Below are 70771 nucleotides of genomic sequence, written 5' to 3' on the forward strand. Positions count from 1 at the left end.
CGATAAATGAAATTGGAGAAAAATCTTTTTATGAATGTAATAACTTAGAAACTTTTATTTTTGGAAATCGACTTAAAACTATTGAAAATTATACATTTGAAAGTTGTTATAAACTTAATAAAATCATTTTAACTAATTCGATTGAAAGCATAAATAAATATTCATTTAATAATTGTATTAATTTAAATAATATTGTTATTGGTAATAATGTTAAAACTATTAAAAAGAATTCATTTTCGAATTGTATTAATTTACATAATATTATAATACCAAATTCAGTTATAAAAATTGGTAAAAATTCATTTTATAATTGTACTAATTTAGAATCAATAAAAATTGGTAAAAACTTAAAATTCATTGGTAAATATTCATTTTCTTTATGTATTAATTTAAGAAATATTACTATACCTAAATCAATTACTTATATTGGAACTAAAACATTTTATTTTTGTAAGAAATTAAAATTCATAAAAATATCGAAAAATAATTTTAATTATTCCAATTATAAAAACGATGGAATTTTATATGATAAAAATATAACAAAATTAATATTATATCCATCAGATAATAAAAATGATCAATTTGTTATTCCGATTTCGATACAAAGAATTAATTCATATGCATTTCAAAATTTAAATTATTTACGAACTTTAATTATTAATATAAATGTTAAAACAATTAAAAATTATTCATTTAATAATTGTAATAAATTAAAATGTATTTACTTCTTAAGTGATAATTTACCAAAAATTGAAACAAATTCATTTAATAATGTTAAAGCTTCAACAATTATTACGAAAAAAACAAATAAATTTAAAAAATTCGGAAACTTAAATGTGAATTTTGGTAATGAAGTTAATGAATGTATACCTTATCCTTTAATAGAATATAAAAATTTGCCCGAAAAATATATTTCGAATATAAAAACTCAAAACGATATTAATAATAATGAAGTAAATATTAATAATAACAAAATTAAGAAAAATATTTTAATTGTTTTGTTAATCATCGTTTTGATAATGTATTTTATAAGTCGATTTTGTAGTAACGATTTCATGTCTTTTACAAATAGGAAAACATTTATATTCGAAAACAAATATTTGCAAGCAATAAAATATGAAATCCCACAAATTGTTTATGAAAATGATAATAATAATAATAGTGAAAATGATAATAATAATAATAGTGAAAATGATAATAATAATAATAGTGAAAATGATAATAATAATAATAGTGAAAATGATAATAATAATAATAGTGAAAATGATAATAATAATGTTGACGATAAATTTATAAATAATTTTATTTTTGAAAATGGTTCAAAAATCCGAAATCAAGAAAAAGTAAAAAAGAATCAAAAGAAAATGGCCAAAGAGGAAGAAGAGAATTTCATAAACGACAAAAACGAAGAGTTCATTGCACAAAAGAAGTATTACATGTTCATTTATTTCTTATTTGCGTCACTTCTTACACAATCTGAATTATCTGACAAATTTACCAAATTCATAGAAAATAATCGAAGCAGAGAAACAGCGAAGAAATCACTTGATACAAAACAATACGATGATCTAAATGCATTTGTTCAATCGTCTGAAACGATTGACTTCTTAAACATTTATACGTTTTCTGTCTTTCCATCTATGTTCCATTACTTTTTAACGACTTTTGGTAATGAATCGTTTATAAAATATTTAAAGAATTTGAAATCTCCAATTTTATTAATTACGTTTTCACGATCAGCATTTTTTTCGCCATTATTTATTAATTATATATATAAATCATTTTGTCCGATTTTATCACCATTATTATCGACGAATGAATTTAATAACAAAGATATAAATGAAATACGTGAAAATATCCTAAAAAATTGTGAAAAAAATTCGACAATATTTCCAAATTATATTTCGGATATATTATTAATTAACAAAAAAAATATTTTTCATTTTTATTACGTTTTTATTGTGTTTTTAACTTATGATACATATAAAAATATTTCATTTCAACAAATTTTAGGTATAATTGAACCAAATCAAATAGTAACACAAGAATTTTTAGATTTCCTTAAAAGATTATTCGATTCTAATTTCATTAATAAACTTTATGATATATTTGTTGAGAATAAGAAACATTCTAAATTAATATTCTTTAATGAAAATGATACGAAAAAACATCCGGAAATATTCGAGCCAATAATTTTATCGAATTATGATATCGAAGCGATGAAACATTTCCATTCCACATTTGAACGAATTGATTATAAATTATATAATAATAATAATCGAAGAAACAAAAACAAAAACAAAAGAAATAAATCGAATATTAATGATAATGAACCAATAAATATATTACGAAACTTTATGTTAACTATTGACATGTTACCAAAACCTCGAAATGATGAAACGTATGAAAGTTATATTCATTCATTAACATATTATGGAGATCCGAAAAAAGAAAAAGAACGAAAAGAATCTGCTGAAAGAGCAATTGCATTCATCAAAGAGAACAAACAAACACAGCTTTATAAGCCTATACAATCATATACTCACAAAAGCATAGATAAAATTCGTGATATTTATAGTTTCAAACATGATTTAAAGCACATAAAATTAATATTAAATAATGTAATTTATAATATTAAATTCGTTACATATACTGCTTATGTTCAACCTATTATAGATAAAGCTGATATAAAACCATTAGACTTTAATATCGAAAATGATTTAAATGATAAATTTAGAAAATTAGTAAATATAATAAAAGTAAATGAAAATAATAAAAATATTATCGATGATGAATTCATAAATAGAATATGTTATACATATTTAACAAAAAATTTTAACTTTAGAGAATTTAAAAAGAAAAATCCGAAATTTAAGGAAATCGATCAAAAAATTTTCGGAATCGAATTCGATTTTTTGACTAAATTGAAAGCAACACTTGACGAACCTTTATATAAAGGAATGAGTTTTGATGATGTTGCAGCAGCAGCTGAAACTCCAAAATTTAAAAAAGCAAAACAAATCATATGTTCGGCCAAGGACTACATACAAGCAGCATTAAATTGTTACGACTTATATACCTTCGGATATAAAATGTCGAATGTTTTGGATGAAATGAAGTCGTCAGGGATTCTGAATGATGTTGACATAGAATTTTATCAGCCTGTCTTGACGGCAATGGTCCAAATCTATAAAAACAAGGAAATCTTCACAAGATACGTAATACTGAAAGAATACTTCTTCCCGTTCTTCGAAGCACTCAACCTAATCACAATATATATAGTAGCTATCAGGCAATTGATTTCTTTATTTGATGAAAATGACAAAAGAAAAATAATTAATGATGAATCGTTGAAAAATCATTTAGTTGATTTGTTATGATATAATATGTAAAGAAAATTGTAATAAAATTTTACTTTTGAATTGAATATGATCGTTTGGGTCATTACAATTGTCACTTTCGGATACCACTTTTTGTATTAGCAAAACGACTTTTTGTTCGAAACGATAGGGTGGAGAAATTGAGCTGATGAATTTACGATTCCACATCCGTAGTCATTTTCTACATTGCTCTTAAAAAAAAGAAGTAACATTCGGGTTTATGCTTAGATATAAAGATATTTGATGAAAAGGTTTGTTTATTGAATCCTGTTGACGATAAAAACCGGTTCTATCGTCGATAACGTTTTTGGAATGCATTCGAAAATCCTTCTGAAGAGATCGAATAGAAATATAAAGAAAAATGAAACGCTTGAAGATGCGTTGGGCTCAATAACACATATACATATGGGGGATCTGGGAATTTCTTCTTTTGATGACGAGCAATTACATTTGTATTCAAGTGCAATTTGTCTTTATGCTTACAATAATAAACTTAAAAGTTTAAATGGTATTGAAGTATTGGATCTTCTTGAAGAAATTCAAGCTCAACATAATGAAATTTCTGAAATTCCAGAACTTGCGCCTTTTTTTCTTAAAAAACTTGATCTCAGACATAACTGTATTCAGAAAGTAAGTGGACTTAGTCAGCAACCTGTTTTACAAGAGTTATATTTATCTTATCAAAATGTATCCAAACTAATTTTAACAGAAGGATGTTTCGCATCACAAGCTGAATCACTTTATGTTCTTGAGATGGAGTCATGTGGAATTGATGATACAACTGAAATTCAATGTTTAACAAATTTAAGGATTCTCAATCTAGCAAAGAATCAAATTTCATCTTTTGATGAACTCCAAAGACTATTCAGCCATCTCCCGTTTCTTGAGAAGGTCGATTTACGTGGCAATCCTATCTGCAAAAGTCCGAAGTACAGAGAGCGGGTGATCGTGATGGGGAACTTCACCGAACTCGACGATAAGGAGGTCCTTCACGTCCAACGCGAGACGCTGCTGCGAATGAAGAGCAGACGAACAAAGCGTACAAGAGCACCAACGGCCTCTTCAGAAAAAGAAAATAGTCGAAATAGTTCTTTGTTTGTTAGACATGTTTAAATATATTTTATTAAATGAAATTCAAGAAATACTATTTGTTACACTCTTATCATAAACATTTATTCATTTTTGTTATCATTTTCCCAATGATAACAATAATTAATAATAAAGCGCATAAGGTTCAATAATTTCTATATTTTCGTTGAGTGTTACTCTAATTTATAACGATTATGAATTTGTAAATAAAAAAAAACTTTACAAAAAAAACTCATTGCATGCAAAACCCAACAACATAAGACTACAGCAAATAGGAGCTGATGCACCCAAATATTCCACAAACTAGGCGAGAGCACAGCCTAAGTGATGGAAAAGTTCACAACTTTTACAAATAAAACAAATTTGAAATATTGATTAATATATTCTACTTCATGCAGAGAGAATGTTCTAGGAAGATAAATTCTCGATGACTACTCAGAAGCAATGACCAAAGAAAACATGGCAAAGAAATTATCTCTATGATGCAATGAAGAATTAACAATAAATTTAATCCATTCCTCAAACGAGTAAACATTCACTTAGGGTTGGCCCACGATTAATCGATTAATTTTTGATACGAGTCACTTTTTTTATCGATAAAAATCGATTAATAACGGTTTGAATCTCGATAAAATCGATAAACTCGATAAAAGCCACTTTTTTTATCGAAAAAATCGATTTTGAAAAGTGACGTTATTTATCGATTTTTTATCGATTTCACCGAAAATTCCTGGATTGAATGAGAAGACGTTATTGGATAAAGATCCCCCTAGTTTTCATGTTATAAGACTAAGTCAATAGGAATGATATTTATATTCTTTAGATCACGAAATTTTTGAATGGTTTTTAATCGACCAAAACCGTTTATTTATCGATAAAATCGATTGATATCGATAAATAAACGGTTTTTATTGATGTTAAATCGAAAAAACCGTTTATCGAATTTAATCGATTAATCGAATATCGAACGATAATACGGTTATTTATCGATTTTTATCGATACACAAAAAATGAAAAAATGAGGAACAAACAACAAAATTCGATACAAAAAATGATCAATTAGATGCGAATGATAAAATGAGACACAAAATGTGAAGTTGACATAAATTAAACGAATGAACAATTAAATGAATAAAAGAAGCACATTCCTTCATAAATAAAAACGAAAATAACAAAATAAAAAACACAAAACATTTACAAACAAATCACAGTAGCGCCTCTTTGATCATGTCTTCATCTGCCTCGCCCAAATTCTTATGGTGCTCCTCTTCAACTAACAATGGTGGTGGCGGCATCAGATCTCCTTTTTTCCATATTCTTTTCCCGCTATTTTCCGGCACCAAATCTTTATTGAACTCCGCTAATGGAAATGAGTCTGGTTCGTTCTCATCAAAGAATGTTTTTTTCCAATCATTTTTATCAAACTTAAATTGCATGTAGTTCAATACCAAGATGAAAATGATCAAAAGATCAGCAAATCTTCCCCATGCGATTGATATCCACAATTCGATATTTGGAATAAATAAATTTAGATTTAAAAGTACAAAACGATTGAAAACAAAAAACAAATAAGTAAGAAGCAGAACGTATTGCATTATATCCCTTCGATGGACTGGTGTTGTTGCTGGTTGAAATCCTGATGATCGAATAATTAGAACATATGCCTTAAGATACTCTTCACATTTACGCAACTGGTCAATGGTGTCTTTAAAGCATATAACTAATGAAAAGATTTTGAGTGTATAATCAGCAAATAAAATGTCGCTGTTGTCGGTGTAAAGTTGTAAAAAAGTGATGCAGGAGTACGTTAAGCCAAAAATCAAGGTAAAAATAAACGGTGCGGTAGGAAATGTCGAACAATGAATGCCCCAGCCACTAGCAGCAAGGCAAAATGTGGAAAAAAGCCCTGCGTTTGAATATAAATCAAATATGTATTTCAACCAAAACCCAAATTTTCTGGTACCAAATAAAGCTTGTTGTATAATATCAACGAGTTCAGCTATAACAGAAAAAATACAAAGCCCAAAGGTGGTGAGTAAGTAATAATGGAATTTCATAAAAACAGCGAATTGACCGGTTAATGAAATAATAGCAAAAATAAATATAAGTAAGTAAAGTAAGATTAATATTGGGTGTATGTAAAGCAAATAAAAAAGTCGTCTATCAAGAAAAGAACTACCATTTTTGAATTGGATTGTTAAATTAACATCCATACTGGTATTAGTACAAGAAATTATCACAGGCCTTAAAGTTTGTGATGAGTCAAAATTGGTTTTCCATGTAAAAGGTGGACTTGATGTATAATTATAATTGGAAATAAACATCGAACCAGTTACACAAATCTGTTTATAGTCGTATGAGGAGTTCCATATTTTGTGAGTTGTCTTGGCTTCAGTAAGTCCAATAAATAATTTTTTTGAAGATGAATTTATTAAATTTATCGTGAATGTTCCCGATTCTTGAACACCATACGAGGGAAAAACAATCATTGGAAAACTTGATTGTTGATATTTTGTAACAATATACGAGAGAAGCGTGAAAATAATCATGCTCCCCCAATCGATACCTAAAATTAACGGCTTCTTCACAATTATTAAATGAATTATTTTAAAAGTGATAATTTTACCACTTTTCTTCTTTAAACTTCATTATTCAATGCTGAACAAAGCAATATTTAGCTTATATGGTAAAAATTTTAGCTTAAAAAACAAACGTTAATTTATATTTTAATAACCATAGGGAGAAAGCATAAATACTTTAAAAGCAAAAGTTTTTTTTTCGTTGCAACAAATTTGACATGTTACGTGAAATATAATTGAAACCGTTTAATATACGCTACATTTTTGTTCCCAAAATGACAAGAATGCTGAAAAAAGTAAAGAATGGAGCCCTTATGAGCGTCCAATTTTTAAAAGAAAAAACAGGAACAACACAAACAGAAATTGATCCTGAATTTGAGGATGCAATAGGAAAATTAAAAATCATTCAAGAAAGATTCGAAAAATTCAAGAGTTATATTAATACCATGCTCTCTGTGATCCCCGATATTTTCGAAATTGCAAATGACATGACAAACTCTTTTGATAATGCTGACAAATTATCAGGATCTCATTCATCCAAAATTGTAGAGTCACATCAAGCATTTTTCTCTAAATTATCAGATCTTCTTGATGAAGATATTGTTGATCCATGCCAGGAAAAGATTATGAAAAGTATCCAAGAAATTGTTGATCGAACATCTAAACTTTCAGAACTCAAAGACTCAAGACGACAAGCGCAGCTTCTTTGCGACTCATATCGTGATAAAGTTATTCGGAAGAGCAAGTCTAGTTCTGCCGAAAAAGTTGCAAAATCAAAATTAAAATACGAACGTCACCAAAAAGCAGTCAAAGAACAGACCGAAACATTCACTCGCGAAGTCAACGAAATGTGGGTGCATAGGTTTGAGCTAATGGAAAAACCAATGGAACAATTTGTTGAAATAATCTTCAAATTTAGTCAAAAAATCTTCGAAAATATGCAAACGTTCCAAAGCGGATTTACATTAGAAGAGTTGCAAAATGAGTTCGATCCTGCCGAAAAATGAAAATCAGTTCTAAAAATTAATAAACCTTTTTTATTCGAAATATCATAAAATTTGTAACACTTGAGATGCAAGCAAATAAAAACCGAACATCAGTAAAACACGAAACATTGGCGTGTTGAAGAAATGGGTAAAATGGAAAGCATAGTTCTCAACTTGGCGATAAGTGAGTTATCATAAAATGACCTTAAAAGAACTTTTAAATATTACATATACAACATTACTTGAATGCTATACATGAACTATAAATCATATGTGATAATCATTGAAACAACACAGAAAACAAATTCCTTTTGTTCTTTTTATATAAAAAAAAAAAAAAATAGAAACCGTTAAATCTTAACGTTTTACCTGTTTTTGTGAGGGAAATAAAATTGAGAGGAAATATTTGTCTTGGAAATTGTCACTCAAATTCGTAACTAATGGGAACAAATTACTCTCAACCACCACGTGGTTACCTCTACTCCGATAGGTCAAGACCTAACCCTAACTATGACGGTAAACCAACTCCTGAATTTGGTTCGTTTTCACAATTATTTTTCAATAATTTTGATGCTGAAAAAACATTAACATTTTTGGAAACAAAAACACGTTCATACTCAGTTCTAGATTGTTTAAAGATTTCACAAGAATTTGAAAGATTTTTACAATCTAATAAATTCTCGAAACAATCAAAAATAGCGTTTTACTCAGAGTCAACAATAGAAGCTAATTTAGCAATAATTTGTTCCCTTATTATTGATTGCAGTATAATTTTGTCTTCACCAACATCTCAACCCATCAATGATTTTCTAAAATCAGTTAAATCTCAATCACCACACATTGTCATATGTAGTCCTCAATATGCTAAGCCTGTTCTAACCAATTTACCAAAAGCACTTTTAGTCACAACAGCCAAATCCATTCATACATCATTCCATGACATCATTAACACAGGATTAGCTCATTCCTCTAACATCCAACCAGAGGTCACTTCCAGCCCTGGAACCATTACTTTTCTCACTCCAACTCCGGCAACAATCACATTTGATCAATCAATGATATATCTTCGAGAATGGTCCGAAAAGTTCAAACTTTGTCGTGATGCTCGAATTACATCTCTTCTTCCAATTGATGACAATCTTCATCGTCTTATTCTCTATCTATCAGTCTACAACAGATGTTGCTTTAACATTTGCAACAAACTTGAAGAAGTCAAATCAACCGATCCAACGCATATGTTTCTGCCTCTTGATATCTTCCGTAGTCATTGCGAGTCTATTGAAAACACGATTTCCCAGAATTCTGTGCTTTACAGAGGACGATACAACTTATCGTACTATTGGAAACGGTTTTGGATCACTTGGGGCAGCCGGACCCCCTCAACCGATAGAGCGGTTTTTAACCCCCTTTGCCTTGATTTCGGAAGCGACATGCGTTTTGCTTTTTGTAATGAGCTCTTGACGAGAGAGGAACATGAGTTGTGGACTGTTGTGTATGGGAAGCCAATGTGCCCTGTGTTTCTTCCAGAACAATGGGGAAATGTTGGCGCATCATTGCCATGCGATGTGAGATATACAAAGTTCGGAACTGTCGGAGGAGCTGTGGGGAATGCTATTGCATGCAATGAGGAGACGAAGAAATTGAGGAATGAAGCAGACGGAAGCGAAATTGATGTTGTCGGATTCTGGGATGAAGAAGGATCACTCGTTATTGGAGAGAAGTAAAAATAATAAGTTTTGACTTATTTTTGGATGTGTTCGAGTAAGTGTTTATGTTTCGTGTATGCATTTGCTCAGTAAGAAATTGGTAATTTGCTCTTAAAATTAATCAAAAACGAAAAAACAAGTTAAGTGAACATTATGATGAGATGTTTCTTGAAGAATAAAATATCATAAATATCACATCAAAAAATGAATTTAAATTTTGACAATGATCTACCCATGTTATATCGCATAATATATGCAAATTTTTCGATGTTCATAAATATATATTTAAGATATTTCTATTTTTATTTTTGGAGTGAAAAGTGACAAATTTAAAAGTTAAAACAATTGATGATTATGCTTTTTGTAATTTTAATTGTGTTGGTTTACAAATTTTTGAACTTGAGCATTGTGAACATATTGGAAGTCATGTATTTGAAAATACATATATAACAGGTGTATCATTACCAAAACTTAAAAGTTGTGGCTCATATATATGTAATAATTGTCAATTTATTACTGAAATATATTTGCCAGAACTTGAAACATGTTCTGATTTTGCATTTGCTAATGTTCCAAATTTGGTTAACTTGACTCTTCCGAAACTTCAAACAATTGGAAGTAATCCATTTATTGGATCGCAAAGATTAACAATAATAAATTTACCAAATTTGAAATATGCATCCGATAACTTTTTCTCAAATGTTAACATTAAACATTTTGAGTTTAATAATTTGATTAGTATAGGTAATAATGCATTTACGAATGCACGTGATATTGTTGAAACAATTAATTTTCCAAATGTTACAACCATTGGTGATTATTTTTTATATGATTGTGATAAAATAACAAAAATTGAGTTACCTAAACTTGAGTCCATTGGATCATATTCATTTTTATATTGTGATAATTTAACAAATATTTCATTACCAAAATTAAAATGTTTTAATAATGAATTAATTCGATCATGTAATAAAATCGAAACGATTTATTTTCCAGAATTAACAACGATTGGGAAATATTTTATATGTAATTGTATTAATGTTTCGAATGTTATATTACCAAAAGTTATTAATATAACAAACACAGCCTTTGTTAATTGTAGTTCGATAAAAACATTAAATTTAAATACTATAAAATATATTGAAAATGGACCAATTGAAATTAATTGTAAATCATTAACACACATTTATATGGATTCACTTATCACGTCTCCATTATATTTATTTAGTAACATTGAAACATTGGAATATGTTTCATTACAAAATCTTAATGAAAGTAAAGGATATTTATTTGTACTAAATTAACACAAATTAATATTCCAAACATTAAATATATGAATCAATATAATTCAGGATATGAATTTTCACATTGTTCATCATTAAATTCGATAAGTTTGGAACATTTAATACGTATTCAAGGAACAAATACATTTGAACATTGTATATCACTTGAAAGGATCAATTTAAATCATATTAGAAATATTGGCGATAATGCATTTTTAGGATGTATTAAACTTGTGAACATTACAATAAATTCATTGTTGGCATTACCATCATCATGTTTTAAAGATTGCATTTCATTACACAGAGCAATATTTGAAAATGTAAATTATTTCGAAGGTGATAACCAATTCTATAATTGCATATCATTAATATATATTTATCTTCCTGGTCTTAAAACAGTTTCAATTAATTCTACGAATATATTTTATAATTGCAACAACATACAAATTATTGTTTTATCATCAACACCACCAACGGCATTTAATGATAATATCTTTCCGAATAATAATTTCAGTATTTGTTTACCTAATGAAGACGATTATGATAATTATCGAAATAATTGCAGTGATGTCAACATTTGTAATGATAAGTTATGGAAAGGTATTAATATTGAAACAAATGATGAATTGATAGAGAAATGCAAAGTATATACGAAATTCAAAGAACCTGAGAAATTCGATAATTTAATGTATCTCGTTTACATCGGCGTTCCATTTGTACTGATTATAATTGTCGCACTTGTTGTTGTGTTTGTATTATATAGGAAGAAAAAGAAGGAAAAAGAAGAAATTGAAATGGTTCCACATTTGTCAATTCAAATTGTGGAAAATATCCTTTAAATAAATTATCGATATATTAAATAATTTTTAAGTTTTTTATTTGTTTATTTAAATGTTAAAATATTTTTGATGTGATATATAAAATTACTTTTTTGTTTTTATTTTGTTTATTTAATAATATGTGTACGCTTATAAATTGCTCTTTGAAATTTAATAAATAAATGATATCATATGAGAATGATGATTGCTTTTTATACTGAAGAAATCAGGGCTAGATGAAAATTACATAAGAAAAAATTGCTCAACTTATCAAAAATAAAAGTTTAATTAATTAACTTTTTAGTAACCAACTGTGAAACGTTTTCCAATATGATTACCATCAGAAATTGCATATCAATGATAACATGTTAGATATGGATATAATTTTAATTTTGTATTCTATTAATTTGTCAAATTAAAAATGCTAAATCAGAGTTTCACCAAAATTTAAAATTTACTAAAACAAATTTTCGCATTGAATAATTTCTTAATTAAAACCATTGATTCAGTTTCCCTTCTCGGTAATTCCTTACTCAATTTGCGGGTGTTTTCTAGTTTGGTTGACCCTTCTCATTTAGCAAGCCTGCCTTTATCATTCTCTTCTTCTCCTGTGCGACAGTCCCCTTTGTAGTATTTCAATTTTCCTTTAGGCTTATAATCAAAGTATTATTTAGTGATAATTAGGGATATAACATACATTTTATATTTTAAAATATATTTTTAAATCTAGAATATCATAAATTCATATTGTTGAAGGAATTTGTTCCTCTATGAAAATCCATCTTTTTTGAAATATTTCTGAAATACCTCAAAAATAAAATTAATATTTTTACCTTTAATATAAATTACTTGAAGTAGAAAAATGTTCTTCAAGCATTTTGTGCAACTGCTGAATAAAATTTGTTTTCAAATTGAAAATGTCATTTTTCAGTTGAATTTTATCGTTTCTCATTTTTCAGGATGTTAGACGAAGAGGTCCCAAAACCCAAAGTAGTTGCAACTCCCACACTAGCAAAATCATCTTCAGTAATCATTGAAGTTATCGTTTTTATTGGTATTATTTTCTCAGCACTCGAAGGATTTGGAAAGTCATTTCCAATTTCTGAGCAGAAAGCTAACATAATTCAAACACTTTTTGTTGTTTCCATCTTATTGTACCATATTGCCAATTTTATTTTCGAATTTATTTCTCAAGAAGAAAAAGTTCAAATTGGAAATTATCTCCTTCTAAACAAGGATGTTCATTATGCATCAATGATCCTCTTATTCTACATGTCAGGAAAATGTCCTATTTTCTTGGTTGCTTATTACGGCTTTTCATTTTCTATTCGCTTTATCAAATTTATCTTTGCACAACTACAAAAACTGAAAGAATCAGCAGTACAAAACACATTTGTTCAGGTAGTTACTCAAGTAATGGCTTATCCTGCTGTTGTAATGTTCCCAACTTATTTGGAAATTGCATTGACAATCCGAGTTATTTTCATTCCAATTTTCAATTTCCGATTCCTTACATTGCTTTCTGCAATAACATATGAACTTTGGATTGCATTGTATAATTATCGCATGAACGATTCACACAACAGATTTTGGAGTAACTTGTCATTAACTCTTAGAGAATATGCTGCAAAGAACCCAGAACCATTTGGTATGGCTATTGAATCATTTGTTGAAAAGTTTTCATCATTTGTCGAAAAAATTTCAGCAATTTACCCATCAAAGGAAGTCAAAGTCCACCTACAATAAACAAACATTTTTCATGCATTTTGAAAAATAAAAGCATTCCTAAATAGAAAATATGAAAAATTAAAAATTTTGTATAATTCTTCTTAAGTTAACGCAAGGATAAAACTGCGTTTAGAAATTATAAAAACTCATATTGAGGATAAAAGAACATCAAAATTGGAGAAAAAAATATTTTTTCCAAAGAATGAGCACTTTTGCTTATATTAAGATTTGAATTCAAGACGATTGCGGGTCGGAGGACGTTAAATCAAATGGGGTATTTTTACCCTTCAAATGGCGACACCTTGGCAACAAGAAGTCGAAAGGGAAAATCAAAACATTGATAAATTCCTACGCGGTATGGCTGAATACCCACCGCCAATACCGGACGCTGTTATTTCTCATATTTTATCAGAAGCAGGATTATCAACATCAGATATTAGAGTATGTAGAACTCTAAACGTTGCATGCCAAAAATTTATAAGCGATGTTTTGGAAGATTGTGCTAGTATTGCAAAACAAAGGAAGAAAAGCACGACCAAAGATAAATTGAAAAATATTGATCTCCAAGTTTCTGATCTAAAGGCTGCTTTAGAAATGCGCGATATACATGTTCACAGACCAGAATTTATTGTTTCAATACCACAAACAGAAGAATAATTTTTTTTTGATAATCAATAAAACATTTCTTACAAATTCCCAAACTACTACTTTTTGCGTTTGAATGGTAAAATTCTTATGAGAGATCCAGTCTTTAAGATAAAAGTGATATTTTATATTTGATATGTTTTTGTTATCATAATTTGTTTTTCCCTTATTAGATCTACTTTCTTCATTAATTCATATGAAAATGTTCTTTTATTATTGATTATGATAGTTTCTTTATAATGAAATATGATCCTTATTTTTAACGTATTTTTCAACAAATGAAAAAAAGGAGGGCTTCCTCCGTCTCAAGGGCATATCCAACAACATCAGAATTATCCGATCAAATAAAAAAGCTATTTCAAAATGCTGGTTTAGATATCGAGCCAATAAAAATTAATTCTGAAGCAGAAGTTTCTCATGAAATTAAGTACCTTGAAAAAAATATATCTGAAGGAAATGATTGGGAGCAACAAGTTTCTGCAATTCAGCGTGCAATGGGATTAATAAATGGAGGCGCATTGAAATTTCTGCAATTTCAAAAAGGGTTAACTAAAATTTCTCCTGGACTTATTTCCGCAGCAAAAAATTTAAGGAGTGGCTTAGTCAAACAAAGTTGCCTTTTTATTTCTCAGTTAGCTAGAGAATTTAAATCATCAATTGAATCTGTTGGTGATTTTGTTACACCTCTCTCTGTGCAACTATCCCATGGAACACAAATCATCGCTGAAAGTTGCAAATATGCGATTCTTAGTATTGCAAAAAATTGTCCATCAAGAAAAATCCTTAATTCAATTATTGAAATCGGAAATTCGCGCTCAGCACCTTCTCGCACGGTTGCTGCAGAGTCAATTCTTCTTATTTTACAAAATTGGGATATTCAATTTTTATCTCCACATCTCAAAAAAATAGAATCAATTATTTCTAAATTGGTTTCAGATTCTTCACCAAATGCTCGTTCTTTTGCTCGTCAAGCTGCAGCAGCTTATAAATCAATCTTTCCACAAATTGCAGATGCTTTTATTTCAACTCTTGATCCACGAACACAAATGACAATTAATGAAAACCAAACGATACATTCAACTGAAAAAAACAACACCACTAAGCGAATCCAATACAACAAACCTCAAAAACAAACGAAAAAGGAAAACGTTAATCTCCAACCGCAACGATACGACGATAGCGTCCAAACAAATCAAAATCAAAAACAACGTAAAAACATTCCAAGTTTTAAGCGTAAAATGAGTTCAGTTCAACCAAAAAGAGTTCAAATTGAAAACAATACAATAAAGCTTGTTGAAGGAAATGAAAAACAATATCTTCAATCAATTCGAAAAATAATTTTAGAAGACAATCAAAGTGAACTTCAAAACTCAATGGAATCCATAGCAAATGACTTAATAATTTGTTCATCTAATATTTCATCTGTTATTTCATCCACAGCATTAATACTTATTGAACAAATATTACCAAATTTTAAAACATTTTTCGAACCACTTTTATCATTATTAATTAAAACATTAATCGAACAAGTTGAACATGGATGTCCACGTTCATCATCGACATCACGAATCATATTAACAAATTTAACCGAATATTATAACATTCATCAATTAATAATCGTTTCATTAACACTTCAGCCATCAATTCCATTATTAAATTACATTTCATTTTTAATATCATTCGATAACATCGAAAATTTCGATGATGAAAACATATATCAAAAACTTTTAGTTTTAGCATTTAAATGTTATAACATTGGGAAAATTCAAAATCGTCATTTATCAGCTCGAATCATTGAATTCGTCAATAAAAAAAGTCCAAATTCCATTCAAACATTTACAAATAATTTACGTGATGAACAACTTCAAGAATTTTCCGATTTTATATTATCGTATATTCCAAACTTAAACTTACGACCGATTAAGAACAATGTTCCTATTTTTAACACTAAAAACCCAAACTTATGGCTAAAGAAGATCAAAAAGTTAATAAAAAATTCTGATAACGATTTTTCTTATATCAAATACAAAGTATATATTGAATTAAACGAAGCGCTTTTAGCACAATTTGAACCGAACGAAATCATAAAAATAATTTTAAACATTTTGTTGAAAAATGATATCAACGATTTCGAAAAAATTATTCCCGGAATACTATTAAACACAAGACAAAAAAACATAAAAAATGAAATAGAAAAAATTTTTAATATAATAATAAAAAAGTGTCAAATTATGGAATTAATTTCTGCATTACAAAATTCGATCGAACAATTCGATAATATTCCAGAATTATCACGAAACGCATTGATGTTCCAAATAAGAATAATCGCCTCTTTCAATAAAAACGAGATAAATAACGCAGTGGAATTAATGATTCCTGCATTAACAAAAGCATTCGACGCAAAATTGCCCGAAATTAGAAAGGCAGTCGTGTTGAACTTCGTCGAATTGTTCATTAAATTGGGTAACGATGTAATGAATAGATATATATTACATTTAAATAAGGGGAAACAAAAATTAATAGCAATTTATGTGGCAAAAAGAAAAACTGCTTAGTTTTTTGTTATTAAATATTATTATAAATCTGAATTTTTTTTTCATTTTCTACCGATAGAATTTTCTATACAACGATAATACTTTTTCATAACAACGATATAATTTGAATAAAACGATAAGTAACGTATTCAATGTATCCACTTTTTGATAGCATCGATACAATTGTTCTGCTTTTGATTGCGAAAATGGTTCATATCCATTGGTCGTTGTCATTGATTATTGATTCTTTAACATCGTCTTGAATGTTTTCAAATTGTTGATTTTGTACGTCACTTTGTTCAATGCTTTCGTCATCAGTTTGAACATTTTTATTGTTTTGATGTCGTACAACGAACAAAATGATTGCGATAATGACAATGACAGCGGCAATCGAGCCGCAAACGATTCCAATAACTTCGCCTTCAGAGAGCGAATTCATACTACTGTCTGACTGCGAATACATAGTAATGAAATACGTGTAAAATGCTTGCAGGGATGGATAGCGAACGACAGAGTATTCATAATAAACAAATTCGGTGTAAATATATGTCGAGGACCGCAAAGTATTTGTGAGAATACGCGTGTTCGAGATGTACGTGTTGACTACCGTGAAGCTTTCGACGGAAGTGAGCGAATATGTCAAAGAAAACGTATGCGTCATTGCATGTGAACTCGATGATTCTGTTGGTGCTGTTGTTGACTCAGAAGATGATTCACTTGATGATTCAGACGATAATTCACTTGGTGATTCAGACGATAATTCACCTGATGATTCAGATGATAATTCACTTGATGATTCAGATGATAATTCACTTGATGATTCAGATGATAATTCACTTGATGATTCAGACGATAATTCACTTGATGATTCAGACGATAATTCACTTGATGATTCAGATGATAATTCACTTGATGATTCACTTGGTGATTCAGATGATAATTCACTTGATGATTCAGAATATGATTCACTTGGTGATTCACTTGGTGATTCAGAAGATGATTCAGAAGATGATTCACTTGGTGATTCAGAAGATGATTCACTTAATGATTCAGAAGATGATTCACTTGGTGATTCAGAAGATGATTCACTTGGTAATTCATCCGATGATCCGTCATTATTTACTATGTTATAACTCTTTAAGCTATTTGCTGCAGATTTAATTGTAAAGTTTTCTTCTTTTGTGTTAACTTGAACCTCACCGAAGTGATCGAATACTATTTCCACATCGTTCATAATAATTTTATCTTCTTCTACACCAATATGGCTTATATCAACATTTTGAACTGTCAGTGATTTACCATAAAGAAAACTCTGCATTGTCTTTAATGAATTTATATCAGTGACAATGTCATTTGCCTTAAGTTTTTTAGGTTTACAATTCCCAATGACACTCAAATTTTCCATTTCCAAATTCCATAAATTTACATTTGTTTCATATCCAAATCCAACGAATAAGTTTTGAAGTTTTGTTGTCGAATGTTCATTTTCCCCAACATCATATTCATTATGATTATCAATATATAAATGTGAATCATCTTCAGATGCAATTGAATGATTTTTCTTTAACAAATTTAATGGATTAATATTATGTTTGGAATAATTTGTTAACATAATATTAATTTCATTTTCTTTTACTATTTCATAAAAATTATTTAAATTCGTTTCATTTGTTATTATGTTATATTCTTTGGAACATTTGTTCGAACTTATTGATGAACAAATGTAATTAGGAAAACAATTAATTGCCCAAAATTCGAATGTTTTCCATTTTGTTGATGATATTATCACTTTGCATTTAGTATTAATTTGTATTTTTGTCATGTTTTGGATTTCAGTAACTATTAAATGTTCGTCAAGATAAATTCGTTCTGTTGTAAGTGTTTCGTTATCGCATATAATTGTTCCAATTGTATCATTTGGAAGTTGAATTTCTGGTTGTGATATCAACGAAACTTTTGGATATATTAATCGATATGGAACTGGACCTGGAGGAGGATATACAATAAAGTCATGTTCATTTTGTAGATTTTCATTTGCTACAATTGAAGTAAAAACCGAATTTCGATATTTGATGTCATTTTCGGATTTTCCATTGCTTTCAACATAAGGCTCATTTGAAATTATTTTTTTAATATCTTTGAAATTAATTGCATTTTGCTTTTCCTTGTCAGGTAATGACATGCCCATGGATGATTTTTGCATAATTATTTGTTTTTCATCAAGATATGAAAGTGATGGTAAACCAACTAGATTTCGATAAAAATTTAAATGGCGTTCTGCTTCATTAACGGTGTCGAAAACTATATCTGTCTTTGTAGTTGGAATTGAATTATAATCTGAGTTAACATTATATTGATTTTTCATCATTGTGCATACTTCGTCATTTGATCTATTTTGTAATTGCCGAAGGAATTTTGAAGTGTACGAATTAGCAAGAAAGAAAAAACACAAACAAAATAACATTTATTGTTGTGAAATCTTTTGCGATATTGACATTGTAAAACCTGAAAATAATTAAAGTAAATCAATGAAAATTGATAGTCAAAACCGAAATCTGGTCAAAAACCGATTAAAATTTTCTATTAAGTTAGTTATCAAATTTGCGAACGCACTTTTGTAATCAAAAAGTGAAGCAAAAAAAAAAAAAAGATTTTTGTAAACGTTCCAACATTTGTATCGTAATCACAGAACCGCCATTTGTCAGGGCGCCCCTATATAATCACACAGAAACAGTCACAATGAAGAAAACAAAAAGGATAGAAGATGATGTCAGATCAATCACTAGCTCTGCTTCTTCCAGGGCCAAAACACACGTTGATGAAAAGCTACTGAATATGGTTTCCGATCGAGTTTATGATAAAATTGACGAAATCTCAAGGAAAAAAGCAATAGAAGCATACAAAGCAAACTTCAAGCACCTTTTGCGGAATTTAAATGAAAACCACAGAATAGTTGAAGAAATTTATGGAACAGAAAAAGATGCAAAAGATAGCTCATGGAAAATCAAACCAGCTAAAGTTGATAAGGAAACCCTTTCCAAAGAAGTAGAAAAGCTCAAGAACAAAATTAAACGAATCAAAAAAGATAATGAAAAACTTCAAACAGAAAATGAAGAAAACAAAACTAAGCTGCAAATTATATATGAACAGAATGAAAACTTAAATCGTCTCAAGGTGCAACTTGACTTGTGAAAATATTTGTTCCAAATTGTCTACATTTATATCTAAAAAGAAACATGTTAAGCAAAACTATGTTTTATTTTCAGATATATATTCGCAAAATTTAATTATTGAATTTCCAAAATCCGTTTATGTTACCATAAAACCTCATTTAGTTTTAACTGCATAGAGAAATTAAAAATAATGTGTAAATTATTCCATTTTTTCTCAGAACAAGAAATTAATAAACATCTTAAAAACATTTATGAATTGTGGATTATTTAATCGGCTCGTTCTCAAAACAAATGTTATCGTTGTCAGCTAAATATTAATTGAATATTTCTGTTCTTCTTTATCGCTTTTGAATGCCTTTTGACTTCACTTTCTTCTTTGTCAACGCTCAAAAAATGTCAAATAACCGTTTAATGTTTCAAATAAAAATGAAATTATCTTCAAAATAATCATCAATATCAATATGTAATACACCACAGCATCCATCAATACTTAAGTCTATTGTCATTATCCAATAGTATTAAAATAATTTCATTTATTCATTCGAAATGAAAAACATCAAACGACCGTTAACCACATTATTACGACCGTTAAACACTTTTTCAGAACAGCAAATTATTATCTATGTTTGAAAACGCGCTTCGCGAAGTCATCAAACTCGATGACGTCCAGAAATTCAAAGCACTTTTGTACGGCAAAGATGGCACATACAAACTCGATGACAAGTATTTAACCCAAATATGCGCACTCTTAGATTCGCCCGGCTGTATGGCGCAAGCGATTCTCATGGGCCAACCGGTCAATTTAGATGACTCTGATGAGATGTGTCCACTTAATTGCGCTTCATTTTCAGGATCAGTTGAAACAGCTGCTCTTTTAATTGAAGCCGGAGCACATCCAAACTCAGTCTATAAGGGCGAAACAGCGCTAATGATGGCAATCCGTAACTCCACCATTGATCATGTCAAGATGTTGTTAGATGCCAACGCAGACTTAGCTCGTATTGAGTATGCTGCTCGCTACGCGCTTCATCCTGACGAATTAATTCCATTTATTGACAACGGTGACAAAAATGTTGCATTAGAAGAAGCAGTTATGGGCGGCAAATCAGATAATGTCAAACTCTTATTAAAGTACGGAGCGAAGCCATCGATGATGTCATTACTTGTTGCATGTTCATACAACTTCCACATTATAGTCAAATTACTATTAGATGCAGGCGTTCAAGCTGACGATGTCGCAATGCAGACGTGCATCTACTGGACGTCACTCGATGCTATGGAGGAGCTCCTTAAGTGGGGATTGAAACCGATCGATTTTGATGTTCATTACGCGATCATGCACAATCGCCCGGAATCGCTTAAGTACTTGATCAAGAAAGGCGCAGGCGTCGAAGGAGAGATCAACGGCACATTACCTATACATGTTGCGGCAAGACATGGCCGCATTGAATGCTTGAAGATATTAATCGAGAACGGCGCACGTATTAATGCTTCAGATAACCTCGGATGTATCCCAATGCACTGGGCAGCGATATTACGTAGCTCAGAGGTCATGAAATATCTGCTCGAGAAAGGTTCTTACGTTAACCTTAAGGATGATTATGAATATAAGCCAATGGTTAGGAAGCCGACGAAGGACTGGAGTCCAATTCATGCTTCTATTGAAGGTAATGGCGTCGATGTAGTGAGAGTTCTGTTGGATAATAACGCTGAGCAAATTAGAATGTGGGATGGAAGAACCCCATTACATATTGCAGTACAAAATGATAGAAAAGAATTGTTTGAAATGCTGCTGAAACATGGCGCTGATTTACAAGCAATTAACGCAAAGGATCAAACACCAATTGAATTGGCATATGCTTTAGAAAGAGAAGATTTGGTTGAGGAATTAAGGAAATGGGCAGGACCAGATGTGCATGCAGCTCAGGCAGCAAAGAAACTCTATGAAGATTCAAAGAGTAAATAATGATTCGATTGTTTCGTTTAAGGAAAAAAAATGATGGAAAGTTAATTAAAGCATCAAAATGTATCATAAATAAATTTGGCTTAGAAATATTTCCAAATTTCGGAAGTCTCCGTAGTCTAATGGTTAGAATAGGAGTTTAACACGCTCTTGACGGCAGTTCGATCCTGCCCGGAGACAATTTTTTGTTTTTTTGAATGAACATTAACGATCAACTCTCCCTAATACTTGATAAAACATTCGAATTACTTCAAGACGCACATTATCTTATGATCTAGATTTCAATACAATTTTAACTAATCTCTAGTGATAGAAATTTTCTAAATATGATTGAAAAATATATTATAATATCACATGTGATAAAGTATCAACGATGATAATCAAGATATTACAATATAAAAAAAGAATGTTTAAATTTTCTATCAATTTTACAAAATGTTATGGATATATAACACATTTTAAATACAAATTTAATATATATTAATTCAATAAATAAAATTTTTCCAAAATTCCCATTAACACTAAATGGGTTTATATGAAAAATAGAAGGATATGTGAGACTTCTTTAAATAAAAATAAATAGGAAATAAATATCTTTTTATTTATCAAAAAAAAGGATGGGTCAGAACTTTTTGCACCTCTTATATGTTTAGAGTTATGGTTTTAATTATTTTATTCTTTTTTTTAATATTAAGATAACATTATAAATGTATGGTCAAATCTATGTCGATGCAAATCATACACACACACTGTACTAATTTCCTTTTTTTTAACATGAGAAAAAACTTTACTATAAATTTCATCATAAGTTTTTAATTCCTAATTATAATATATTTAAATTATTGGCTGGTAATATAAACATTGAATCAATAATATGTTATTTTCTTTATAACAAGTTTAAATCATAATAATCCAAAAACTATTTTTTAAAAGATTAATTCAATAAAAAGTTCTTCATCCAAAACATATTAAAAATTATATAATCCAAAAATTAAAAACCGAATATTCCTTTAATTATAAAAGTTTTATATCAAAAAGAATTTATTTCTTTTAAAGCCAATGATGTTTTATATAATGCAAACTCTGAATAAATTTTATTTTGGTGATTCGTAATCCCATACACATACTACTCCATCTTTACTACAAGACACAAATACTTTGTTATTTGGATGATGACTTATACAGCAGACCTCTTCGTTGTGCATTTTAATTCCTCCAATTTGTTCACCTGTTTTATATTTCCATAATCTGATCGTTTTATCAGCCGAGCCAGTAAACACCAAAGGTTCTTTAGGCGAAAATGTTATAGTTTGTATGTAATCCGAGTGACCTTTTAATGTTTGTTTCAAAGAAGCAACGCCTCTAACAACCCAAATTTTAATTGATGGCTCTTTTGTAGATGATGTACCAATACAATCATCAAATTGTGACACAGCAACACTAACAACATCCTTCTCATGACCTGTGAAGGATATCATCGGCTGAACGAATTCGTCATCGTATATACCAATGCGACCGTTAGCAAAACCGACAACAAAAAACGGAACTCCGCTCGCTGCAGCCATCCCAGTGATAGGTGAATCGAATTGGTTATTAGATTCAGGGAGGCGCTTAATGACTTCATAAGTTTTAACGTCCCAAACTATTATTGAACTATCAAAGGAACTAGATATTAATTGATTTCCATTAAATATTAAAGTATTGACTTCTTTGGTATGGCCTTCAAAGGTATGGATAATGGTGCGCTTTTCAACATCAAAAAGAATGATGCTATTGTTGGGTCCACTAACAGCTAATAAGTTATCATCTTGTGAAAATTTTAAACAATACGTATACGCATTGCCAGTGATTGGAGTAGGAAGTTGTAACGTTGCATAAATTTCGCCATCTTCGGAATTAATTATGTACAAAAAATATCCATCGGCAAAAGCGATTTTGGAGCCACTTGAGGAAAATTGAATAACACTAACATGTGAGGATGTATTAAGCGCATATCGTAATTTGATGTTGGAAGGTGAGAATGATTCTGAAAAAGATTGGATTTCAGGAATTCCATTGTAATTTTCAAGAGTTGCCATTTTGTTGATATCTGTTGCAAGTGGTTTTGGTACTGATGGAGCTGCTAACATTTGTATTTGAGATGTTGGAGGATAATTATGATTTGAATAATCTAATTTTTGTTTTAATGTTTTAAAAATATTACGGAGTTGATTGTGATCTTCTTGACATTGTTGAAGATGAATAATATATTGATCGTGTGCTCTTTCTAAATTAAGGTTTTCTTCTTTGATTGCTTCAATACTTCTTTTTGCTGTATTAATCGTTTGGATTAAATTGCTTAATTGTTTTGATTGAAATGTTTGGCTTCGTACTGTGATTGTTATGTTTTTGTTGGATGCCATTTCTAACTTTAAATGAAATTTGAGAGCGCTAACCGCATTTTTTAAACGTGCGTATTCAAATTGGAACACACTGCCACTTTTCACGTTCTCTCAAAAAAATTTACAACAAATATCAAAGGGCGCCCCAAAGACGTTTATATGCGTTTATTTTTAATTCAACGGTTTAGTGTGGCAAAATCTCCTGATGTAAACACATCAAAAAGTCTCGTAACGCATTCAAAAAGTTGGCGATTTTCAAATCTGCAGAGTTTATTCGTAATATTCGTCACTAATGAATTTGCAGATTGCGCTTGCATTGGATGCAACTTGGTTACTATCAAGAGCGCTTTGACGGTATTGCTTAATACGACTTACATCTCCACCAGCCTTTTCGAGGAATTTGTTAACAAGGAAGTTTGCGCAATCATCTGGATTATGTGGATCACCAACATATTCTGGGAAGACTTTGGTGAATGAATCTGTGTTCTTGACTTTTTCGGTGAACACATCAAATTTATTGCAGATGAGGAAAATTGGTGCATCAATGAACTTCTCTTTGTGTGTGATTTCATCGAAAATGGAAAGGGCATCGTTGATACGAAGGATGGATGGATCTTCAAACATTGGCTTATCATATTCAGCAAATGAAACTACAAAGATACAGCCTGCAACTTCGTCCATGACTTTCTCCCACTTAGAACGTTCGTTCTTTTGACCACCGACATCATAGATACGGATAATAGCTCCGTTGATATCGAATGTAACTTGATCAATACCAATAGAACGGATACGTGCACGAAGAACATCATCATCGGATGGAACATAGTCATCATCTTGAAGTTCATCAATCTTTCCAAAGAAGTAATCCATGTGATCTGGAATAATTGTTTCATCTTTGTGTTCAAATGCTTCTTGGATAGCCGGATCTTCCCATAATTGCTTCAATGATTCTGCTAATTCTGGTGTGAACTCACAGTTGAATGCATTTAATGACATAATATTTTGAGATTCTTGTTCTAAGTCTTCATTAATCTCACGGTCGTTACGTTCAACCCAAACGAGTAAAGTTTGCATAGCTTCAACAAGATTTCCTCTGATAGTTGATACAAAGCTTTCTCGATCATCTTGATTAATTCCACCGAGGAATTTGATCTTTAACTGTCGTGTGAATGTTGTCTTACCTGATTCACCAGCACCACAAAGAAGGAGGCCAAATGCTTCTGTTTCGTTATCAAGAATTGCACGTGGTGCATCTGTTGTTGTTGTTGGAGCAGGTGTAGTAGGAGCAGGTGCTGGTGCTGGTGTCGGCGCAGGAGTAGGTGCCGGAGCCGGCGTCGGCGCTGGTGCAGCAGCTGGAGCGGCAGATGGTGCTGCTGTAGGAGCAGCAGTAGGTGCTGCTGACGGAGCTGATGTTGGTGCTTGTTGTTTAGGCGTAGGTGCAGGGGCTAACGGCATTGTTTGTGTGTTTCTAGCATCACGCGACGAAGAGCATCCCATTTTACTATTGTTTTTTTCTGGTTAAAAAACGGTTTATTTCAATTGTAAAAAAGTGAACAGGCGTGGGAATTTATGTTCAAATGAAAGAATGAAAATAAATTTACTTAAATTGAGTTAAAGTTATAAATATTTTTATTGACGTTCTATATGATATGAAATGATGTTAAAAATTAAGTATAATTGCAAACAAAGACTTTTTTACATATGGGAAAAAAAAAAACAAAACGGTCGCTAACCATGAAACGATAATATCTGAAAAAAAAGATTTTGGTTCAAAAAGTTCGACAAGCACAATTTTGTTTCAAATTGAAATTGAACATACTCATAGAATAATTTGATATGGAATTCCAAAATTTTGCTCAAGAATTACTGATAGAATTAGCTAAGCATCACGAATTTTCTGCTTTATTGATGATTGGATAAAAGGAAGACGGGAATAAACACACAAGAAAAAAACAGGTGATTCTGGAAGATTTTGAGATTTGATCATCATAAAGGTGTCAAAAAAATTCAGAACAAAACGAACAAAACTGTGGAAAATTATAAAAATATATTTATTTAACAGTTAATTTTTCTAAAATAGGACGTACATCACTTGCAACAGACAAAGCTCCGAGTATCTGTAGCACTTTATTTAGTTCACTATCTTTACAATTTCCATTAAATGGTAAAATTTGTATTCCATTATTTTTTTGGAAAAGAAAAGATTGTGGATTGTCATCTACCAATATTGTCCTTGATAAATTTGTATTGCAAACAGTTAAATCTTTAACATATTTATCTTCATCAATGCAAATGCAAGAATCTCTGCAAAAAATTTTGGAAAAATATTTACCAAGTGGGTCAATATTTTCAATTATTTTTTTCACGTACTTTTTTTCTGCGGAAGAAAAAAGGTATACTTTTGCGAATTGTGTAAGCGTCGTAATGAATCTGTCGAAGTTTGGTCTTTTTTGTATGAAAATTTTCTGTTTTCCTGACTCTCCTGACATTTCTATAATAAAGTCTGAAAGGATTGGTGGTGTTAACGAAGCTTTAATTAATGTACTATCAAGATCTAAGCAGACAATTAAAGGTCCGAATTTATTTGTTTGCCTTGAAGTGAAGCCGCTAAATGATTTGGATTGTGGGATTTGTGATTTTTGTTCGTGGGATTTTAAGTATCTTTCCATGAATAAAAATGGTGGTTGACTACAGCCAAAATTTTGCATTCAATTTCAAGATGATAAATTTCCATTGAATGTCACTTTCTTGAAAATTCAGGGCATTTTTGAATCGAATTTTATCGTGCTGTTAAAATTGAATCACCATTCAATTGGTTTTCACTGAAAAGTGTAAATGGAGATAGCGGTTGAAGTGATTTATTTAACAGTGTCTGTCTATTTTTGGAGGTAATGGGAAAAAAAGTTGGCGGATACGAGTTTTTACAAACAATTGGGAAAGGATCTTCTTCTAAAGTTAAATTAGCAGTTGAAATTTCAACTGGGAAACAATATGCAATAAAAACTGTTTCATTTAATAAGGAAGTTTTAAACAATCCTTATTTTCAAACACAATTACAAAGAGAATTGGATATATTAAAGAATACATTCCACCCTTGTTTAACATGTCTTCATAAAATCATGCACTCTCAAACAAAATTATATCTTGTTCTTGATTATGCAAGCAGAGGATCTCTTTATGATAGACTTAGCAAAACAGGACCCATTCCTGAAGAAGAAGCTCGCCATTATTTCCAGCAAATTATTGATACACTTGATTATCTTCATTCTATTAATATAATTCACAGAGATTTAAAACCGGAAAATATACTTTTAGACTCAAACGGTAATTTAAAAATCAGCGATTTTGGTTTATCAATTATTACAACAACATCAAGTCAATTTCTCCAAACAAAATGTGGAACACCTAATTATATAGCACCCGAAATCCTTCAAGAAAACAGTTACAAAGGCAAACCAGCAGATATATGGAGTGCTGGACTTGTATTATATGTTATGATTACTGCATATCTTCCATTTGATGCAGATAATACAAATGATGTCCTCCAAAATGTGTTGAACGGGAATCTGTTTATTCCTCCAGACATGCCTCCTGGTGTTAAAAACCTACTTTCAAAAATAATTGATAAAAATCCAGATACAAGGTACACAATTGAGCAAATTCGAAATGACGAATGGTTTTCAGTTGGATATGAAAGGATAGTTTTACCATTTGATGATGTTCCTCGTATTGTTGAAGATATTGAAATCAATGATTTGGATGAAAGCTCAAATTCAAAAATCAACGCATTCCAACTTCTTTCTTCTTCTGTTGTTGTTGATTTACGGCCATTAGTTGACACAAATAATTCAAATGAAAATCAATTTGCATTTTCCATTAATAATATAACACATAATGAACTACTTGAATTGCTTAAAAGTGACCTCGTACAGATTGGAGCGATTTCAAAGCTTCAAAACGGAGGCTCGATCATAAAAATTGCAATCACATTCAATGGGCGACCGTTTACTTTCACTATTTCCATCAAAGAAATTACACAAAGTCTTCATATTCTTCGGTTTACTAAGCTAAATGGGGACTCATCTGATTATAATATTATATTCAAGCAGTTTTATAATAAAATTATGAAACAAGTTGATGAAAGAAAATAATTAATTTTATACAAAATTGTTTTTTTATTTTTTTAATCAAGAAAATCTTGATAACTGAATATTAGTATTCGCATTAATGTTATTTATATCGGAATTTTTATTTGAATGTAAATTCATAAAATTGTTTTGATTAAAAATTTATATATCTTATTTATTTTTATTTTTTTCTAAATGAATATACTAAAAGTATATATCAATTAAATAGTTTTAATAAATATAAAAGGAAATAATTTTTGGAAACAGATAAAACGATAAGAAATTGAATGATGAACGATTATATTTTATTCAATACTTCTGAGTCACTTCACATTTATATCGATGAAACTAAAGCGATTCAAGCGATAGAAACTGGTGAAAAGAATCCCAACAATCGCTTTGAGATTACTGTTTCTGAGAAACACAAATTACTTCAACAGAAAATTCAAAACAAATACCATTTTATTAATAAAAGAAACATAAAAATATATTTTCGTTCTTCTTACACTATTTTTCCGCATTTATTTCAACTTTTAATTTCATCGAATCATTTGCTATTTCTTTTTCTTTTTCATTTTCTTTTTTATTACATATTACATATTTTGATAGTAATTCTTCTCCTTCCAATTCGAAATCCCATCTTTCATCACCTACTTCATCATACGAATTCACGTTTTCGATATTATCTTCTTCTTCGTTATTAACATTTTCGTCATTTTCATTATATGCAACTTCTCCATTCATAGCCTTAATTACATAATCGATTTGATTCTTCATCTGTTGGTCGTCGTTTGAATTATTTTTCATTTGTTCAAATACTAATTGTAATCCAATGCTTTTTGCTTTTTCTCTAATTCGTTGATCCTTAATAAACAATTCGGATAATGCTGCATTAGCATAACTTCGAATTTGTGTCGAGTTACAACTTGATAATTCAGTTAATATTGTTAACATATTATTATTATTTTCGATACATTTGTCAATTGCTTCTTTCCGCATACATAAATTCATTACAAGAGCTGAAGTGTAATCATTGGTATAGTCACTATAACGACTAATATCAGAGAGGATTTTTAATGACGAATCTAATATTCCTTCTTTTATCATATATGGCTTAGATTCTTGGATTAGACTGATCTTTTGTAAGGTGCCAACACAATTCATTAAGTCGCTTGAATCATCTTCGTTCAAAATTGGTAATAAAAGTTGATTTATGTTTTTGTTTTGAAATAAATATCGTCGGCCTGGTGGATCTGTTGCCAAAATGTTCATTAATCGTAAAGCATATGCACGTGTTGGAATATTTTTTGATGTTATCAACATAGAGATTGTATCATTTTTAATATCAAATATATCTCCGTTAATTAACTCACTAAAAAAGCGTTTCGCATGTTCAGATGGTGAACGTGTAATACGTTGAACACAAGCTTTAAGTAGAGGGGCCGATAGCTCTGGATTTTTGAGATCGCGAGATAAACTTTTGAAATCGAGTGGCAAAAAATCGGTTATTGCTGTGAATTTGATGTCGTCGCCAGGATAAACTCCAATTCGACCATATAATGCATTAATATAGTCTCGATCGGGTGGCTCGCCATTTAGTGAACGATGAAGCGCGTCTGCAAATTCTAAAGTGATAGAAAAAAGATCGGAATCAGAAGATATAATATTATCAGGTGGAGAATTAAGAGATGTAATAAGAGATGGCATTTGAGTGGAGGACAACTGTTGATCTAAAAAAGTGGTAAGACGCTTGCTTAATTCATCATACCATTTAATGGTAAAAATATGTTTGAAAGAAGGATGCTCAGATGGATTGGGTATATAAGGAAGTGCATAAAAAGGAAGAAATTCTGTAGATTGGCTAAGATCAGAATGATGTGTATCAAGAAATTCTTTGAATTTTTGGAGAGAATCTGTAATATCCCCAAACTTTACTCTATTGGCTGGATGTAAGGGGAAAACTGCAAAAAATACTTCGCATAAAAATAAGATTTTTTGTGCATTTGAATTAGGCGGAGTAGACCATTTGGAATTCCAAAGACTACGAAATTTTTCGACATCGCCTGTGGCTAAACAGTTCAACATGGTTTTCTTAAAGTCTTTAATTGAATTTGCCCTTCTTTTAAAAATTTCTCCTAATGATGGACATGATAATCTTTCTGTTTGAAATGTAGCATATGTTTTATTCATTCCGCAATATTGAAGAAAATCTGCAACTGCATCAAAAACATTCGCACACATATATAGTACAGCCTGATGTTGGAAGTGTGGAGTTTAGAGTAAAAATTCGTTATTTCCCAAAAATGTTTGAATATGAAATAATCGTTTAAATTTAACATTGAAATAATTTAACGTCTTTTGTGCAAATTTCCAATCACTTCAGTTTTTGAATATAAATCCGATGATTTTTCATTCATTCAATTCTATTGGGAAACTTTTCTGTATATGAGGTGCCCTATTGTTTTCAAGAACTACTTTTTTTAAGATGAATTAGATCTACTAGTTGAAAGATGAAATGTTTTTGATTTGGTTAAATATGAATTTGATTTCTTAAATTTTCCTTGATATCTTAGAATAGAATGTAAAAAATTCTGAAAATTTTAAAAGAACATCCTCGGTTGTCCAATTTCCATGTGATTTTGAGCAAGTGAAGATAATATTCGTGATTACAACAAGTATCTGATGATAAATATTTTAATATGTTATATAAAATCATGACGAATATGCGTCGTATAATGAATAGTTTAAATTAATAATTACATAAAAAATTTAAAATAAGATATTGAGATTTCAATAACGGAAAAAGAATATCGTTCTATAAACACAATTTAAGAATCATTACAACTATTAAATTCTAAGTTTAAAAATTGCCAAAGAAAATTTAGCTTTATCTTTATAAAAAAAAGTCGATAAAAATAAAGGAAAGAAATAAAAATCAAAGGTCGAGAATAGATTTTTTTAATGGAAAAATTATTTAAATTAATAATTGATGGAGCTCTCCGGTTGACATGATATAGGGAAAAAATGGCAAGCGCTTCATTCAGGCTTGATTTTTTTCCCTATATCATGTCAACACACAATCGAGAAAGGAACAAAGTGCATAAGTAAATCCTCAATTTCGAAGATTATTAAACTTTTTCCATAATAAAGTTTTGAGTAGTTTGAAAACATAAAAAAATGCACTTCAACAAACGCTCTCTAATGACATCTAAACTAAATTTAAATAAAAAGATCAAAAGTTTAACTTTTATTTTACATCTTTTCACCTTTTATTAGTTCATTATCAGCACGATTTGTACCATCTGCTGCTTGACTTACAGGTGTGTCTACATACAGCAACACGAATGTCACCAAGTTTGCTTCGAGTATATAGAAGATATCTGCTGCCATTGATACTCCGACCATTTCTTGTCCGACGAATAGCCTCGAAAAGAACGCAACGATTTGTGTTGCTTCGAGCGAACAAAATGTGAATGCAATGATTAACATTGGCAACAATTTCTCGAATTGTAATTTAATGAATCCGTAAACGAATCCAAAAATTATTGATCCGTGATAAAGCAAAAATAATATCACAAGAACAACTACAAATGCTGTATGATCTTTTCGATATAACGCAAATGTAGCAAGCGGATTTCCACTTGTGACAGTGAATTGTAATATTAAAAGAATTAAAATGAATAATATAACACAGATGTAGATGACTTTGTTCTTATAGATCTTCTTGGCAGGATTTCGAGCACGTACACTAAAGAAGGCAAAGGCATAGAGGACAAAGAACGCATGGAAAATTTGTGGGGCCATATCGAAGATGCGCGAAAATGATGAAAAACCAAAATGTTGACAGAGAAGCCATGGACCATCGACAACTATGAGGACTCCGGAGAGGATAATGACGAGCCAGTGATCGAGATGAGCTGGGCGAACTCGTTTGGAGATTATGAATACTAATAAAAGTGAAACAATAACAGTATAAATGGATATAAACACAATGCCAGTGATGGTGAGTGATTGGCCAATAGAAATGGATGTAACAATGATGTCTTGGAGTTCTGAATGTGAAACAGTGGCTTCGGCTGAGATGGTAATACTGTTGAAATTGATTCGGGAAAAGGTAAGGAAATGTTCCGGTGTGAACCCTGTAATAACACCGGATTTAACAGAAAAAGTAAAAACTTCATCAATTGGAATAGATGTAATTTCGGCAAGAGCATAATCAAGAAGAGTAGCAGTGCCTTTGAGTGTAAGTTCAATGTTACGGTCAACGCTTGATTGAGTAAAGGTTGGAACAAATGTGAAAATGGCTGTAGAAGACATTGATGTATAGCCATCGAATTGAAGACGAATATCAAGCTTATTGAGTGCAGTTGCAGTTGGAATACTGTGGCCAGTTTTAACAATTGTTGGTGTAGGAGCAAATGATACAATGATTGATAGTAATGTTACTAAAGCCCAAACAATTAAAACACTAAAGGCACGACGTTTAGTCATCAATGTTAACTGGGTTTCTGTTGTGGTAGCATCAGGAATTGGTCCAATCATTGTTCCAGATTTGTTTGTAGCGTATGAGGAAAAAATTATAGAATTTTTATGTGAGGTGAAACGTTAATTGTAAACTTTTCATTTTTTTATTAATAAAAATGAATTTTTTGTTATACAGAATCAAAAATATTATATAATAATATTGACACAAAACTTATTATTTTAAGTATAGTTTTAATCAGATTATTCATTAAGGATATTTTGTAATTCTGCAGATTCCGCTGATTTCTTTTTCTGACTTCTCTTCTGTCTTTCTTGTATCAATGTTTCAATCATCAATGCCAACGCAAATGAACCGGACAAAAATCCGGCGGTTGATGTGATGAATTGTGCAAACGAATGTGACTTCGCTGTGATTCTCACAGTCGTAGGGGAGAACCTATAGAAGAAGTATATTCCTGGCGCTCTTCCGATGGCCGGAGAATTTTCTCTTTGAACGATATATTCAAATCCGCGATTCATAAACACGCCATCCTTATAATATATTACAGGAGTAACCATTAAGTTGTACCTGTAGACGTATGCATCATTAGGATTTTGTTTAACTTGAATTCCACGTAATGGATTTCGAGCCGTTGGGATTTTGGGACCAAATCGAACATGATTTATGATATGGGATAGGTCTATATGTGGAAGCTGAACGGATAAGTCATGTTGATGTGTTGGTGAATTTGGAATATTTCGACCGGGTGCAATATGCATGTTACCTGTGACTCGATTTACACTCACTTTGCCTCGGATGTGACATTTTTCGTATTTGGAAACTTTTTGTTCAGGCTTTTGTTGATTACATTGCGGCCATTTTTCAGGTGTAGCACGAAGTCCACGGAATTTATGAAGAAGAATAAGTTGTTCACAACTGTTACAACAATATGAATCAGGTAATAGACCATAACAAGGATAACATTCGGATTGAACAGACTCATTTGCTATACCTATAAATTTTCCATCTTTACCAATACGACGGAGTTGTGCTGTACTGTTGATGTTAAGTTGTGAAAAGCCAAGTGCATCAATAGCATCAAGATGTAAAAAGTAACATGGAAGATTAACAAGAACATTAACTGAAATATTAACAAAGTCATGACCACTGACAAGAGATTTGTCTACTGTTAGATCGCGATAAATATTTGGAGTTATGAACCTGACTAATTTAATGAGAAAATATATGGAACCAAATGTTGATAAGAAGAATGAAAGTAACGCACCACTGAACGTTTTAAGTTTAAGGTCTTCATTATCAAATTTATCGAAAATATCAATTGATTTGAGGAAATTTTTCATGAATTTTATAAACAGTCTGACTTGTTGCCACTTTTTAATTTATGATATAAATGTAATCAAGCAAATATAAGTCAAAGCATAATGTTTATTGATAAAATACCATCTCTTAATAAAAAGTAACCAAAGGATTTAAGCATTTCATATTTTTAAAAATAATTAAATTTTAAACAATTAAAAATAATTTTGATTTAAACTATATGTTTATCCTTTATCATCAAATTTATTATTGTTTGTTACTAGAAAAGCAGAAAATTAAGTAAATGATTTCATTTTATTTTGGATTCTCATCACTGTGACATTTGATATGAAATTCAATTTGGATGGAGTTTGAGAGGATACAATTAAACGAAATATGGTCAGATTTCACATTAGCTTCACCTTTAGAAGAAGCATCAACCACAGTTGAAAAAATCTTTAACGAATGGAAAACCCCATCACCCAACATGCGAAAATCACGATTTGGATATCAAGGCCAATATTTTTCACTAGTGTATGTACCATCCGACTTCGAAACCATTTCTAAGCCACAAGAGCGACTTATTTTTCCCACGAATACCGTTGACATCATTCGATCAATTTTCAAGCAAAATTCCTCATTTGTTTACATTTACTCAGGTGATGAAAAGAACAACAAAATCCAAAGTAAGCAAATATCCGTTATTTTATCCATTATTACACCAGCAGCTAATTCCTCTGAATTCCAAATTCCAGTTTTCATTCAAATCTCCGAATCCAAATACACCACTTTCACTGGGTTTTCACTTATCAATGGCATTCATACATTTTATTCCAGTCGAACTGAGTGGCGAAATTTATCAGAGATATCTGATTTCAATTCTATCACAGAACTCTTTAAGTCAACGTTTCTTTCACCACCAACAGATATTCATTCCAGTGTACGTCTTCAATTTAAGTTTGACGAATATCCAACAATCAATAAGCCATCGCATTACACCTATTCCAACTATTTTTCGGTCTGTACAAATGATCCAATTCAAGAGTACCGTATCATCAGTGACATACAGAGTATTAATGATTCGCCATTAGATTCAACCAATTTATGTATTTGTATCAAACGATTTATAGAAACATATCCCGAAGCAAATACGCATTTCTTTGTCTCGTTAGCAAAGAAAAGCCTCAAGTATACATCGTGGCATGAAATTATTCAAGATACGGAAACTAATGATGATGAAATCAAATTGGTAAAAGATTTGTTTGATCCGAATTTGTACCCAAAAACACTTAACAATGAAACTTGCCAAGTTAAAGCGGCACCACCAGATTCACTTTTAAGCAATTTAACGAAACTTTTAGGAAATTGCAAATCATTAAAAAACTTCGGAATCATTTGGACCGAGTTTTTAAGGCTAATTCGGTATCATTATGAGCACAAAATGTTAATTCCGGGCGTTGATGTGAATGGACCAAATTATAATTATTGTTTAATATATCAAAAATTACAAATGATAAATTACTGTATAAACGAGCCGAACAACAGTAAAAGTGTTGGAAATGATGAAAATAACAAAGAAGAGAAATATTTGTTAAATGGCGAAAAAATGATTTTCCCTGAATCAAAACCAATTTTCATAAAAACTGAAGATCAAATTCTAGAATCGGAATTGTTACTATCTAAGAATGATGACCGTAAAGAACGAGCGTTATTACAAAGTCAACAATTACGGTATGATATGATATCATTTAAACGATGTAATAAAAATTCGGAATTTTCCGATTTTATATATTGGTATTCGCCCAATGATTTCAACCCAACAACGAAAGAGTTATCTAATCGTATGAAAGATAATTCGGAAGATAACATATGGTTACAAATTTGGAATTCTGTTACAGTTAATGATAATTTCGATATATTTAATCCAGTTGAACAATCGGAACTTGCGATTGACTTCTTGGAATGCATATTACCTGCTGAATTGATAGGGGACTTAATTCCTGTTTTGTTTCATTCCATTTATTTTGATGTTAAAAATTTTGTCAGTTTAAATATAATCAATTCAAAAATTTCAATGGACGATATTGAAAACATTTTGAAGGAGTTCCATGAAAAAGTCGAAAAGTCACCTAACAATTTGCCACTCGATGATTATCTCGGCATTAGTGATGAATTATTTGTTAGAATAGAGAATATAATGTTGAAAATTTATTGCGCTAATTCTTTGTTGAAAAAATTCCCAAATTGTTATTATGCAATAAATTGCTTATTAGAAAATGGTGTGTTTTATGTTAATAATGATATGGAAAGAAACGCTTTAAAGAAGTTATTAAACGAATACGATGTGAATTGTGACATAAATTCGAAATATTTGGAATTGAAACAATTTGTCATTAATGGTAAAATTAATTATAATGAAATCGATTTATTTAACTGGTTATGTGTCTCAATGTTTAATGATAAAACGATAATTTCAAGTGCAATACAAGAAAAGTATTAAAATTTTGTAAATTAATAATAAATTAGAATTTGGAAAATTAATAAAAATTTCTCTAAAAATATTTTTATTTAATATTTTATTAAACTATTAATTAACATATGTTATTGACTTAAAAATACAATAAATATTAAATATTTAATTCATCATCGCTGATTGATATGTTTATGTTTTTGTGACTCATTATCAATATATAAATTATTGATATTATAACTATAGCAATCACTGCAGGAATACAGACGCCAATTACAGCAGCAACAGTAAAGTCCATTTCTTCATTTGTTGGCAATGCTTCAACAAAAGTATTCGACTCTGTAAATGTATTTGTTTCTAATAATATATTCGGTTATATAAAAGTATTAATAAGTCGAAACGTTTCTGTATGTGCAAATGTATTTGATTTCGTAAATGTTTCCGTACCCTCAAAGATAACCGGCTCCATGAAAGTATGAAACATATAGAATGTATCCGACTGGGTAAATGTGTTCGAATTCGTAAATGCATTTGTTTTTGTAAGTAATCTGAATTTGTAATTGTATTTGTTTCTGTGAAAGAATTCGTTTCGATAAATGTGTTCGACTTCGTAAATGTATTTGTTTCTGTAAGAGAATTCGAATGAGTGAATGTTAATGTTGGCATCACTTCGCATTTCTCTATGGTTTCTTTATGTATTACGAGTACTCCGCCGAAGTTGTCTCTTGCGTATTGATTGTAGACCATTACTGTAATCTTCAAATCATTATCGAACGCATTGATTGGAACTTCAGGTGATTCATATTGATAAAAATACATGCACTAAATATTTATTGTTCTAGCAAATGCATAAACATCAATTTTCATTACTGTTTCAGGAATTATTACTGTTTTTAATGAATAACAGTTAGAGAACGTATGCATTTCAATTGTATTTATTCGTGGGATCTAAATTTTTTCTAATTTTTCACAATGTTCGAAAGCAGAGATTCCAATTTCATATATATTTTCACTTAATGAAATTGATTTCATTCCCGTACAATATGAAAATCCAAATGCTCCAATTATTTCACAATCAGAAATTGTAATATTATTTGAACTGCTGGAATTTTTAAATGCTGAATTGTTTATTCTTTTGAGTGATGTGCAAAACTTTATAGATGTCAATTGTGTGCGTCATTCAAATGTAGAATCGCAAATAATTTCAACTGAATTAAATCCAACGATTTTTATATTTGTCCAATTTGAAAATGATGAATTAGGAATCTGGAGTGCTGTTATATGAATATTTTTTGCATTTGAAGCTTCTCATTCAATGTTAAAATCATTAGAATCAAAAATAGTCAGATTTCCATCTATATATTCATATGATTTTATAAAATGATTAAAAATTATAGAGGAAAGAATGATAAATATTGTTTTATTTTTTGAGGGAGCTTTACTTCCATTATCAGTGAAACAAATGGAATAAATACTTAATTCGGAAAAGTAAAGTATATGTAAAATAAATTTTGCATAACTATTTAATTCTTTTTGTATTAAAAATTAGAATAGAATGTGTTAAATATTTTCTTCGTTAAAAAAACCAATTGTAAATACACTTTAATCTGGATATTATTGATATAGGTGATTTTATATGAAAAAAGTCGATGAAATTATTCTTGATATAGATAACAATGCAATTTTTTAATGTAGTGCTCAATAAATAATATAAATGGATGTGAAATAAATGAAGAAAAAATAAATTTCGATTCAAATATATTTCAAGTGTGATAAAAAATAGTTGAATACTATAGCAGGAATTTGAAAGTGTTGCTTTCGATATGTGAGAGGGCACACTAATATTCATAACTCTGTTCCGAATAGTTTTGAGCGATCTGTTCACTATGTTGTTTAGTTGAAAATTGGTGCGATGCTTTTGACAAATTCGTTGTACTGTCAATTTTTTGTTATGCCGAAACGGAAATAGTGGCGAAATGAAAATAAAAAATTAATAATTCTTATGGAAAACTTATAATTATACATTATTAATTCGATATACATCAAAACAAAATTATCAACAGAAAAATATTTCATATTTTAGTTAAAATTTTTAATACGTATTAAAATATTTTCATTTTTTATAACACACAAATATTGTGTATTCAGTATGAACGAATTCAAATTTGATAAGGCATCTTAAAGTCATAATTTCCAAATTTGTTTCAATTTGTCGCCATTTCTGCATTTTTTATTTTCGTGAACTCTGAGAAAACAATAAAATAACAAAAGTAAAGAATTGTTTATTGAGATAAACTTTTAATCAAGAAAAAAGGAATTAAAAGTATTAATTATTTATTCATTTTCTAATGATGAATTCCACTTTTGTATATTCTTTTTATGAATGTAAAAAATCATTCCGACACTTGAGGAAACCAATACAATAACTATTACTTTCATTACATTAATAGTATTTAATCTAATTTTAGAACTTTTATTTTTACATTTCATTTTTTCTTTATAAGTTTCTTTATATTTAATGATAATTAAAGAAGAATTTCCTTCATCTGAAATCATAGAAATATCGAATTTTGGGTAATCTGTAATACATTTTATATTGTCTAGTGAATAATCAACGACTTTATCATATTCTACTATTTCTCCATGCTGATAAAGATTAATAGGAATTGTAATTGTTCCATCCAATTCCATTTTTATATTTTCATATTTATATCCTTCAATTGGCTCTTTAACTTTTAATGCACGAAGGAAATCAGTAGTGTTAACATACCATTTTTTTCGACTAAAAGGAATAGCTTCGGTATTACCATTTATTGTTGTAATAAAAGAAGAAATTTTAATTCGATTTTTAATTTTTGTTGCTTTTATAATGAGTTGTGAAGCATTTTCTATAGCTATTGACAACTGAGTAAAATCAAAATCATATCCAAGTAACTGAATATTGTTTTGTAAAGATAAATTTGGTATACAATTTCTTTCTCCTTCTGTTGTACATTTTCCTACATATTTATAATCTTTTATATCATTATCTTTTATAAAAGTTTCATTATTAACATTAATTATTTGACTTTCATGATTACCTTTATGATAATCTTTAGTGTAGATATAATATTTATAAGATTTTGATGTGTTTTTAGAAGAAGCAATACCACCTCTAATGACCCAATCATAATTATTTTGATATTTAAAATAAGTATTCCAAATTTTTATATCAAAATTAACAGGTTGTATAAAAGCAATGAATGGAGTTCTTTTATCCATTTGAATACAACCTGCATGTATATATAAATCTGTATAACCAACAGAAGGTATTGTTGAAGAACAAAACGGATTTTTATTATCACTAATAGAAAAAATAGCTATTAATGTAGCATTAAAATTTAAATCATCATTATAATATCTTTTAAATGGGATATTAATAGAATATAATTTTTGTGGCCAAATTTTACTATTTCTCATTGAAAATAATGTGTTTCCTTCCTTTAAAACTATAACATATTCGTCTTCATTAATTAAATTTACACCTTCACTAAGTGGTTTTAATCCATGCATTTTAATAACACAAGCTAAATTAATTTTATCTTTAACAGATGGAAATAATTCTCCTAATTCACAAAAGAATCTTAATGTGCCAAAGATTTCTGTTTTCTTCATTGTAAAATAAATTGTAATTTCATACCAATTATAAATATTACAACTTATTGAAGAAAAAATCCGTGTAATAATAGCACTTGTATTTTGCGGTAAGTTTGAAATATCCATAATAATTGTTGGAGAATGTTTTTCAAATGTAATATCAAAAGAATAAGGAATCATTTTATCTTTAATTAAACCTGAGAAATTATATGAAAAAGATTGAAGCGATATTTTCTTATTGATATACATTCTTGCTTTGAAAGTAATTGGTTTATTTTTGTACTTTATTTCAATTGTAACTACAACATTAATATTTTCATTATTTTTTACTTTGTTTTCTATATCAAAAATTGGATTAAAATCATCAAAATTATATCCAGGAAAGATATTTGTAAATGTTTTATTTTGTAATAACATACAATTTGAATTTACATTTTGACAAATTGTGCAATCTATTCTCGCAATATCTAATGTAAAATTACCAACTTTGAAATTCTTAATTGAAATTTTATATGAATTTTTCCAAAAATATTCACTTTCATGTGTATCTTCTATTGTTGAAACTTCATCATCAAATATTTTTAATCCTTTTAATCCTGACGAATAAAACCCTCCTTCAAGATGCGTAATAATTCCATAATAATCATTATCAGATATATCTCCTTGATATGCAATATAATTTATATTTAATGGCTTTTTAAATTCTTCTGATAAATTAACTTTAACAGCTTCTGAAATATGAGTATTAATACAAACGCCTGTTTTTAAGAAGGTTGAACCATCATCTATACAATATTCTTTAATACCATTTGTTAATGGGAAACTTTTATATTCTTTAAGTTTGTCATTAATGAGTAAATCTTCTTCATATCCTTCATATTTTAATTTACTATTTAAATTTCCATTTTTTATTACAAATAATTGATTTAATGTAATATTATCATAATTTGCTAGAGAAACAGGTGGTAATGCAAAAGTTTTTGTTGTAGAAATTCCATATTGTAAAAATTTTAAAAACATAAAAAAAGTTTCTTTTTTAAATGGTATATGCCTACAATCATAACATAGTTGAATTGAATTTGGTTGAATAACATAAAGAGAATCACCAAATGAATTATAAAATTTCTTATCAATAGTACTTTGTGGATCGAAAATACAAAAATCATCAGGAGGTTTTGATGAAAAGATATTTATAGGAATTAAAAATTCTTTTTTCCAATTAATTAAACCAAATAAACCTATTTGACCAATGATTCCAAAATTAATAGTAAGACTTTGATTATATTTACCATAAAGATATGGAAATGTACAAAGAGTTGAATTAAAAGAAAAATCAAATGGAACTTCATATCTTGCAAATATACATGCAATTAATTTTCCTTCAGATGATATTTCTTCTGAGCCAATATCAACAGTTGCTTTAATTCCAATATCAATACATGGTGTAATTTTTAAATGTATATCTTTAATATTTTCTTTGCTAATTATATCTTTTTGTTGCTTCTTTACAATTTCGAATTCAGGATTAGTTTTTGAAATTTCAACATCATTATTTTTTGATGAGAATTTGAAATGATATTTTTGGGTTAACTTAACTTTAAAATCATATTTTAATAATTGACGAAGATTACATTCAACATCCATAAAATTTATTTCTACAAACCCACAAATACCAAGGTTAAAAGTAATTCCACACATTATAAATGATGGAACAATATAAATTGGAATTTCACTTGATAAAGTAAAATTTTTAGGACTTTTATTCGGCAGTAATGTAAATCCTAAACCTGCCATTGCACTTAAATCAAGATCTGCTTCAATATTAAAGCCAAAATCTTCCATTTTAAAATCAAATGAAGTAAAAAGTTGTGAATATGCTCCAGCTCTAATAGAAAACATTAAAAAGTTTTGTTCAATGGGTCCTAAATCAAATACATTTTCTCCTGTTTTAGGTTTATTCCAATAATAACGATAATACAAATAAATTTTCGATTTCCCTGTTGTTTTATTTCGAGGTGTAAATCCTATTGTCCAGTCTATATTTTCATTTGATTCTTTTTCTTCTTTAGTAATATTTTTTTCATCTTTTTTATTTTTATTTAATGAAAATATATGTAGGTTTTTAAATACTTTAAACTTATCAAGTTTTTTAGTAGAAAACATTTGAATATTACCATCCTCAGCAACTTTTTTAAGTTGATAAATATCTTTTGTATTAGGCTCAACAAATGATTCTGCTTGAACATCATTATTAGAGCGAACCTTTAATCGATTAGATATAATTACAATAGTGTTAGTTTCATTATCAAAAGCATAACCTTTAATCCCTTTTGATGTTGGGCTCATTAAGTTTGTTGTTAGATAAAATTCTATTCCATCTTGTGAATAATAACCCTTTTTATATATTGGCTCACGTTGGCTATTAAGAACTCGTGAATTCATTTGTTCTTTAGCCTTCCTTACAAGGTTTTGATATTCCTTTGGAATATAATTTAATATATATAACAAATAAAGAAAAATTAACATAATAAATAAATGATGAAATTTAGTTGCTAAATAATATTTATAGATTTTTCTGTTGAGTAATTCATTCACATTTTTTGAACCAAAAAAATTTCATTTAAAAGCATAGATATCAATTTCGGTTCATGAACAAAATCTTTTCTGATTCAAAATATTGGAAAGAACATCAGATTTTTCTATAAAGTTGTGACACGACGTCAATGATTAGATCGATCGTAAAAATTCTTTTGTAATTTAATGTTTTTCTGAATATTCATGAAATAAATGCTCTTTAAACAATAACAAATAACTTGGGGACACAACATTTGCTCAATTTTGACGTGCTGTCTCTCTACTTCATTTTAAACAATAGATATGGATTTCTTGAAAATCATTTCAATATTTATTCATGATATTTTCTATATCATGAATTATGTCAAAAAAATTCATTAAATAAGCAAAACATTACTAATTTAACATAATAAATAATATATTAATGTTTAAAAAATATAATTAAAAAGATTATCATTATTTTTAAAAATACATTCATAATATGTTGAATAAATAATATTATTTTAAATTTTAATTCTTGTCCATAAAAAACAATAATTTTATATAAGAAAAGCATGAAATAATATACAGGAATCAAAATATGGAAATTTAACTTAAACCAGACACTTACATTGTCACCCAAAATTCCAAAGATATGGCGAACCTACATTCAAAAAAAATGGCAATGCATTCATGACTACTAAAAAACTCCATCGTAATTACGAATAAAAGTGACTTTTTTACAATCTGAAGAGATAATGAAAATTAATGTTTCGTATGATTTTTGATGACCTTAAATGTTAATGTGACGGTAGAAGTATTATTTTCATTTTTTATGAAACAATTTTTTTAAATCTTTTATTAAAATTAGAATTCACTTTGAAAGCTGGTTAAGGTGTTTATTGAGAATTAGAGAATTTTCAGTGTTTGTGGGCATGTTTGGAATCATGAATTGGAATATTTATTTGTTTTTTATGAATTCAGGTGGAATATAACTTTTGACAAAAGATTTCATTGCTTCTTCGATTTCACCATACATACTAATAAAATCATGTAGATTACCATACCATGGATTACTAATATCATTTCTAGAAAATTTAACAATTTTGCTCTTGGAATTTTTTGGCTTTTTTGCACTTAAACGACTAAAGACATAGTCTTCAAGAGAAACAATTAGGTCAAATTTGTGAAAATCATCATCTGTAATTAACTTTGAAACATGAGAAGATATATCAAATCCATGTTGTAGACATACTTTTTGAGCATGTCTATGGGGATGTTGACCCAAATCATCTCTAGTTACTGCAGAACTATCAACAAATACGTCATTTGTTACTAAAGTCCTAAGTAAACCTTCGCATGTCGGTGATCTAATGATGTTTCCTAAACAAACAAACATTACGGATAATTTCTTGTTTTCCATTTTGGCTTAAATAAAACCAGATGTGTGCACGTTTATTTGGTACACCCCAAAAAATTCGTTAAAAGATGAAAGAACCAACGGAAGCAGAACTTGAGCTTATTTATAAAAAATATCAAACAATTGTTGAAAACAAGCTCAGTTCTTCAACTTCTGTTAATTTGTTAAAATATATTAAATTTTTAAATTCAAATTCCATTAATAAATTTCGTGATTTCAGGGAAAATTTCTTAAATCAATTTATTAATCCATGTAAAATCCCAAAATCAATTTCAAAAACTGATGAAGTTTTATCATATTTTAAAGAAATCCCAGATATTAATTCCAAAAAATCATTTCAATTATTTTTTACAAAAGAAATTGGAAGATGCAAAAGAATTCGTAATAAAGTTCTTTCAAGATGTCAAGAAACCAATTTTCTTAATAATTCCAAATTTTATTCTAAATTTGATCATTCTATAACATCACATATTAACTCATGTGAAGAAGGGCTCAATCGCTTAAGTTCTTCTTCTGTTTTGCTTCGACTTAAAACATTTTTTCATCAACATCAAAGGAATGATTTCCTAACAAGAATTTTCAGAAGAATTAAACGTATACCGCTGACATCCATTCAAAAAGTTCATGAAACCGCATTTGAATTAATTCAGCAATCATTTAAATCTGATAATAATATTCCATATATAATATCAGATGAAAATGTATTAGATCAAGAATTACTTAAATTATCAACCAAATTTTCTATTAATTTTGATACATCTACAAATAATGGGCAATATTTTCTATATAATTGTACGAAAGCATTTAAAAACATTTCTAACAAAACCAATTTTTTTAATTTATCTGTAAAGGATTTAATCACAATCAATAAAAGCAATTATTCGATATTTGAACTTCTTCAACACTCAATAAATTTGGACATAACTAAAGATTTAACATTAAATAAAATATTTACTAATTTAATCAACATGAACAAAGATGATGTTTTAAGTTATATTGATTTCAAAAACATATCAATAAGTAAATTACCAGAGTTTAAAGTAATTTCATTATATTTATTACGATTTTTACATATTAAATTATTAAATAATTTTATTTTATTACAAATAAATTATATCGAAAATGTTCGATATTCATTAACACATATTAATAATAAACATCGAATTAAAAGATTAGAAACATATCCACAAATAAATGAAATTATAGATAATGAAACTAATGAAACATTCTTATATAATTCGACAAAAATTATTTATGAACAAGTTATAGAACAATTAATATTAATTGGGTCATATTACATAAGGAAATATGAAGAAAATAACTTAACGAATAGTAATGAAATCGACAAAATAAAAATAATTGAAAAGTTATTAAAATATCAATTTTTATATTTAGAAACGAAATGTAAATTAATAAATGTATTATATGAAATATGTGAACATAAAGATAATAACAAGAACAAAGAAATTATTGAAAATATTATAAACGAAAAACCAAATTTTAATTTACCAATTTATAACTTCTTTGATTCACCATTTAAACTTTTAATAAAATTAATGAAACATAAATATAAAACAATTCAACTATTAATGAATTCACAAATATTATATGAAAGAAATTTATCATTAACAAATGGAAATGAAATTCCTTTATTTGATTGTCCGTATAAAAATTTCCCAATTAATATATTCGAAGTTTATGAATCATTAACGAAAATATTAAAAATATTTGAAATAACTTCAAATGTTTCATTAGGAATTTGTGCAATTTCAAATATAAAAGAATTTAAATATTATAATTATATCGAATTAAGTATATACAAAGAAATAATTTCAATAAAATCAAATAACATTTTCGAATTTAATTATAATTTTAACTTTAAACTTTCGGATTCATTAAATTCGTTGTTTATTTCGAATTATTTTAATTTAATCAACGACTTAAATGAAGAAAATGATTTAAATAGAATTTTATCTGTCGAAAAGTTTTTGTTTTTATTAAATCATTTAAAGAAATTAATATTCGAAACTGATTTATTACAAAAAATATATTTTGAGCAATGTGATTTCATAGGAATAACTGAGAAAAATTATAATTTTAAAGCATTTAATCAAAATGAGAATATAAATGAATTAAATGAATTTGATGTTTTAGATTTTTCTTATTTAAAATTCGAAAATATAAAAATAAATTTTTGTGATATGAATTTCATTAAAGAAATTATAAGAAAAAATGATTTTTCTTTAATGAATAAATTAATACAAACACAAAAATTACAAAATATAATATTAGAAACATCGATAAATTTTAATAATTTTTTTGTTTTGACAAATTTTTTTGTAAATTATTTTGAACTTACAAATGATTCAACAATATTTTTAACAAGTTATAATCAAATTCATGATGAAAAATCATTAAAACATTATATCGCTAATAAAATATTTTATCAATCGAATACATTATATGAAGATAATCAAAAAATACAAAATAATAAAAATTTATATTTTTTAAATATATTTAACATCGAATCGAAAACAAGAACAATATTAAGGATTCATTCTAAACAAAAGAATATTATTAATGATGAATTATATGAGTTATATCTTAATGAAATTTTTGAATCTTTTTTAACTTTTTTATATCGTTTTGAAATTTCTGTGATTTTTAATTTAGAAAGACAACAATTATTAAAGAATTCCTTAATGAATATATATATTTTAGGTCCGAATTCGAATAATAATATAATAAATGAGAACGGTGAATTCGAATATTATTTTTATGTGCCAAATTGGATTGAGTGTTATGAAATTGTATCCAAAAGTCCAATAACAAAACAATTAATAATATTAAAAAATCTTTTAAAGTTTGTGAAATCAAGATTTCATATATATAATATGATTCGATTTGAGTTTTCTTTATCACAACGAATACAAACGATTTTTTTAGATTTATATAATGAGAATTTTCATTTTAATACTTCGAAATTCCAAATTTTGTTTTCTGATTTAAATAATTTAAATAAAAATGATGTTGAAAATGTAATAAATTATATAAATGAAAAAGAAAAATTTTATTTTTATCGAATATTATATTCAATATTAAATTGTCTTGAAACATTTTTTTTAACAAATAATATAATTGATCCATTATTTGATGAGAAACTTAAAAATTTATATAAACAAATTCATATGAAACATGAGAATAATAAATATATAATAACTAATAAAAGATATATATTAAATTGGGAAACTAAATTTTTTTATGAATCAAATGAAAATGATCGAAATGAGTTATTAATACGAATGAAAATGTTTGATTTATTAAATATAAATTTTTTACAATTATTAATATCACAAATACATTTAAAATTTGTATATTTTTTATTACTTGAAAATATGAATATAAAACAAATTAATGTTTTAAGTTCTATTTCATTAATAAATAATGAAATATATAAAAAACATTTAAATATTTTCGATAATGAAATAATAAAAAAAGTTAATAAAAGTTTAGTACCGAAAGATGAATCACCAACGAAATCAATGAAATTAATAAATGATCAAAAATTTAATCAAGTAACATATGATATACTTCATAATTCGATTGATATATTATTAATTAATGCACAAATTAAATCTATAAAACAAAAAATTGATGAAATTAATAAATTAAATTTAGAAATTGAGAAATCAGAAAAAATTAATTTTGAAAATAATATAATTAAAATAAATTCAAATTTTGTACCATTAAATAATTTAAATATTATAGTGCCTAATCAAATTAGTGACCAATTTAATCAAGAAATGAATTATAATAAAATGATAATAATCGAAACAATTTCCAAAATTCTACAAAATAAAAATTTAAATAAACTTCAGAATGATTTCAAAAGTATTTCAAATTTGTTAACAAAATTTATAAACATTTCAATTTCTAAACAGAATTTTTCTTGGAAACAAAACATATATAAAATCAATTTTATGATAAATAAAAACAACGAAAAAATTAATACCTTAGGTGTTATTGCGAATTACCATAAATTAAAACTTCAACAACAAAATGAATCAGAAATTATCTACAAACTGAACGATAGATTAATTCTGTCAAATTCTATTCGTTCAAAATTGAATATGATTAGAAGAAAACGTTTAAATAAAGAATTGAAAATTGAAAAGGCAATTAAAAATGAATTTGGGCAGTTAATAAGCGATTTAAAAAATTCTATAAATTCATTTAAAAATTTGAAATGGAAATTCGAAACTAAGGAGAACGTTTATGAATTGATTCAAAATAAAATTAACGTAACAAAAACTTTTATAAATCAAAATCCGAAAGAAATTGATACATTACTTAAATCTAATTTTAATATTAAATTAAACGGAACATTTTTTGAAGAAATATCAAAAAAGAATAATGAAATGTTAAAACAAATTTTATTGATTAGAATTTTTAATTTATTTTCGAAAGTTACAATAAAAAGAAAATATGAAAATGAAATGTCTGAAATGTATGAAGAAATAAAACAATTAAACTCTGAGTTATTAGAACAGAAAATAAATTTCAAAGAAATCGAAAACAAAAACAAAACAAAAAATTTAAATTTATATTATAACTTAAGCGAATTACAAATAGAAATTAACAAATTAAATAAAAAATTGGAAGAAGAAAAAAATGAAAATATTAAATTAATTCATTGGAAAGCTGCACATTTAAAAGATACCGAAATTTTAAAAAATAAAATAAATGAATTAAAAGGTGTCGATGATATAAACATCGGCAATTTATTAATAAAACTCGATAGTGCATATACAGAACTTCAAGAAATTAAAAAATATGAAAATGAAATTAACGAAATTTTGAATGACGATAACAATAAAACATTGAAAACTTGGGAGAAAACTCAAAAAGTCAAAAAAGTGACAGAAATGGAAAAATTAAAATTATTAAATATAACAAAAAATAATAATGAAACTCAACCAAATTTTGGTCTGATACAAAACTTAAAAACAGAGAATTTGAATTTAATTGAAGAAAATAAAAAAATTTTATCAAAAATTAATGAATTAGAATCATCAAGAAATAAAAAATCGGAAGCAATGAAAATGTTAATGGAACAAACAATTAATCAAAAGCCACCTTCATTAAGACAAAGACAAATAAAACTTAATAAAATTGTCAAACCAAATTTTCATAAAAAATAAAAAAATGTTGTAAACATTGAAAAAGTCGCATCATTAAATAGAAATTTCTATCGGCATATTATGTCTTTTAAAACACAAAAAAACATTTTGTTTATATATTAAATAATATCTTTTAAAAAAAAAATATTTTTTTAATTTTATGCTATTGTTTATATAATACTGATGAAATTGATAGACCGAATTTGTTCAATTAATTTCAAGTGTATTGCGTAACAATTGCCAGGAAAGAATATTTTATCATTTCGCAGAATAAACAGTTGAAAAGTTTATGGAAGGGAGATTTCCTCGTCCAATAATATCAAAACATTGTGGTGGAGCTTTGTCAGCGCCAAACAATGCTGGCGAAAATTCTCGCTGAAGTACTTGCTCTGGCTGCTGTTGTGGTCGTTGTTGAGTTTGTGGTTGTTGTATTTTTTGAGTATTTGAAACATTTTGTGTTTTGGCAGCTTTTGTAACCTTCGGTTTTGGTGGGTTTGTCCATTGATTTTGGCCATCTATATATTGTTGGTATAACTTGGCTTGTTGTTGACTTTGAATCATCTGCTCTTTACTATAAACTTGTGGGTGGATAAACTCTATATTTTGTCGCTGAGGGTATGGTTGTGGAATTGCTACCCATTGAATCATTTGTTGTTGATATGGAATATAATAGCCAACTTGATCATAAGGGATTAGTGTAGGATTGGCATTTCCAGCAACCAATCCTTGCATTTGAGGTTGATTTACCATGTTAAAATTCATAACTTGGTTTCCCATGTTCATGATTTGTTATGATGGCAAAAACTTTTTGTGAGCCAATATTCTGAACAGCACTGATCATTTTTCAAATATTTTCTATGATTATAGAAAATTCTGTAGTAATTGAGTGCTGGTTTTTGGTTTTGGTAAAAAACCGTTATTTTGACCACTTTTTGCAAAGCGAGTCCGATAAAGTATCGTGCGTTTAAATTCAAATCATGTTTGGCCAATCGTATGAGATGATTCATGATAAAAATCATCTATAAAATTTAATTTTAATAACCCTTTATTATTTTAAAATAGAAAATTATTACTTTCAAAATATATATGTGTATTTTAATCATGGCCATTAATTGTTTCATCCTGATTTGAAGAAACATTATTTTAGGATAATTTTTCTTAACGAAAATTCCAAAGCCATTCTTTGCAGCAATTCGTTAAGCACATATTTCCTCATTGTTCAAACACTTAATAACAATAGCGATTGTCGTCCTTTTTAGTTTAAACTTTCATATCAATTTCTACTAAAATACATCTCTTGTGTTTGCGTATGGTTTTCTAAGAATTCTATCAGATAATTCTTTTCAGATCTGATAATTTATAATTTTTCGTGATAATGAGGAAATTTGTGAATGTAATAGACATATATTTCTTATGAATAGTTGATGGAATATATGTCGTGCTTTTTGATTTTTTAATTTAAAAATAATGGTAAAGCTTGGAAATGACCGTTAAAAGGAATTCGACACTTTACTCAAGCACATTTTGAACGTAACCGTCACACTCCAAAAAGTTCACGCGAAATAAAGTGGTTTCTTTCTTAAATTTCAGTATACACAGATTTTCTTCTCACAAAACAAAAAAAATGTGAATAAACCGTTAACTATCGGGCAGATAATGAGCACGCAAGAGGGAGTCATCAAACAAGGCTATGCAGGCAAACTTGGTGGTATTTTCAAAACATTTAGAAAGCGGTGGTTTGTTCTCCAAGGAGAAGAACTTAAATATTACAAGAAACCAGGTCATCGAGTTGTTGGGTTCATTAACATCAAAGAAGCAGAAGAATTAGGGATTGATCCTAAAAGCAAACATCAAAATGGTATATTTATACGCGAAATCAAACGAGTTCATAACATTCTTTATTCCACACCACAAGAAGCGCAAGAATGGTTAAAAGCATTAACAATAGTTAAACAAGGTGTTAAAAAAGCAGATGTTAAAATCACAGATTTTACTGTTCTTAAAGTTATTGGACGAGGAGCTTATGGTAAAGTTCAATTAGTTCGACATAATGGTGATGGCCAAATATATGCGTTAAAATCATTATCGAAACGTCTTTTAGCACAATATGATCTTATTGGTCGTACATTAACAGAAAGGAACACGTTAATTACAGCCAACCATCCATTCATCACGTCAGCGCGTTATTCATTTCAATCAGACACCAAATTATTTTTTAGCGTTAGAATATGTTCCCGGTGGAGAACTCTTTGCGCGACTTCGCGAAGAACGAAAATTTCCAGAGCATCGTGTTAAACTTTATGTTGCTCAGTTAACACTTGCGATTGGATATTTACATTCTATTGGTATTATCCATCGAGATCTTAAGCCAGAGAACATCTTAGTTGACAAAGATGGATATCTTAAGATTACAGATTTTGGTCTTGTTAAAGAGAAGATGAACGATAGTAATGCCAAGACGAGCACATTCTGCGGCACACCAGACTACATTGCGCCAGAGATGATTCTTTCCAAGCCATACAACAAGTCAGTTGACTGGTGGTCGATGGGTATTCTTACTTACGAAATGTTATATGGCTATCCTCCATTTTACAATTCGAACACCAATGCGATGTATCGTGCGATATTAAATGATCCATTGGAATTTCCGAAAGGCGGTACAACGTACGCGAAGGACTTCATCAGCCAACTTCTTAATCGAGACCCAGAGAAAAAGACTTGGCTCAGGCCCGACAGAAGTCGAAGAGATCAAAATGCATCCGTTCTTTTCAGACGTTGACTGGAAACAACTTCTTCTGAAGGCGATTCCAATGGAGTGGAAACCAGACTTGAGCAGCACAACAGACACGTCGCAGTTCGACAAGGAGTTCACAGAGGAACAGCCAGTTGTGTCGTATGAAAACCCAGACTTAATCAGCTCAGAAACACAGAAAATGTTGGAAGGATTCACAATGGAGAACACAAATGTTATTGACTAAGGCGAATTTATTTAAATTTGGCGAACATCCAAACGAAATAAATAAAAAAATAAACGGAACAAATAAACGAATTCTTTTGAGATAAACTAATAGAAAAATAACAAAAAGTGAAAAGTTTCCAACTTTGGACTTCCAAAACAGAATTAGCTTTAGTTTTAATGGGGTTCTCAATTTATTATAACATTTGCGATAAAGGAAAAACATTTTATTATACTTTTTAAAAAATAATTTGAGCATTTTTAATGTGAATTATAAATGTTATATCATTAAATGAGTTTCTGAAAAAGCCAATATTTATCAACACTATTTAGTTTTATCAATTTTTAGTTATGTTAGACAAAAAAAAATGATATACTTCTTGTAACAAATTAATTTGGATTTAAATTTAATTAAAGAGATATATATTTATGACTAAATTAAAATGGGACATATTTTATAGTCGCAAGAGCTTATGTGTTGATAAATATTTTTTCAGCTAGTCATGAAATTGTAATTTACCAGCACATTTTCATATTTTATTACCATGCCTTCAAATATTTATACCCAACGATATTCCCCATCTTAAAGTTATTTAAACACATTCAAAGTTAAGATTTCCTATTTCTGGAATCATCAAATTGAGTCGTAGATTTTGATTTGAAACTTTTTCAGAAAGTTTTAATCCGGCCAGCAGAAAATGACCAGCACAGACGAAGAAAGAATTCAAAAAATTCGAACCCAGATATTTGGCGAAAAGCCAGACCCTAAAATGAAGTTTGCTGTGAAAGTTTGGAGAATTTTACAATATACATCAAATTCACCAGAAGATGTCGGAATTGTCGGTGCTTCTTGGTGTAAAGATGGTGTGCACTTTATTGCGCACACACAAATACTTGCAAATTTTTTGGCATTAAAACCAAATTCAATCAATACAAATTTTCGAAAACATTACTTCAAAATTGAAGAAAGTAACTTCTACGAAATTATAGAAGAGTTCAAAGCCGTCCAACTTCCTGATACAAAAAATTGGAATAAGAGAGTAAATTGTCAATTTAATTTCACGAAAGATTCAACAGAACAAGAGATTATGTCAATTCCAATCTGCAACAATATTCCAAAAATAGTAGAAATCAAACCAAAAAATAGTTTACTTCCACCAAATACATTAACATTACTTTTTGATAATGATGACATGCAAAGAGATGTACAAAACTTATTTTCCAAGGTATACGGTATGTCTGAATCATGGAAAATTCAATTTCTTGTACGTGCCACAGATGAATGGCTTATTTTTTCTTCATCAAATCTTGAGGTTGATTTTAAGCAATTTATTCAAGCAGTCATTGAAAAGACGAGGGATTTTAAGCAAACAATAAACTGGGAAGTTCTTGAACCAAATATTGTTGATCTATTACTTGGTAGTAATGGTTTATCTCAACGATCTGATAAGGTAACGTTCCTTGATTTCCTCTCTTTTGAGCTTCGTTTTGGTTTTCTTGATCAAATTGCAGCCAGCGTAAATGAGATATGTGATAAAAGTGACACTTCTGACGGTTTTAGTGAATTTGGTGACACTTTTCCGACATCTCAACTATCACAAAATTCATATTTCGATCAATATTTCTTTCAACAGTCCCAACATCCTTGCTTTGCGATATGGTTTTTCCCATCTAACGATCAAAACATGTCAGTAAGTTATATGAAAGAAAAAAATCTTAATTGGTTGCTTCGAATGGCTTCAACGCATCCAAACTGTTTTACAATACAAGTTATGAAGCAAGACGAGATCGGAGATGAAGGACTTATTGCAACATATATAATGGTAGATCCATTAGCAGATGAAAATGAAAGATTACTCGCAGAAACATCACAAGGAAGTTACACAAAAGCACGAAATTGGAAACAAATGATATCGGAATGCTTGAATTTGCAGTTCCCAGTGATGGCCGGACGACCATTGGAAAGAAAAAGCATGAAAAGAGTACCGGCAGACATTGTCGCAAACAACGAGGCAGAAAAGAAGAAGCCAGCGGTGTTCGATCTGGGATTTTAAAGATTATTTGGAAATAAATTGTGTTAAATAAAAAGAATCTTTGTAGTAATTATCGTAAGCATGATAAAATGGATGAGAAATGATTCATTATAAAATAAATTTTCATTATCAAAGAAATAAATTGTCAATTTTCAAAAACATTATGATTTAGCAACTTCCAATTTGTAAAAGATAAAATTTTCTGCATTTTAGGCAGAAAATACTTTCTAGTGCAAGGATCATTATATATATATATATTCCAAGTAATTCTTAATAGTTGTATGAAAGTAGAAAGTCTTTAGTGAGGAAGACAGTTTTTCACTGCGTCTTTATTTATCAAAATGCATTATGATATCAAGCATATGTTTAAATTGCTATCGAATAGCAAAATTCTTTCATTTTTCAATATTTATCATTAAGAATTATATAAATAAACTTGTAAAAATATGAAAATCACACATCCAAAACCCTTTGAAATTTTTGATAAACAAGAAGTTTTGTCTAATAATTTTGAACGCTTGATGAGAACCATAAATTGGAACGATGATCCCGCAACGATTTTTCATTTATGAAATCAAGATCCTTGTTTAGATGCTGATGGAACTTCTAATATCTCTTCCTGAAATTACTTCGTGGATATGTGCTGCATACGCGAACCGTTAAAAGTTTTAATTCTTCATTAATTTCATTACCTGAAATCAAATTTTCAAATCATGTTTTATATCCTGTGGTAATCTCTAACACGACTTTACGCGAAGATAATACTCCTTTTATAAAACACTTATTTTTGTGGTCGATTAACAATATCTCCACATTCAGGACTTAACCAAATTGATGAAAATTCCATTTGCAAATCATAAAAAAGAAGATTTTTATTAATAATTAATGAATTAAGCGAAGTAACCAGGAATTTGTTCTTTTGGAATTACTCTTTGTGAATCAGGGACAGCTTCGAACACCTTAAATTCACACTCCAAGTTCTCGTCTACGTTCATAATCGATGCTTTGTTCCCAGATCGATACATATAATTTGGTGCTGACCAAACTGTAACAAGTTGTTTTCCGCCGAAGTGCCATTGATAGCCCTCCATAGCGAGTTGGTGCGCACGCGCAATCATTTTTAGACCATTGTTGTGGCAAAATTCTTGGGTAGGTCTAATTCCAAATAAATATCCGGCACCGCGCTGACTTGTTCCCCACCCTTGGATATCCTCGGGATCACTCCAGCAAATGTCACAGATGGGTCCGCTGCTCGGAATTTCGGCACGACGCTCAAAAAGTGCAACTTGATCAACTAATTTAACAGCTGGGCTAAGTCCGCCATGAACACAATAAAGTTTGTTGTTAATAAGAGCTGCCATTGGCAATAAATCAAAAACTTCGTTACATAATTTCCATGGTCCCGCATGACCAAATCTTAATACTATTTCTTCATAAAAACCATATAAGGTATTAACTTGTCTACACTCATGGTTGCCACGAAGCATATAAAATCGGTCGGGATATTTGACTTTGTAAGCAAGAAGAAGTGCAAATGTTTCGATTGAATAATAACCACGATCAACATAATCTCCAAGGAATAAATATTTGGTGTTTGGAGGATCGCCACCTACTTCAAAGAGTCGGAAAACATCATAAAGTTGACCATGAACGTCACCACAAACAGTTATTGGTGCTGTTAAATTAAGTAAAGTTCCTTCTTGAAATAGGACATCTTGAGCGATTCTAAACAAGCAAATTAACTCTCTTTCTTCAAAAGGTTTATGTGCTTTGATTGCTGCAATAAGTTTGTCCAAATCCATTTTTAAAAGGTGAACAATAAACTCCAAAAACCGTTTTTAAGTTAACGTATATTGTATTTGTAAAGCATTGAAAATGTTTTGGAAAACGTTTAAAGAATTTTTTAGTTAATCACTTGGAAATCCTTCCAAAGTTTGTAAAAAAAAGCTTTTGAGTTCAGCAACAGCCTCCTTGGTTAGTATCATTCTGTGTTTGTTGAAGCTTTTGTGATGTTACAACAGGTTCGACATTTTTTGATTGAACTAAATGAGATATAACAGAATTAAATAATTCATTCACGTTCTTTCCTGTTTTAGCCGATGTGAGGAAGAAGTCAAAGTTGTTAGCTTTGGCATATTCTTCCATGGTTTCATTTGAAACAACTTTATTGTCCAAATCATCTTTGTTACCGACAATAACAACATAAATCGGCGTTTTAACAGTTGCATGGAAAGCTCCATACCATTTAGAAACTGCGTCTGCTGAATCTTGGTCAGTTTGGTCATATACAATAATTGCTGCGACAGCATCACGGTAATAAATTGGGCCTAAGCTCTTGTATCGTTCCATTCCTGCTGTATCCCAAATTTGAAGTTCAACTTCTTGACCTTCAAAGGTTGTACGATATGGAATATAACCTGCTCCAATTGTAGCCTGGTATTCTTCTTCAAAATGAGAGTATTGAATTAGATTTGTAAGTGATGTTTTCCCAACAGCAACAGATCCAATAATAACAACCTTAAACTCTAAGACAGGCATCCAAATACAAAATAGCGGTTTCAAACAACTTTTTAAACGTGTCAGGTCAACCGTCTAAACAGGAATTTTCCCTCAAAAACGGAATAATCTGATTTAAACTTCTTTGCAGCCACATTTGAGCTATCAAAATTTATTACTTCTATTCCGCATATGTACTAATTTTTCCCCCTCACATTTCTAACAAATTAACATGATCTGATGATATAAAGGAAAATCAATATCTTCATTGCAAAAATATTTCTTTCCTAAATTTAAATAATTTTTGTCAACAAAAATTCATATAAAATAATTAAATAAACTACGCTAAACATAAGATTAAAAAACGAATTTGATATCAGTAAAAAAATGATATTTAAAATTTTGAAACAAAAATTAATATTGAACAGCAATAAATTCTAAAATTATGTTTATTTATTCAAAGCTTTTCTTGCCGTTTCATAACACTTTCTTTCAAATAATTCTTGGTTTACAAAGGCACGTTGGTGTGTTGCTGTTCCGATTAACCCCGCCTCGTCAAAAGCCTCTATTTCGAAAGAAAGACGATTTTGCTGAACATCAACAAGACGAGAAATTGCTGTAATATGAGCACCAATCGCAGAAGGCCTTTTATGTTTAAGTTCGAGTGCTACTCCTACTGTTATTTTTTCTTTTGAAAGATCTGATAATTCAATTGCATTGCAAGATGCTTCTTCCATCAATGCAGCCATTATAGCGGTAGAAAGTACTTTTGCAACACCTGTTTTCATTGCAGGAGCTAAGTGCTCTGCTCCTACTACAAGGGATGCTTTTCCAACGGAACCACTCATTTTCTAAAGCCAAAAAAATTTATCAGAAAAAGTGTAAATTTAAATCTTTTTGAATAATTTATATAAATGGTGTCCCCATTCACAAGAACAACACTAACGTCCTTTTTCAAGACATGACCAATTCAATAAACCGAAATAGGCTATTTAAAATTGTAAAACCACGATTTTACATTTTTTGAAAAAGTCGATAACAAGCAACCGATTACATGGAGAAAAAGTGAAAATATAGGAATGCCAATATAGGCCTTATTAAATTGAATTGAAATTTCTTTTTTTTTCTTATGTGATGAAAATCATTTTTTCATGCAAACATTTTTCGAAATACTAAGGACTCACTAACCTTGTGCTAACGGTATTTACGAATGTATTAAATGAGAATGCAACAGCTGTTTGCTTTTCGTTTGGAAAAACGTTATGAATTCATACGTTTAAAAAGACGTTAAATGGCACTTTTTTCAATCAGTGTATGAATAAAACACTTCAAATTGATATTCTTCGAAAAGAACATAATGCAGCAATTGATAACTTTGATTTTGATCGGGCAGAGCAAATAGAGCACCAAATAAAGCGTCTTAAAAATGAAATTACTCGAGAATTTCAAACTTCACATTTAAATAATACAAGTCTTCTTGCTGATGAACAAAAAGAAATAATCCAAGGAAAATCTGCTCATGATGACGCCAATATTATGAGAGAAAAAGTTCAAATACAAAATAAATATTCAGAAAGATTAAGAGAAATGCAAGAAAGGCATCTTCATCAACTAACAGATTTATCATTAGAACAGACGTTAGCATTAGAAAGAGAATTACAAAGGATCATACCCGAAGTTGAATCACTTTTAAATCAATCAAAAGCATTTGGAAAAAATCATCAATATACACAAGCCAAATCTACATACCAAGAAGCCATGAGAATCAAGGAAAGGGTAAATGAACAGAGAAGAATCAATGTAAACGCACACTATCAAAGACAAAAACTTAAACTCAAACAAAAGCAAGAAAAAGAAATTCAAATTCTTCTAGGTAAGCAAGAAGCTGAACTTTCTGCTCTTTCTATGAAGCAAACAAAGAATAGAGAGATAATAAGTAATCAAATGAAAGTTCAGGAATTTAAATCAACAAAGAGAAATCCAGAAAATTCATTTTACACACCATCAACAAAATCATTTTCTACATCTCGACGTTCGAGTTCTGTATCAAGGAACAGCAGAAGAACATCAAGAAATAATTTTTCTCAAAGCAGGCGTTTTTAATAAAGTTTATTTTTATATATTAATTGATTTTAATTAAAACTCTCTTATGTGTTCTAAAAATTAGAAGCTAAATATGAAAGCTAACCTTTGATTTGAGCGTTTAAAACATTTTTTTCCCTTACTGACACTTTTGTGTAAACTCTTTTGGAATCATTCCTGCAATGGATTCCATGAAAAATACAAATTTAGACATTAACCCTGATGAGGTCATTGAAAAAATTGCTGAGAAACTTGGTAGCGATGTTTTTCGAATAATTTTAGATGAAATTCAAATTGCTAATTCTACTGAAGCAACCAATCACCTTCCACAGACCGAATGCACTTTATCTGAAGTACGAGATAATACTAATGCATTTGAATAGTTTAATATTGTTATGATAAACTCAATTATTTATTCACAAATGGCAATTCCTCATAATATTACACACTTATCTCAATAAAATATTTAAATACTTCAAACATAAAAAACTTTATCATTTCAAAAAGAAATTATTGCTTTTATTTAAGCAGCTGCTTTAACGGGTTTCTTTTCCTCGGCAAGAACGATTTGGACATTTGTAGGTGGTGATGCATAGCACTTAACACGTCCGTGTGCTTGGTGTATACGGCGATAACGGTACATTCTTGCGTAATTGCATTGAACATGTGCAATAACCAAGTTATCAACGTTGATTTCTGGCTTCTGTGAAGCGCCTGCCAAAGCGTTCTTAATTAATTTGATGAATAACTTGGCTGATTTTTCTGGCCATCTGGATGATGGGCATCCCCATTCTTTTCCTTGTGCGTGGTGTGGGATACCTTCATTATAACGGAAGAATGGGACAGCACGCTTATGTTCGATAACAGCTTCAAGGTATGAGAGAGCTTTGCTAACCTTCATTCCTTTGATAGCTCGGCCTGTCTCAAACATTGGCTTGAAATGAACGCGTTCGGTGGGTGTGCAAGCCTTGAGAACTGGAACGCCTTTAGCTTGGTATGTATACTTGGTACCCATTAATTAAAGGAAAGGCCAAAACCGATACAACCGGAAAGTGCAGCACAGCCGTTTATATAAACGGGCTCTATTTAGAACATTTGGGGTGCCCCAATATACCCGACCAACTAAAGAAAAAGTGACATTATTTTCTCCAATGTCTTCATATTCCCGTTCAATTACCAGATTTAGCCCAGATGGACGTCTTTTTCAAATCGAACACGCTCACGCAGCAGTAAAACGCGGTACAACTGTTGTTGCAGCACAATCAAACGATTTAATTGTTATTGCTGTCGAAAAGTCAACAGTTGCTAAATTACAAGATCCAGGAACATTTAGAAAAGTTATTGCCCTTGATGATCATATTATGTGCGCATTTGCAGGTCTTCATGCAGATGCCAGAGTTCTTGTAGGGAAAGCACAAGTTGAATGTCAAAGTCATCGGTTAACATATGAAGACCCTATTACTGTTGAAAGGGCTGCTCGTTACATTGCAACAATTCAACTTCGTTATACTCAATCTGGTGGTGTCAGACCATTTGGCGTTGCCACATTAGTATGCGGATTTGATTCTACAAACCAACCACACATTTACGAAACGCTTCCTTCTGGTGGCTATACTGAATGGAAGGCGAGAACAATTGGAAGACATGATCAAACAGTAATGGAATATCTTGAAAAGCATTACAAAGAAGACATGAGTGATGAGGACGCAATCAAGCTTGCAGTTGGATCCCTTCTTGAAGTTGTTGAGAATGGATCAAAGAATTTAGAAGTTGCAATAATGAAACGTGGCGGATCAATGACACTAATGGGAGAAAACGAATTAAGTGCATTGATTGAATCAATTAACAAAAAATAAATGACCAGTAATTTTTGAAATAATTATACCTTTTTCGGTTCGTTTTGCCCAAAATAAAAATCAAAGTGGCCACTATATATACTAAAATGATGAGCAAAAATATGGAAAAAATCTATCTCTTTTTCAATTCGTTTGGTTAAAACAGACAATTGCATCAGACGATTAAATAGCATTCATTTAGTGTGAACGATAACATCACTTTTTGTAAAATCTACGATCGATATCGATTGAAAAAGCTGACGTTATTTTTGTTCGTTAATTTGCCAAATGAATCAACAACAAAACTATTACATACCCCCAATTTTTGGATACATTGCAACTCCATCTCAAGTTCAAAATACGGGAGAGGTTGTATATCTAGCAAATGGTGAACCAATTCTTATGCCTTTTTCAGCCCCATTAAATTCAAAAGTATTGGTATTAAAGAAAACCAAAACAAATAGACCCAAAGAAACGCACAGCGGTGAATCTCTCGGTGATTCAATCGATAGTATTGAAAATACTATTAATAGTTTCACACTTAAATTCACTGAAGCCTTCCGCCAACTTCTTAAATAACACCACACGAAATTTGTAAAAATTTAAAAAATTAATTTTATAAAAAAAACTGATTAAACATCTTTTCAAATGTTTTTTGTTATCATATGTTTTAGATGTTATTATTGAATTAAACCTAATCATGTTTAAGATCAAAAATGTTAATATGTTGCAAAACATCTTATTATAATTACAAATTTCGATTAAGATATAATTAATTTACAAAAAATTCAAAACCGTTTCCAATCGAAGGGTAAATACTTCCAGATAATATGCTTGCCAAAGAACTATTTTCCCAAGTGTAAAAAAAAATGATTTTTTAAGGAAATATTTCACTTTATTTAGATGAAAGTTTTGCTGCAACTCTTAGACACATCCAACTTTTGGACCATAATATTTTCTTACCATTATGATCAATTCAATGAATTCAACAATCAAAGCATCTAGCAGCTGTTGTTCCCATTACAATTTATACCAAAAATCAAGAAATTTTCGAATCAATTTTAATTAAAAGTTTGGTCTGTAATAGAAGAACAAGCTCTAGATATTGAGAGATATATTAAAAAACCAATCATACAAACATTTATATAGACATTTGTTTTCATAGCTAAAATTGTTACAATTAATATCATTTATTAATACAATATTAAAATTAGCAAATGAAAATGAAGCACAAAAATATGAAACACTTTTAAAGTTAAAAGTCGATTTCGTAAATGGAATTAATTCCAATTTAACACTTGTCGATACTTTGAATTTGGTCCAGCAGAAGAAGTGTTTGTTCGGATAAATTTCGTTTATTTTTTTATTTATTTCGTTTGGATGTTCGCCAAATTTAAATAAATTCGCCTTAGTCAATAACATTTGTGTTCTCCATTGTGAATCCTTCCAACATTTTCTGTGTTTCTGAGCTGATTAAGTCTGGGTTTTCATACGACACAACTGGCTGTTCCTCTGTGAACTCCTTGTCGAACTGCGACGTGTCTGTTGTGCTGCTCAAGTCTGGTTTCCACTCCATTGGAATCGCCTTCAGAAGAAGTTGTTTCCAGTCAACGTCTGAAAAGAACGGATGCATTTTGATCTCTTCGACTTCTGTCGGGCCTGAGCCAAGTCTTTTCTCTGGGTCTCGATTAAGAAGTTGGCTGATGAAGTCCTTCGCGTACGTTGTACCGCCTTTCGGAAATTCCAATGGATCATTTAATATCGCACGATACATCGCATTGGTGTTCGAATTGTAAAATGGAGGATAGCCATATAACATTTCGTAAGTAAGAATACCCATCGACCACCAGTCAACTGACTTGTTGTATGGCTTGGAAAGAATCATCTCTGGCGCAATGTAGTCTGGTGTGCCGCAGAATGTGCTCGTCTTGGCATTACTATCGTTCATCTTCTCTTTAACAAGACCAAAATCTGTAATCTTAAGATATCCATCTTTGTCAACTAAGATGTTCTCTGGCTTAAGATCTCGATGGATAATACCAATAGAATGTAAATATCCAATCGCAAGTGTTAACTGAGCAACATAAAGTTTAACACGATGCTCTGGAAATTTTCGTTCTTCGCGAAGTCGCGCAAAGAGTTCTCCACCGGGAACATATTCTAACGCTAAAAATAATTTGGTGTCTGATTGAAATGAATAACGCGCTGACGTGATGAATGGATGGTTGGCTGTAATTAACGTGTTCCTTTCTGTTAATGTACGACCAATAAGATCATATTGTGCTAAAAGACGTTTCGATAATGATTTTAACGCATATATTTGGCCATCACCATTATGTCGAACTAATTGAACTTTACCATAAGCTCCTCGTCCAATAACTTTAAGAACAGTAAAATCTGTGATTTTAACATCTGCTTTTTTAACACCTTGTTTAACTATTGTTAATGCTTTTAACCATTCTTGCGCTTCTTGTGGTGTGGAATAAAGAATGTTATGAACTCGTTTGATTTCGCGTATAAATATACCATTTTGATGTTTGCTTTTAGGATCAATCCCTAATTCTTCTGCTTCTTTGATGTTAATGAACCCAACAACTCGATGACCTGGTTTCTTGTAATATTTAAGTTCTTCTCCTTGGAGAACAAACCACCGCTTTCTAAATGTTTTGAAAATACCACCAAGTTTGCCTGCATAGCCTTGTTTGATTACGCCTTCTTGCGTGCTCATTGTTTGCGGCAAATAATTAACGGTTTCATCTTGTTACTTTTCAGACATTTATGCAATAAGGTCACATTAAAATGGCCTGCCCTAGAATAGGACGTTTATTCTGTATATTTCAGAAAATTGAAATGAAAACCGTTTGTGATATTTTTGGATGGGTTGATTATAAAAATGAAATATGGAGTGCTTATACGCATAATGAGCGATATGCGATACTCAATATCCCACATGTAGTATCCGGAATAGTATTTCCTGCAAAAACAGATAATCACAGTCACTTCGTTTTAACATTTTCAATTATCTTCCGAATCACAGTAACGAAAACTTCTTTTCACTTATTGCCTACTTATATCATTTTAGGGGCGATATTTCGAAAAAATGAGCAAACAGAGAAAATAAACACTTCTGAGAGGACTATCATTTGTGAGAAACCGAAAAAAATTGTGAGACTGTCATTTCAAATTTAATCAATCCACCCCCTGAAAAAGATTAGTCTGTTGTAAAATTTATTGAGAAAAATAAAAAAGTGACTCTAAAATGTTTTCGTCGTTCATCGAAAATTTGACAATGAAATTTTGTTTTAAAACCAGACACTGAAATTTGAGTTGTTGTATTCGTTGTATATTGTCAAATCAAGGTTACAACGAATCAGAACATTTTATGAACCAGGTTTTAAGTTTCAATGTTGTAAGTCAACCTCAACTTCAACAATTGGTAACCACGAATGGAAATCCCGCAATAATTGCTTACGATCAGGTCGGTGGATATTTTATACCATACCAACAACAAATGATCCAATGGGTAGCGATACCACAACCCCAATATCCACAAATGCAAAGCGTTGAGTATGTTAATCCACAAATATATAGTCATGAACAAGTAATTCAGAATCCTCCTCAAGTCAAGATATATTCACAGTATGTGGACAACCAAAACCAATGGCAAAACCAATCAAAACCAAAAATAGTAAGACCACCTGAGGTACGAAAGGTTGTACATGGTCAAATCACAAAATCACAACAACAACCAATTGAACAACCAACTCAACAACTACCTCACCCACCAGAACAAGCAATTCAACGTGAGTTTACACCTGCGTTGTTTGGAGCCGACAAAAATCCACCAAAATGTTTTGATATTATCGGAAGAGGAAACCTCCCTTCCATTAACTTTTCAACAGTCTATTCTTCAAAGTAACAAATAGCACACTCTTTGCATTATTATGGAGTTTCATACGATTAAAAAAATAAATAAAATATCATTAAGAAAATTGAAGTGGAATTTATTTGAAAAAGTAATTTTACAACAGTTCAATATTTCGGTTTTCCACGAAAGTTGAGAGGTTGTTTTTTATGTCGATTGAGTAAAAATCACAAAAGTTGGTATGAAATATTGCCGATAAATATTTATCACGAAAAGATTCAATGGTTGTTATTTGAAATCATGGAAACAACCCACTAAAACTGTATTATCGCCATCTGTTGTATAGAGCAAAACTATTCACCTATCATTTGCAAATGCAATTGCTTTATGTTAACAATTTTTTAGTCTTTAATCAAGGTTTAACTTTTACAAAACATATTTAAATCTTTTTAACACCAAAGGGTAAAATTCATAATGACTCAAAAATTGTGTGTTAAATTCAGCTGCATTCAAACAAATGACATTTGGAACTTTTTATGTTAGCAAATTTATGGTCGATGAAGTTTTTGAAGATTTTCAACGCACAATAATAAATAATATTAAAATTTAAAACTATGAATAAACGCTATGTGTACTTTATTCAAACATTACATCCATTGGTCATCTTCTTCTTTTGACATTTCTCCAATTGTTTGTATCATTTGATGTTGTTGTTGTTTATCTAAATCGGAACTAAATGATTCACTGAATTCTTTATTAAGTTCCGAATATGAACTAACTTTTTTACTTATCCTAAACAACCAAACGACAACACCAATAATGATTAAAACCAAAGCTATGGATCCGCATATAATACCGACAAGAGATGCACTATTTAAAACAGGTTCATCACTTATATAATATAAAGATGGAAATACAAATGTGTAATAACCCGAATAAAAGCTAATGATTGTGGTCATGTGAATAACTGAATATTCATAAAATATTAAAGTGGAATCGGATAAATACTGTGTGAAAATTTGTGTAATTGAACTCACGTTCGATGAATAGATTGTGAGAATATACGAAAAACTCAGTGAGGCACCAAATGGAAATGAAGAAGTGAAAGAATTGGATGCTGTAAATGAATTCGAGCTCATGAATGTGTTCGATTCAGAAAATGTATTCGATTGCGAATATGTGTTTGATTCTGTGAACGTATTTGACTGTGTATATGAATTTGATTGCGAAAATGTGTTTGACTGTGAATATGTATTCGTAGAGAAATTAAGTTTTACTGTCTTGGTTTTTCCAATGTTACCTTGTTTATCGATTGGAGCAACATGAAGATACTCTTGTTTAATTAGATCTTCTGTCGTAAATTTAATTGTATTGTCATATGTTTTATTTGTCAGTGATTCTATATCGCATTTCTCATTTTGACTAAATGTGTATTTGTAGTAAGCGATTCCTTTGGTAACATTAACAACAGCATATGACTCACTTATGTTATAACCTGTACTATTGTATGCAACAACTTTAAATTTATATGGTGTGCCAACGTCATATCCTTCAATAATTACTGAATAATTGATTAAATCTATTTTTATGTTAATTTCTGGATTCGATAAATCCGGTAAATTAAGAAAATGATCTTCAAACTCGCTTTCATTCGTCCTTTGTTTAAGATAAAATATAGTGTTAGCAAGGACTTTCCGTTCAAAACATGTCGCATTGCAATCACTATGGCCTATTTGAATCATTGCAGTATTTCCATATGTAGTAAGATAGAAATTATCTTGTTCTGTTGCATCCACTTTTGGTTCATCATTGATTATATAATCATCAAACTCAAACCAAATATCGCCATTGGCTTTATGTTTTGATGTATGAGAGTAATAAATTGGTTGTACTTCTTCACTCGTGAGATTCCAAGGATATTTTAAAAGTAGTCCTTGCTTGTGAACTTTTGTTTTGTTGGATTCAAGCTGAGTGAAAGTACCAGGATCAAAATTTTTGAGTGTAACATTGAACAAATCGCGAATTGCAACCATTCCTTGAGGTTTTTTGCTTTTTACGAAACCAGATGTAATTGAATCATGTCCAGCAATAAACCCATATCCCCTTTCAATGTATTTTCTAATCTTTTCCATTATATCAATAATTGGTGAAACACCACCACTGTAATCCCAAAATCCAAATACAGTGACATCAAAATTATACAGCCATTCTTGATTGGAATTTAGCTCTTCAGTAAGTTCATCAATCGATATAAGTGTAACATTGATAATTTGATTTCTTTCATGGTCAATACCAAAAGCACTTGAGTTAATGCCTTCAATCAATCCGCCTTCCATCCAAACTTTTAAAGAAGCTGATTTAGGATACTCCCGTCCTGCACCAGATGCGAATTCCATTTCGGCTGTAGGGATATTTACATCTTCTTCTATTTCAAAGACAAATTTTTGATCATTTGATGGATAAATATTTAAAACTTTGATAGTAGTTCCCCATTTATGTGTGCTAATTGGCTCCCAGCTATCATTTTCTGTGTTCAAAAATATTTTATAATAATCAGTTTGATTTTTTTCTTGATCATTAATTGTCCAATTGAGGTGAACTCCACCATTTCCATTTGCATATGTGGTATTGTAGTTTGCGTAAAGCGTCAGTTGTTTAGTAAATACCAAGAAATAGCAGAGAATAAACATTTTTTCAAGTCGAGTCCGCCAGAAAATCTTTTGACCTGTCAGAACTGTTGCCCTTTGAAAAAGGCATTTTAAACAGCTGAAATTGTTTATATCATATTCAATTTATGCGATCTAAACATTGAAAAAGTTCATACAAAAATCATCTTCTTATGTTCCTTTTTTATTCCCAAAGAAACAGCCAGAAGTATATGAAGAACAACATATGCATTAATTGACCCCAAATTTTTATTCTAAAATTAATATTTCTATACTTTCACAATTTGAAAATGCTGAGTCGCCATTTGATTAATTAAATGTGGAATTGTAATATTTTAATCAAACGACATGGAGAAAAGCACCTGAACCAACTAAATACAAATTTATTTTAAAATTAACTCTTACTAATTCAGAACAAAAACCAAATGCAAATGGGGAAATATGTGTAACACTATGCCCAAATATAATATTACATAACTTATAAGCCCTAATTGTTAAAATGCTTTCCTTTTTAACATAAGGTGAATTTTTCAAAAAGTCATTTTTTCAGATGAATCTGATCAATATAAATTCAAATATCGATTTCACATTATTTGCTTTTCATTGCACATGTCATATGAATGATTTTTCAACCCTTTTTCCTCATAATGTATCTTCAAAAGAACTTCTAGAGTCACACGCACTAAATGGACTTCTATCACACATTAGTTGTTACTCTGCTATTTGGAAGCAATTCTTAATAATTTTCCCAAATAATTCCAATAAAATTCTCGAATCACATATATGGATCAAAACTCTTCAAGAACAGCGAGCCATCTTTTCTGAAAAATTAAGCAAAGCTCAACAAAATCCAGAAAATAAAGAAGAAATTATTCTCAATTTCGGACATTCTTTCCATCAAGTATCAGGTTCATTAAACTCTGTTATACTTAATTCTATTATCAGTGTTTTAAGTCTTTTTATCAAAAAAAATTCAACCAAGGACTTTATCAATTCTATTTGCAGCATTACAACATGGATTTATTATTACTTTGAGCTTGAATCCATTAAAAATGATGGGACTCCCATGGGCATTCTTCTTGATAAAGAATATATTTTTGTTGATCTTGCAATATGTCTTGATAAATTTTTGGTTACTTTTTCATATCTTTTCCATGCACGCCCCCAAGACATTTACGGACAGATTCTTTTCATGGTCAATAAAGTTAATCCTATTTCCAAGAAACCTTCACTTGAAAGTATTCCAACAATTTTGCAATTATACAAAAAATTATTCACCCAAGTAACTAAGCGTAATGAAGTTGCAGGTGTTATCAGCATTATATTTTCCCAGTATCCTGATATATCTATTCTTCATTACTTCTATTCTTGCATCTTCCTCTACAGCGGTAAGGACATGCCCGATGAAAACGCAAAAGTGCCAATGATATCTATCGGCTGTCAGTATGGCAGAACCGTTACGGTCGGACGATCAGTTTCGCCTGAATTGGTAATGGCAGGACAACTCGATGAATTAATAAAATTGATTAAAGATTGTGATTCGAAACATAATAGAGAAGTGGTAAAGAATCAACTGGAAGCAATGATTCAAATTGTAGATGGAAATATTTTTGTTGCAGATTTATTGCCTGTAAGTGTTGTCGATCGCGTAATTCAAGATGAGTAAAATGTTCATGTTAAATTGAAATTTTTTGTGAATTTTTTTTGATCAAATTTGTTATCATATTTCAATCACTAAATTTTACGAGGTTTTTGTTCTCGTTGTCGAATAGGTTTTCAGTTTTCTTGTGAGTAAATAATAATAAAAAATGATTTGCGAAAAGTTTATTGAATCAATCCAAGTTTTCGATTGTTTGCATTATTGTCATTGGCTGTGTTTGATCAATTCCTTGGAAAATTTGGAAATTGTTACTCTTTAATATTTCTGCGATCTCTTCAAATGATGGTCTTTCACTTGGTTCCATATTTAGGCATCTTTCAACCAATGGTTCCACGAAACTGCCGATTCCCTGTGTGCTTGAAAGCTGTGTCTTTATTTGACCCATCAATTTTCCGTTCATTAAAATCTGCAAATTGAATTTTGGCATTATTGAACTTACAATGAAGTACACCAACATTCCGAATGAATACACGTCAGCCTTTTCAGTCAAATCTTCTTGACTAAGTAATTCAGGAGAATTAAATAATAAGGAATTTGAACCCTTACCTAAAATGTCATCTTCATCATCGAAATATTTATCGCCAATGCCAGCTATTCTCACGTCACCCTTTGAATCGATTAAAATATTTTCTGGCTTAAGCGAAAGGATCGGTCCGATTTTACGGTTAATATATTTCATCGTTCCCACAATTTCAGAGATAATCACAGCTTTTTGAGGCGCCGATAGCGATTCTGATTCAATTGCTTTCCGAAGGTTACTGTTAACGTACTCCATTACAGCCAATGTTTGACCGTTTTTAAGTTTGATGTCATAAATTGGCAAAATGTATGGGTGATTTCCAAGTTTTTCATAATCACTCTTAATTTTTTCAATGGACTCGCTAGCGGTTGACTTGTTTCTGTAATGTTTCAATGCGAAAATATGGCCATCACTTGAAGAAACCTTGAAAACAGATGTCATAAAGCCAGTACCAATTTGTTCCATTTCGTTCAATTGATCATCAACAGATACTTTCGGTATATCAACTTTTGGTAATTCGATTGTTGGAACATTTGTAGGAACTAAAGGTATAACAGGAATAGTTGGAATCACAGGCAAAGTCGTGTTATTAAGTGGAGGTATGACAGGTATTGAGAAATTATGCGGTGGTGGTATTACAGGTAAATTGGAACTAACAGGCTGAGGTATCACAGGCACTGAAGGTAATGGTATTGATGGCAATGGAATCACAGGTAAGGTTGAAGGTTCAGGCGGAGGTATTACTGGCAAATTATTTGTCGTTGAAGGCTGAGGCAACGAATTTATCGGCGGCGGTATTGATGGCTGTGGCTGAGTTCTTGGTGGCGGCAAAGTATAAGAAGATTGTGGCGTAACAATTGGCTGTGAATTAGTTAATGGAAGTGTTGGCGCTACTGTTGGACCAGATTGCAATGGCGTTGGCGAAGTTTCTTGGAATTGCTCCATTAATGATTTGATTGATTTCTCTTGTTTGGATGACCTTCTTCTCCTTTGAGATGAGAAAGATTGATCATCGCCAACACTTTGTGAAGAACGTGTTCCATGTCTTCTATGTTTCTTATGACGTGTACTTTCTTGTTGTTCTTCAGTTTGAGATATCTCTGACATTTGTTGTTGTTGTTGATCTGGAATTTGTTGTGGGATTACTTGCTGCAAATTCGGTGATGGTGATTCCGATTGTGAGCTTGGGATTCCATTTGGTATTATTGGACTTGCATTTAATGAC

At 29.8% G+C, this 70771-nt stretch overlaps 26 protein-coding genes across 26 annotated transcripts in view; 13 read left to right on the forward strand and 13 right to left on the reverse strand.

Annotated features, from left to right (window-relative positions):
- Positions 1-3785: 3785 nt before the first annotated feature.
- Positions 3786-4493, forward strand: GO595_002412 (protein phosphatase 1 regulatory subunit 42; the record flags this gene model as incomplete). Its single annotated transcript, XM_067915319.1, has 1 exon — positions 3786-4493. The coding sequence occupies one exon, from the start codon at positions 3786-3788 to the stop codon at positions 4491-4493; it is 708 nt and encodes a 235-aa protein (XP_067777349.1).
- Positions 4494-7362: 2869 nt separating this feature from the next.
- GO595_002413 (uncharacterized protein) lies at positions 7363-8055 on the forward strand (the record flags this gene model as incomplete). The annotated part of the gene is made up of 1 exon (XM_067915320.1): positions 7363-8055. The coding sequence occupies one exon, from the start codon at positions 7363-7365 to the stop codon at positions 8053-8055; it is 693 nt and encodes a 230-aa protein (XP_067777350.1).
- Positions 8056-8474: 419 nt separating this feature from the next.
- Positions 8475-9758, forward strand: GO595_002414 (AMP-binding enzyme family protein; the record flags this gene model as incomplete). Its single annotated transcript, XM_067915321.1, has 1 exon — positions 8475-9758. One exon carries the CDS (start codon positions 8475-8477, stop codon positions 9756-9758), a length of 1284 nt encoding a protein of 427 aa, XP_067777351.1.
- A 3043-nt stretch (positions 9759-12801) lies between these two features.
- Positions 12802-13587, forward strand: GO595_002415 (uncharacterized protein; the record flags this gene model as incomplete). Its single annotated transcript, XM_067915322.1, has 1 exon — positions 12802-13587. One exon carries the CDS (start codon positions 12802-12804, stop codon positions 13585-13587), a length of 786 nt encoding a protein of 261 aa, XP_067777352.1.
- Positions 13588-13926: 339 nt separating this feature from the next.
- Positions 13927-14226, forward strand: GO595_002416 (transcription initiation factor TFIID subunit 10-like protein; the record flags this gene model as incomplete). Its single annotated transcript, XM_067915324.1, has 1 exon — positions 13927-14226. One exon carries the CDS (start codon positions 13927-13929, stop codon positions 14224-14226), a length of 300 nt encoding a protein of 99 aa, XP_067777353.1.
- A 3112-nt stretch (positions 14227-17338) lies between these two features.
- On the forward strand, positions 17339-17881 carry GO595_002417 (Protein stu1; the record flags this gene model as incomplete). Its single annotated transcript, XM_067915325.1, has 1 exon — positions 17339-17881. One exon carries the CDS (start codon positions 17339-17341, stop codon positions 17879-17881), a length of 543 nt encoding a protein of 180 aa, XP_067777354.1.
- Positions 17882-19583: 1702 nt separating this feature from the next.
- GO595_002418 (uncharacterized protein) lies at positions 19584-19940 on the forward strand (the record flags this gene model as incomplete). The annotated part of the gene is made up of 1 exon (XM_067915326.1): positions 19584-19940. The coding sequence occupies one exon, from the start codon at positions 19584-19586 to the stop codon at positions 19938-19940; it is 357 nt and encodes a 118-aa protein (XP_067777355.1).
- Positions 19941-20543: 603 nt separating this feature from the next.
- Positions 20544-21887, forward strand: GO595_002419 (serine/threonine-protein phosphatase 6 regulatory ankyrin repeat subunit B-like; the record flags this gene model as incomplete). Its single annotated transcript, XM_067915327.1, has 1 exon — positions 20544-21887. One exon carries the CDS (start codon positions 20544-20546, stop codon positions 21885-21887), a length of 1344 nt encoding a protein of 447 aa, XP_067777356.1.
- Positions 21888-22978: 1091 nt separating this feature from the next.
- On the reverse strand, positions 22979-24013 carry GO595_002420 (Transcriptional repressor tup12-related protein; the record flags this gene model as incomplete). The annotated part of the gene is made up of 1 exon (XM_067915328.1): positions 22979-24013. The coding sequence occupies one exon, from the start codon at positions 24011-24013 to the stop codon at positions 22979-22981; it is 1035 nt and encodes a 344-aa protein (XP_067777357.1).
- A 522-nt stretch (positions 24014-24535) lies between these two features.
- GO595_002421 (guanine nucleotide-binding protein subunit alpha) lies at positions 24536-25762 on the reverse strand (the record flags this gene model as incomplete). The annotated part of the gene is made up of 1 exon (XM_067915329.1): positions 24536-25762. One exon carries the CDS (start codon positions 25760-25762, stop codon positions 24536-24538), a length of 1227 nt encoding a protein of 408 aa, XP_067777358.1.
- A 1394-nt stretch (positions 25763-27156) lies between these two features.
- GO595_002422 (CBL-interacting protein kinase 24) lies at positions 27157-28416 on the forward strand (the record flags this gene model as incomplete). The annotated part of the gene is made up of 1 exon (XM_067915330.1): positions 27157-28416. The coding sequence occupies one exon, from the start codon at positions 27157-27159 to the stop codon at positions 28414-28416; it is 1260 nt and encodes a 419-aa protein (XP_067777359.1).
- A 483-nt stretch (positions 28417-28899) lies between these two features.
- GO595_002423 (lisH domain-containing protein ARMC9) lies at positions 28900-30477 on the reverse strand (the record flags this gene model as incomplete). Its single annotated transcript, XM_067915331.1, has 1 exon — positions 28900-30477. The coding sequence occupies one exon, from the start codon at positions 30475-30477 to the stop codon at positions 28900-28902; it is 1578 nt and encodes a 525-aa protein (XP_067777360.1).
- Positions 30478-31644: 1167 nt separating this feature from the next.
- On the reverse strand, positions 31645-32934 carry GO595_002424 (uncharacterized protein; the record flags this gene model as incomplete). The annotated part of the gene is made up of 1 exon (XM_067915332.1): positions 31645-32934. The coding sequence occupies one exon, from the start codon at positions 32932-32934 to the stop codon at positions 31645-31647; it is 1290 nt and encodes a 429-aa protein (XP_067777361.1).
- Positions 32935-33117: 183 nt separating this feature from the next.
- On the reverse strand, positions 33118-34218 carry GO595_002425 (endoplasmic reticulum-Golgi intermediate compartment protein 3; the record flags this gene model as incomplete). The annotated part of the gene is made up of 1 exon (XM_067915333.1): positions 33118-34218. The coding sequence occupies one exon, from the start codon at positions 34216-34218 to the stop codon at positions 33118-33120; it is 1101 nt and encodes a 366-aa protein (XP_067777362.1).
- A 15473-nt stretch (positions 34219-49691) lies between these two features.
- On the reverse strand, positions 49692-50216 carry GO595_002426 (uncharacterized protein; the record flags this gene model as incomplete). The annotated part of the gene is made up of 1 exon (XM_067915335.1): positions 49692-50216. The coding sequence occupies one exon, from the start codon at positions 50214-50216 to the stop codon at positions 49692-49694; it is 525 nt and encodes a 174-aa protein (XP_067777363.1).
- An 873-nt stretch (positions 50217-51089) lies between these two features.
- Positions 51090-52212, forward strand: GO595_002427 (AGC family protein kinase; the record flags this gene model as incomplete). The annotated part of the gene is made up of 2 exons (XM_067915336.1): positions 51090-51615; positions 51716-52212. 2 exons carry the CDS (start codon positions 51090-51092, stop codon positions 52210-52212), a joined length of 1023 nt encoding a protein of 340 aa, XP_067777364.1.
- An 875-nt stretch (positions 52213-53087) lies between these two features.
- GO595_002428 (uncharacterized protein) lies at positions 53088-54443 on the forward strand (the record flags this gene model as incomplete). Its single annotated transcript, XM_067915337.1, has 1 exon — positions 53088-54443. The coding sequence occupies one exon, from the start codon at positions 53088-53090 to the stop codon at positions 54441-54443; it is 1356 nt and encodes a 451-aa protein (XP_067777365.1).
- An 869-nt stretch (positions 54444-55312) lies between these two features.
- Positions 55313-56224, reverse strand: GO595_002429 (Serine/threonine-protein phosphatase ppe1; the record flags this gene model as incomplete). The annotated part of the gene is made up of 1 exon (XM_067915338.1): positions 55313-56224. One exon carries the CDS (start codon positions 56222-56224, stop codon positions 55313-55315), a length of 912 nt encoding a protein of 303 aa, XP_067777366.1.
- A 154-nt stretch (positions 56225-56378) lies between these two features.
- GO595_002430 (small GTP-binding protein) lies at positions 56379-56960 on the reverse strand (the record flags this gene model as incomplete). Its single annotated transcript, XM_067915339.1, has 1 exon — positions 56379-56960. The coding sequence occupies one exon, from the start codon at positions 56958-56960 to the stop codon at positions 56379-56381; it is 582 nt and encodes a 193-aa protein (XP_067777367.1).
- Positions 56961-57367: 407 nt separating this feature from the next.
- Positions 57368-57766, reverse strand: GO595_002431 (thioesterase; the record flags this gene model as incomplete). Its single annotated transcript, XM_067915340.1, has 1 exon — positions 57368-57766. The coding sequence occupies one exon, from the start codon at positions 57764-57766 to the stop codon at positions 57368-57370; it is 399 nt and encodes a 132-aa protein (XP_067777368.1).
- Positions 57767-59523: 1757 nt separating this feature from the next.
- Positions 59524-60015, reverse strand: GO595_002432 (ribosomal protein L22; the record flags this gene model as incomplete). The annotated part of the gene is made up of 1 exon (XM_067915341.1): positions 59524-60015. The coding sequence occupies one exon, from the start codon at positions 60013-60015 to the stop codon at positions 59524-59526; it is 492 nt and encodes a 163-aa protein (XP_067777369.1).
- Positions 60016-60151: 136 nt separating this feature from the next.
- Positions 60152-60856, forward strand: GO595_002433 (Proteasome subunit alpha type-7; the record flags this gene model as incomplete). The annotated part of the gene is made up of 1 exon (XM_067915342.1): positions 60152-60856. The coding sequence occupies one exon, from the start codon at positions 60152-60154 to the stop codon at positions 60854-60856; it is 705 nt and encodes a 234-aa protein (XP_067777370.1).
- A 1387-nt stretch (positions 60857-62243) lies between these two features.
- GO595_002434 (AGC family protein kinase) lies at positions 62244-63563 on the reverse strand (the record flags this gene model as incomplete). Its single annotated transcript, XM_067915343.1, has 1 exon — positions 62244-63563. One exon carries the CDS (start codon positions 63561-63563, stop codon positions 62244-62246), a length of 1320 nt encoding a protein of 439 aa, XP_067777371.1.
- Positions 63564-64217: 654 nt separating this feature from the next.
- GO595_002435 (uncharacterized protein) lies at positions 64218-64754 on the forward strand (the record flags this gene model as incomplete). The annotated part of the gene is made up of 1 exon (XM_067915344.1): positions 64218-64754. One exon carries the CDS (start codon positions 64218-64220, stop codon positions 64752-64754), a length of 537 nt encoding a protein of 178 aa, XP_067777372.1.
- Positions 64755-65347: 593 nt separating this feature from the next.
- Positions 65348-67390, reverse strand: GO595_002436 (Ig domain-containing protein; the record flags this gene model as incomplete). The annotated part of the gene is made up of 1 exon (XM_067915346.1): positions 65348-67390. One exon carries the CDS (start codon positions 67388-67390, stop codon positions 65348-65350), a length of 2043 nt encoding a protein of 680 aa, XP_067777373.1.
- Positions 67391-69198: 1808 nt separating this feature from the next.
- The window catches only part of GO595_002437 (leucine-rich repeat domain-containing protein), a gene marked incomplete at both ends in the record, with an annotated part of 2820 nt that continues 1247 nt past the window's right edge, over positions 69199-70771 (reverse strand). The window contains one exon of the mRNA XM_067915347.1: positions 69199-70771. This exon is cut by the window's right edge and continues 1247 nt beyond it. Within this exon, the coding sequence (XP_067777374.1) occupies positions 69199-70771 (1573 nt within the window).

The sequence above is a fragment of the Histomonas meleagridis genome (genome assembly GCF_020186115.1).
Source record: "Histomonas meleagridis strain 2922-C6/04-10x chromosome Unknown contig_18, whole genome shotgun sequence".
Taxonomy (NCBI): Eukaryota; Parabasalia; order Tritrichomonadida; family Dientamoebidae; genus Histomonas; species Histomonas meleagridis.